The 72089-nt window shown below is 33.2% G+C and overlaps 1 protein-coding gene across 1 annotated transcript; it reads left to right on the forward strand.

Moving 5' to 3' along the window:
- Window positions 1-10811: 10811 nt before the first annotated feature.
- On the forward strand, window positions 10812-38430 carry LOC118197309 (hemocyanin B chain-like). The gene is made up of 9 exons (XM_035368806.2): window positions 10812-11092; window positions 13609-13829; window positions 15851-16056; window positions 26940-27336; window positions 29745-29873; window positions 31518-31652; window positions 33951-34137; window positions 36156-36379; window positions 37953-38430. The coding sequence occupies exons 1-9, from the start codon at window positions 10849-10851 to the stop codon at window positions 38133-38135; spliced, it is 1926 nt and encodes a 641-aa protein (XP_035224697.1). The 5' UTR covers window positions 10812-10848; the 3' UTR covers window positions 38136-38430.
- The last annotated feature ends 33659 nt before the right edge of the window (window positions 38431-72089 follow it).

The raw sequence follows: 72089 nt of genomic DNA on the forward strand, positions 1-72089 counted from the left end.
TGGCGCCATATAAATTCGATAAGGTATGAGTCAAGATGATGACGGGCTGTTCCTCTCTGTTTTTTGTTGCGCCATTTGGCTGAGCCTCCACATGCGCTCTACATGTTGTGTGTGAACGCCCGTGTTAGGATCCACAAATATTTGTGATTAACAGTTCCATGCAGAAATCCAGCATTTTCAAACTCACTTGTATTGTATCCTTTCCAGCAATCCGAATAAATGATGCTTCCTTCCTTGATATTTTCGCAAATTTTTTCCATGAAAGTAACGGCGCACCTGTTAGGTACAGTAACCAAAAAAGTTTCTTTCTTTTCTCGGCAAATTCCGCCGAAAACCCATTGGTGTGGTAGTATACTCCCAGTGTTATTTTTTCTTTTTACAAATAAACTTTCGTATAACACGTATAACACGTAGGGTTGCCGTAAGTAGGGTTGCCAAATTTGGCGATTTATGCGAATTTTGGCCTGGTTGCGTTAATACGTAAGTACCTTACTGATTTTAATGTAAGTGTCATTAATTTTAAAGTTTTTAAATCATATTCTATTGCTCTAATGAAGTTTATCAATAAAAATAGGGCGCTGGTAGGAATTTTCTCTTAAAACTGAATTTTGTATTTAAATGGGTTTTAGATATCTGTGGTGTTCTATGCTGTTAATTTGTGTTTAATGGATTTTTTTGTTTGTTTGTTGGTCTGTAATTTTGTGTTAGATGTGCTTACTTATTTTTGATTTAGTATTGTTGATTGTTGTTTGGGGGTGGCTGGGTTACTGGCTGCCCTCGCTTGTGGAGATACGGGGCCCCTTCTTTTGAGCTATGGGGACACTCGTGTCCAGGTGGGCTGAAGGGAGCCTCCAATTCTTACAATTCTTACAGAGCAGTATATGGTTATAAGAAACGCAGAAATCTCAGGGTTTGGCTTGGTTTAGCCAGCTAAGCATAAAGTCAGCGAACGCTATCTGCGTAAAGGAGGAGAGAATGGGAGATTATTAAGGGAAACTGGTTCATTCGGGTTATACGGAAAACCCACAAAAGCCCCCATTCAACTATTCCATTCGCAGGGCAGTGGATAATATTCAGTGGGTTTACCCAATCTGCCATTGAGATCGTAAGGAGAAGTTCTAAGCAAGATAATGAGAGATAAGGGAGGGTCGTAAAGAGAAGTTCTAAGCAAGGTAATGTGGGTAAGGAGATATTTTATGCAAAGGGATTTCAGTGATAATACTATTTTTAAGTAATATCAATTAATCTAGTACATTTGTTTCTTTCTAAATTCAAAATTTCAAGAATTTTTCGAAGCATTTTTGAGAAATATACTTTAAAATTAAAAAATACATATATATAAATAAATATGTAAAGTAAGAAATTTAGAGCTAATTTTTTACAAAGACCGAAATTTTGAAACTCATAATTAATCAATTTCAAATAATCTTATAATTGCAACAAAGAATTTAAAAATTTTAAAATCAAAACTATTTCAAACAAACAAAACACCATTTCAAAAAATTAATGATATTTAAATAAACATGAACAAAAACAGAAGAGGAATTCAACCATCTTCAGTGCTACTTCGTCAGGGAAGGAGGAAAGTTGAAATCAATTGAAATCGCCCTTCAACAAAAATCCTTGCTTTTGTGTCTCCAGAATTAGCCGATGAACCGTTTCAATGTATTTTAACTATAATAGTTCATCCGAAAATTCTGGCCCTTCCCCAAAGCAAGCAAAAAACAAAGTAAATTCTAAGTAGAATATCCTTAAATAAAGAGAATTCTGTTTTATTAAAAGAACTGAAAACGGAAGTGAAAAAAACAAAATAGTTTAGTGAAAAATTTAAATCAAAATGTTTACTTTTAAACAGATAATACAAAAAATTTAAAATTAAGATGGTATTTTATATTTTGTTTTCGAAAGAATTGTTTTGTAATTAGATAAATATGTAAGATATATTTGGTCATTTTGCTTAAAACTTTGATTCTATTTACGCAATTGAAATTAAAGCACTGCATGATGTAATTTACGAATAAAATGAAATGATATTCTAGTGGAAAGTATCCACTGTATGGAACAGCGAATAAACGGAGCAGAAAATGCTACATGAAATGTGCAGAAGAAAAAAAAAATATATATATGCAAATAACGGAAGAAATTACTAGAATTAAGTGAACTGAAAGAAATTTGGTCTCCTACGTTTCCTATATCAAGTACAGATTCTTCTCTCATTATAAGAGTAGACGCTCCAGTGAAACCCTTAAAACCCTTTGAAATTGGAGTTACAATAGCACACGAAAGGCAACTGAAAAGCAGGAAGACTATTTCAGAACTGATATGAAGACTTTCCAAACATTTAAACATAAAAGCAAAGTTTGGTTTGGTTTATTTAATTATGGCAAAGCACAGTAGGGCTATCTGCCTAACGGAAGAAATGCCTTCGTGGAGGACTTTCTAAGGGAAACTGGCTCATATACACGTTACACATGGGGAAACATCACGAAAACGCCCATGCAGCCAGCCCGTTCGCGGGATTCGAACCTCGGATCGAACTACCAGTGTTCAGCGACTTTACCGCTCGGCCGCTGGTGGGCCCATAAAAGCAACGATTAGAAAAAGGAAGATGAGTAACTGTATGCGGGTTACTTCTGTTAAAATTGCTTAAAAGTTGCTTAATTGTTATCAAAATATAAAATTTTCCAACTATTATAAGTAACATTAGTTTTTAACTCACTTTTCGTTTTTGAATGCTTGAGTTTCCTTCTTAATTTTTCAGCAAAAATTTATTAATTAATTCAAGAATATACAAACAATCAAATCAAATCCACTGTATCAAATCTGTTTCAAATTTTAAATTACGTCCAAAGGGGCGTTTTTTTAACGTTTTGTGTGTTACCTTTATTTATTAAATATCATGTTCTTTGCACTTAAACCATAAAATTCAGTTCATCAGCAATGTTGCAAAATAATTTTAAAACGTTGCCATTGCTCGCTTTGAAATCCTTGAGTTTGCTAATAACAAATTCGTTAAAGTTTTACAAATATGAAATCGATAATAAAACATATTCCAAATTTCAAATTTGGGCTTCCAGATGCCCGTATTCGCAGGACGATTACGTTGTTTAAAATTTGATGGCTGTAGGTACCGTTGTTTTATCACAATGCCAGAAACATACATACATTTATGCAGATCCTTCATTATTTAATTTCTTTAAAGCTGGGTGATAATATTTGGTGGCAACAATTTGAAAAGTGAAACAAAGCTTGTAGTGAATCAACGAAAAATGCATAAACAAAATTAATAGTCCTTCTGGGCAAATTGCCCCTTTGGACTAAATAAAATAAACATAGAAACTCTGGAAGCTTTTAGATTTATATACATTACGCTCAAAGGGGCATTTTTTTAACATTTTGTATACCTTTATTTATTAAATATCATGCTCTTAGCACTTAAACCATAAAACTCAATTCAACAGTAATATCCCAAAATAACTTTACAATGAGCATATCTTTAGAATTTCCGATGCGCAGTCTTGGAGATAAAGATACTTTTTTTTTTTTTTTTTTTTTGTTGTTGTTCCTGTATGGTATTGCCATTGCTCACTTTGAAATTGTTGAGTTTGTTAATAAAAAATTCGTTAAATTGTTACAAAATATGAAATAGATAATAAAAGAAATTCCCAAACTTGGACTTCCAAGATTCCCATATTCGGGTGGAAACATATGTTATTCAAAAGTTGATGGCTCTAGGTACCGTTGTTTTATAACAGTGCGATAAAAATACATACATTTATGCAGATTCTTTGTTATTTAATTTCTTTAAGTATAATATAGGGCTCTAATACTTGGTGGTAACATTTTGAAAAGTGAATCAACGCAGAAAGTGAGTCGACGAAAAATGCGAAAACGAAATTAATAATCCTTCTGAGCAAATTGCTCCCTTAGACTAAAAATCTGAAAGCTGTCTGATTTTACATTACGCCCAAAGAGGTGTTTTTTTTTTTAACGGTTTGTGGGTTACCTTTATTTATTAAATATCATGTTCTTCGTCTTTAAACCATAAAATTCAGTTCAACAGCAATATCGCATAGTAATTTTAATGTGAGCATATCTTTAGAATTTCCGATACACAGCCTCGCGCGCTGGAGGTAAAAAGGTTTTCTTTTCTGTACAGTGTTGCCACTGCTGGCTTTGAAGTCGTTAAGTTTGTTAATAAAAAATTCGTTACAAAATATGAAGTCGATAATAAAACAAATTTCAAATTCCGAATTAGGGCTTCCAGATTCCCACAATCGGTGGAGGATTATGTTATTCAAAATTGGATAGCTCTAGGTACCGTTATTTATCACAATGCGAGAAACATACATACATACATTTATGCAGATTCTTCACTATTTAATTTCTTTAAATAAAACACAGGGTGATAATATTTGGTGGCAACAATTTGAAAAGTAAACCGACGTTTATAGTGAATCAACGCAAAATGCCAAATCAAAATTAGCCCTTCTGGGATAACGCGCTTTGTGCTAAAAATCTCCGTTGGCCTTAAAGGATTACGCTCACTGATCTTCTGCTACATAATTCTTTTGCTGCATGATTCTGAGGCTAAAAACAGAGATAATTCAAATAGAGCATTTACTACAACATTTTAATATAAGCTCTGTTTCAATATTTTTGGCGTCCTAGGCTCTAGTGGCTGGCTGTATGAATTAAAAATATTAATAATTCAAAACGAAATTTAGCTTCTTTTAGCTATGGTTCGTGAGAGCAAATTATTTATCTACCTTTCTTTGAGAGTCGTTGAGCGGCTCCCTGTGTACCCTATGACTGAACTCGATCCTATTTTGATACATGAATGTCAGGGAATATTTTTAAATTTATACGAAATTTAGGTGATTATATTATAAGGTATTTCGCCCACTTCCCTAGCTTGCCTTCGTGGTGTAACGGCTGCACGCTGGGCCGGTATTCCAGAGGTCCGTGGTTCGATTCCCGGCGAAGGCGTTGTTAATTTTTCATCTTGTCTGCTTTCAAAAAAAAAAAAAAAAAAAAAAAAAAAAAAAAAAAAAAAACAATGTCTCAACAAGTGGCGCCCGAACTAAAAGGGTTGTGGATGATGATTCTCGGCACCCAGGATTTGGCGACTAGATCCCCTAAAACCCTAGTCGCCCTTTAAAGGGAGTATATAAGGTATTTCTCCCCCTTCCCTAGCGTGCCTTCGTGGTGTAACGGTAGCACGCTGGGCCGGTATTCCAGAGGTCCGTGGTTCGATTCCCGGCGAAGGCGGTTGCATATTTTTCATCTTTTCTGCTTCCAATTAACCTAATGACTCTACAATGCAAATTACTAATTTTCCCTCTATTTGTATTATGTAATCCATGCTGAACTGGAGTGGTCTCATAATTCCTATATCTGCTTTATACGCTTTTTTTGTTCATAAAATTTTATATAAATGTAAATGGACAGTCCGTGAATTTTGTGCATCATGCGTGTACAAACTTTTGGGAGGTTTTAGTTCGCATCACACTACAAGGATGTGCCGACGGTCTTTCCGCCTGGTACGGCAGCACGTAATTTAATGTCGGTTAACGATCAGAATGTAACAGACATTGTTGTTGGGGGGGGATATAACTGAAGTTAATTTAATACATATTGTATATACGTACGTACGTATGTACAGATGTTAAGAAACAAAAATCCCGTTTGAATCCATTTTGCAATCTGTTGTGGTAAAAAGGGTACTTTATTTTGCCCGTACATATAAAACTCACGCAAAAAAAAGTCGCCCAAATGGATTCGAGAACACACAGAATGTTTTCGCCATTATAATACTTCCTTTACTTCGGATAAGGAAGTAAAAAATCTGATGTGTACACCACATGACTTCCTTGTACGGAATATTAAATTATACGCATTTTTTCTTGCATTTCATTTAAACGTATTGGATTGAATTAAATCTACTTCGCCGACAGCGCATAAACCACAATAGAATAAATGCATTCTTTAAAATTCACTCTATTTGTTTACCATAGCGACACTCTGGCGCTAGGTTCACTTAACAGTATTATATTTCGTTCATATTATAACTCATAATGCACAAAATTTATATCATTTAAAGAATAGAATTATCTAATCGTTGTCACATGTTCTATTCAAATACTATAATAAAGCTAGAAGGATGTGTAAAAGAAATTAAGCAAACAAAACAAAAAAGAAACAGTTTTTCACAGACGATTGAGTATTTCTCATTCAATTAATTCAGTTCTCACTTCGCGAGAAGGCAAAAATACATAAAAACTCAAAATATCTATATTAAAAATTACGAAGTAAATCTTAAGCACTCGTTTCCTCGAAAAAATTCCAGAAAGGATTAAGCCTGATTTAATTGGCAATAATAAATGAAGGCGTTATCTTTGTTGTTGCGAAGCTAAGTTTCTCTAGATTGGCAACAAATCCACTAGTTTGCTGTTTCAAATGTAAACAATCAGTGGCCGCCATGAAAATAAAGGCTTAGCGGCACTTAAACAACTTTAAAATTGTTGATAATTCTAAAAATATTGCATACAGATTTACTAAAGGCATAAAAACCTTAACCGGAAGATAAGAACAACATAATTCAATAATTTTTAAAGCAAAAAATGTACAATTTACAAACATATAAATGTAGAGACTGAGATCACTGAGCCGGGTAACAGAGTGTATATATGTAAACGTATTTATATACGTTTGGTGCGGCCGATTGCAACCAAAATACGAGATGCACATCTACATGTTATAGTAGTCCTATATGCAAAATTTCAACGTTCTGAGGCTACTCGTTTTTGAGTTATGCGAGATACGTACGTACATACGTTCGTACAGACGCCACAAACAATTCTCTTCAGAATTCATTTTAAAGCAGGTTTATAATTTTTTTTGAGGAAACGAGTTTTTTATTATGTTCTTACGTACAGATATCATGCAAAACATCGTTAAATTGCATTCGATAGCGGTCAAAATGGATATTTTCGTTGAAATATGCTGCCTGAAACTTTTCGCGATTACAATACTTATTTTTTACTTCGTTCAAGGAAGTAAAAAGGAAGATAATTTCGATAATTATTAAATGTACCGTGCATCTCTTGCATCTAATATTTTAAGGAATATTCATCTAATATTTTAAGGAATATTCATCTAATATTTTAAGCAAATTTAATATATTTTAAGGAAAATATATTAAATTTGAATATTTTCGTTTAAAAGTTAGTATTATGTCATTGAACTTAAAATAAATGTCACATCATAGTTATCTTCTAAACATCCATCTCGTTGAAGCATGATATGGAGGAATTCTTACACCAAGTGCCAACTTAGTTCTCATTTTCTGTGAATAGATACTTCTATGTTTCGAAATCTTTCTATAGTTTATTAATCATAATTATAGCGAAAATAAAGATCTAAATTGATAAAGTAAACAACATTAAATGCCCTTATTTTAATTTAATATACAGAGACAAACTCAATTATTAGAAAAGCTAAACATTTTCCCCAGTGAAAAACGATTGTTAGTGTATTATCATATGAATGTTTTTATATAAGTTGGAAAGCCTATAATGTTATGAATAAGTTAAAACGAATTTATAACACTTATTAAGAGCAATACGTTTTATAGCATCCTGTTTTTCTGGAACTATATCTGAGGAAAAAAGAAAAATGAATTCTAAGCTTATCTTTCGAAACAAGAATATTAATCTATTATATGCTTTTAAGTTCTGATTGTAATCTAATCTGACGTCAGCTCCGTGAATAAAAACCAGGACAAAATTCTTGATATAAGTGTCTTACAAAAGAATGCTTAAATCTACTGAAATAACGGATAGGAAAGAATAATGTAAATTCAGAATTTAGTCAAATTTCAACTTCAGGTTAAGTTAGTTTTATTGAAATTTGGAATTTTAACGCTAACTTAAAATCTAAAATGAGACAAAATACAATTTTAGGTGGACACCAATTTTATAGAACACAATCCTGGCATAACTCCGCATTAGACTTCTTCAAATTCATAACATTTTTCTGTGAATTTTAAATATAAGGTTGGGATTAGCTTAACTATAGTTACAGAGCTTTTCATGAATTTTGGTGATAAAACAGATTCTTTATTTTCAAGTTATGATGTTGGGAGGCCCCAACTTGTCAGCGACAATAGTAGTGACTGCTATGAACTGGAAATTACACAAACTCGTAAGAAGGGTTTAAATCCCTTTTTATTTCACTTTAGAAATCACAGTTGCGTTCACTTGACGCTCAGAAACTACGCCGATCCGGCGGTTGAACAAAATAAACAAAAATGCAACTAAAAATAAATGACAGGATGAATAAATAACGAAGTCACTACCTACGAGGCTCTATAATCGTAACTAACTTAACCGCGTTCTAAGGTACAGCTGAGATTCAGCAAACTTTCTGATTAAGAATTTGAAAGATTCAACGAACTGCCGAGATAGGCACACAGGCCGAAACGCGCGGTTCTTAAATTTCTACCTAGCAACCTTCACGCTCGTGATTCAAGAAGCACACTTACAATCTCGTTTCCCTTCTATTTAAACTCAATTTACTTCTGCTAAAATTTGAATACACTGCGCGTTCTACTATAATTTACATACTCTGGCATTGGCAATTCTAGGGGAAAGTAAAGGCTTGGCAGGAAAGATAGCTTAAACTTAAAATAAATGTTAGTTAAAATAAATATAAACCCTATAAAGTAAACTAAACATATAATTTTTTTAAAGAAAATTATTAACTTGTTAAAATGAGGCATTATAAATAAAAATTACGGTTACTTTCCTTTAAGTAGAAAAAAATTTAAACGGGACATTTTTCTTATTTATGTAAAACAATACTACGAGTTTTAAAATCTGCTGTGGTATGAATATTCATAAACAGTTAGTAAAATTTTACAGTGTTTCTTACTTATTTAATTGCATTACCCAATCACATGGAAAACCAATGCTCTGTTTACGACATTTATGGTCGAAGATTTGTGATAGTAGAATTAACAACAAAAGAAAAAGGTATTTTTGATATACTTCTGGAAAATATTCGTAATAAATATTAGAAGTTTTGATGAACCAAATCAGACGTGAAGATCATGTGAAACTGAAATAATGTCGTAATTAAAACTTTTATGACTATTTTTAGGTTTTGCTTTTTAAAATTCAGAGTGAAATAATAGTCAATAATAGTTATAATTTATTTATTAAGAAAATTTACATAAATAATAATAATAATAATAAAAAAACTGAAATGTTTCAGATTTTAAATTACATCCAAAGGGACTTTTTTAACATTTGTGTTACCTTTACTTATTAAATATCACGTTCTTCGCATATAAACCTTAAAATTCAGTTCAAAAGCAATATCCAAAAATAATTTTAAATTGAGCATATCTTTAGAATTTCCGCGCTGGAGATAAAAAATGTTTTTTTTTCTGTACAACGTTGCCATGGCTCGCTTTCAAATCCATGAGTTTGTTAATCAAAAATTTGTTAAAGTTTTACAAAACATGAAATTGATAATAAAACAAATTTCAAATTTGGGCTTCCAGGTACCCATATTCGCAGTAAGATTACGTCATACAAAATTGGATGGCTTTAGGTATACCGTTGTTTATCACAGTGCGAGAAATACGCATACATTTATGCAGATTCTTCATTATTTAATTTCTTCAAATATAATAAAGGTTGATCATATTGGGTGGCAACAGTTTGAAAAATGAAACGGACATTCAGAGTGATTTCGCAAAACGAAAACTATAGTCCTTCTGGGACAAGGCCCATTCGGATTAAAAAAAAAAAAAAAAAAAAAAAAATCTGAAATGTTTCAGATTTTAAATTACGAAACGGACATTCAGAGTGATTTCGCAAAACGAAAACTATAGTCCTTCTGGGGCAAGGCCCATTCGGATTAAAAAAAAAAAAAAAAAAAATCTGAAATGTTTCAGATTTTAAATTACGTCCAAAGGGGCGTTTTTTAACTTTTTGTGTGTTACCTTTCTTTATTAAATATCATGTTCCTCGCACTTAAACCATAAGATCCAGTGCAACAGCAATATCGCAAAATAGTTTTAAAACGAGCATTTCTTTAGAATTTCCGATACAGAGACTCACGCGCTGGTGATAAAAATGTTTTTTCTGCACAACGTTGCCATTGCTCGCTTTGAAATCCTTGAGTTTGTTAATCAAAAATTCGTCAAAGTTTTAAAAAATAGGAAATCGATCATAAAACAAATTTCAAATTTGGTCTTCCACATGCTCATATTCGTTGGAGGATTACGTTATTCAAAATTCGATGACTCTATGTACCGTTGTTTTATCACAATACGAGAAATATACATACATTTATGCAGATTTTTCATTATTTAATTTCTTCAAATATAATGCAGGACTCTAACATTTTGTGGCAACAGTTTGAAAAGTGAACCGACATTTATGAGTCCGACGCAAAATGCCAAAACGAAACTAATAGTCCTTCGGGATTCAAATCCCTTTGGATTAAAAAGAATAAAAACTAGATGTGGTAATGATTTTAATAACATTTTAAAGTCTGCATGACTTATCATCTATTTACGAGATAACTTTAAACATCTCCCAAATCAGCAGCTCGTCGAAGACTGTCGCTGACCACACCCCATCCGCATCTATTAAAAGAACGTCGTTTTCGTAAAATCTTCGCAGCATATCGTTTCCGTAGAAAGAATCTGGTGTATCACAGCGGGAAATAAGATGTTCGAATAACAATTCTCCGAAAGGCATTTCTACGCGGCCGATATAAAAACTCGCGATTTCCGTCACATACGCGTGTGCATTAGAGGAGCCGTGAGTCTCAATGTTTGGATTGAATCAGCTGTCCCGATCACCGCTGGAGACCATGTCCAGTGCTGTGGAGAAACAGAAGCGACTTTTGCCGCTGTTCCAGCATGTGTCTTTTTCTACAAGGGATAAATTCGTTATGCGGGTGCAGCGAGACCCACGGCTCGCTGGCTTGGGTATCCTGGGCAGAGGAGTCCTTTTCTCGTGCTTCCATGAAGACCATTTGCAGGAAGCTACTCAACTGTATGAAGTTCTTCTCAGTATGTACACACATTCTTCTATTATGTTTAAGTATTAGATTCGTGACTGCGTGCTTTCTAATGCCATATCATGCATGGGCAGGGCTTAATATCTGACCTTAGAAGTGCCAGAGACCTATGGATCACGGTCAGGAAGAAGGGGAAATAAATATATGAAATAAGTAATAAAATAATTCGGTATTAAAAATTACTATATTGAAATTTAAAATAATGTAAAGAGATAAATAAAAATTAAAAAAAAAAAAAAACTTATTATAAACTGCTAAATAAAATACCGATCTTCTAGAAAAAAGAAGGATAAAAACTTTTAATTCTAAACAGAAACAAAATGGTTCTACTGTAGAGCATATTATTATTATTATTTTATTTAGTTAAAACAACAGATAATGCCTCATATGATCGCATTAACATTTTAATAATTTCGTAGAAATTAAAGCACGATAGTGATAGCAGTGGATTTTTCTGCTTATTTAAAGTTCAAATGTTCAGTTTCAGTGATAGACAAATTGAAATTCAAATTTTTAATTAACGCTATTCTGTTTCAACATACTTGATACAAATTTATATGGGGCTAGTTAAAATTGCATAATTAAAAATAGCCGTATGAAATTAAACGCATAAATATTTAGTAATTAAAAACTTACCTATGCTAAGTCAATTATTAAATAAAATTTAATTATGTTATATAGAGAAATTATTCTTAAAAAATTATATATATTTCCTGAAGATCTGTGCAAGTTAATATCAAAAAGGGCAGAGTTTATATTTTAATCCAAGTAGAAATTACCTATGTAAATTATTTTCTGGAATTGATTGCAAAAATTTTAGTTTAGTATCATCTTCGACAATATCAATATTTATACTCAATGAAGGCTCATCTCAGTAGAGCAAATAGAAATATTAAGACACAACACGTCGAACAAATACTAATTCAGAAGTCAAACAACAAAAATCAGTGTTATATTTTCTATTAAATAGAAATACGTTCCATATACGAATATTTTCCTTCGATTTTCGTGCCTAGCAGATTTATATTCTTAAATAGTTGTTTTTATTCACAAATGAATATATGAAAGTAGAAAACATGTTTGTATTGACAGATCTATTATTAAAAGGAAGCGAACAGATTTTTAACTGTAATTTAAATAAATTAAAATGATCTAAGACGTTATAGGAAGTATTAATAAAGATGGTTGAATATATATATAATGGTGTAAGTTCAAATTTCCTTATTTGCTCAATTTTTACTTTTCAAAACAAATTACGTAGTACTGTACACAGTAACTAAAATAATATTTGAGTTTTACTATCTGAATGGACTCTACCCAAAGTAGCTTGGTTCGTATGTATAAGGAAGACGTTGTTAACTAATCTCAGAATTTAACACTCATTTTTTTCCCGATAGATGGCGACAGTAAATTTACTGACGAATGGAAAATTTTTATGCTCGCTGCTGAAGAAATCCGAAAAAAAAAAAAAAAAAAAAAAAAAAAAAAAAAAATGATTATAAATTTCACTTCAAGAATTTAGTATAATATTTTACATAATTCGAAATAAAAAAAGTTTCTGCCAGCTAGGTCTGAAATTTTAGTGTGAAGGAGGTAGGAAAATTAAGACATTTGGAGAAAGAAATTAAGCCTTAATCCCCAGTGAATGGTGTCGCCATCTACTAGCAGATAATATTAATTTACGTAAAAGCAAAAAAGAATTTAATGTTTCAAAAAATGAATTGTCTCCAGTACATGGATTATCAGTACAAAACTAGTTCATGTTCTAAATCTTTTCTTAGATTTATCCGAGTGCAAGTAATGATTAAGAATGATAAAAATATTCTTTCACCATGAAACGTAAGCGTTTGACTGTGCTCTGTGATTTCAAGAATTTAGGTTTCAAAACGTATTCACAACGTTAGCTGAAATACACTATTTGAAATGCAAAATATTTTCACCTAATTACTTTCTAAATAATCCCTTTGGGAATACAAACATGTTCTGCATAACTCAGGAGATTTATGGATGTACAGGTAAAACACCCTGTTCGGTATCTTTTGGTGATTAGTCGACATTTCTTTTTGGATAGTTAGAAGCACTGGAAAGCATTCATTTTGTAGAACTATTACGAAAGAAAAAACACAGGAACTAGAGGGGAAGAAATCTGACAAATAAAATAGTTATGGCGTGACAGGGAATCTGTTTTCCTGATCGAAGACGCTCAAAATTCTTTGCACAAGCAGCAACATTGAGTTTTAAATCTCATTTGCATTTACAACACAAGCTACGCTTCTCTGCATGAAGTGACTTGATACATCACTGCTATAAAGAATATGATGAACTCAGCTTGCAACAGCTAAATTCAACTTCTTCCAGTTTCATGCATGTGACAGGCCTTTTCCAATAACTTTAACAGAAGTATATTCCGCAACCATTTAAACGTTACCAGTTAATCAGTTAAACAGAAAGTGCTTTTTGAACGTCTTGTTATGGGCGGAAGATAAAGCAGCAAATTTTCTTTTTCAGCTGCACCGACATTCGAAGAATTCTTAGATTTATGTCATCAGTGCAGAGATTACGTAAATGAAGGATTATATGCTTATGCAGTATCTGTAGCCCTGCTGCACAGAAAAGACTGCCGTGGAGTGAGCCTTCCACCAGTACAAGAGATATTTCCGGACAAATTCGTTCCGGTAGAAACTCTGTACAAAGCTTACAAGGAGACCAAGCTGCATGCGCCTGAAGATGTAAGTATGATTTCATTTGAGTGGATATACGTTTTGACATATGTGGAAATTTGATTCCTAATTTAATATCTATATTTTCAAGTCTTCAACCCTCTGACCAGAAAGGCCGTATATATACGGCTTAGAATGTTTTTTGTGATATCTGTAAGAACGTATATATACGTCTATCTTAAAATTTATCTTGTACTTTATACTCGGGTATACTGATTCAATAAGAAATTAAGGCATTATATCCAAATATAAGGTACAAGAGAAATTTTGCCATTAAAATCCAACCAAGAAAGTAATTTTTCTTATGATAGTTTTGAGAAATTTGTACTTTCTTAGCGAAACCCCGGGCTTCAGTCAAAGGGTTAATGCACAGAAACTATAACATATTCCTCTCTCTGGAAAACAGCGTAGAATTTCGAAAGCAAGACGAGAATAACTCGTCATATATTAGTTGTAATAACAATAATTAATCGTATATATTAGTTGTAATGTACTTTTTCCAATCTCAGGTTTTTTTTAAGTTATTTATTTATTATTTTAAAATTTCTAAGATTTTTCTTTTTTCGAGCTCGTTTTAGACATAATAATAACAAGTAAACAAGTAAATAAAATAAAATAAACAATGAAAAATAATAAAACAAAAAGGATTGGTAGCTAGCCTTTATGTGTTTTTTCTTTAAGCAATTAACCTAACCTAACTTTCTAGAAAAAATAAGACCATAGTTAAAAATATATAAGCTTAATAAATTGAAACTATGGGGCAAAAGAACAAAAAGGTCAAAATGTTTTGCTTCATGAGCTTTAAATGAAAAGATATCGAATTATTAGGTTAATTAATGAAATATTTAAGTAATCCTAATCATTGATATGTGACAATGAAAAAGAAATTAAACTACGAATTTTTAATTGCCTCTAAAAGATATTTTCCCCTGAGACTTCAATTCTGTAAATTGATTCCTGCGTATATGTGAAGCATTTGAAGAAAACCGTTTTGGTCGAAGAGGTTCAGAGACTAATTTGTGACTTAATCCAAATACGCAGAGTAATGAACTTTAAGATAACTGTGTAAAAATATGATAAATGCTTAGCTAGAAAAGCAAATAAGTTGCAACTTTCTTTAAACGAGAATAAAATGGTTAGCTATTTCATTGTTCAGAATTACTTTTGACAGCTAAATTCTGAAATCTAGACCAGCGATATTCAAATTTTTTTTTATCGTGTACCCTTAAGATAAAAGTAATTATAAGTTGTGCCACATATAATATAATATAATATAGTATAATATAACATAATATAATATGCATGCGCTTTAAAACCCTCTAACCGGCAAGGCCGTATATATATGGCCTAGAATATTTTTTTGTGATATCTGTAAGAACGTATATATACGTGCATATTAAAATATGTCAAAAAATGAAGGCGATATATTAAAAGTACACAAATCCAGGTATAAAATACCAGCAGAGTTTTTACATTAAAATCAAGAAAAAAATTTGTTCTCGTAGTAGTTTTGGGAAATTTATGCTTTCTTGGCGAAAACCCTGGCCGGTCAGAGGGTTAAAACCGGTGCAGTTACGCAGAGCTCCCCAGACGCAACTGAAACCAGACCCAGCGACCAGTGAGAGAACCCTGCACTTACGTAATACTCAACCAATTACTCGGGAGTGATCATGAGCCAACTTTGGCGTACACCTCCAAGCATCACTTCGCGTACCCTACTTTGGGCACTTAAAAGGTCGTGACACTGACACTTAAAAAGGCACACCAAACAGGCACTTAAAAGTGAGGTTTGATTCTAGTGTACGGTACACGCGGGTTTTGGCGACTTTGGCGACATTGTGATGAGCACTAAACGCGGTATTTATGATGAGCAGTAAACGAGCCATTTTGGTGTTGGCGACAATTTTCAAAATCGCGCTAAGACTGTGCCGTATACTAGGATTTTACCAAAAAGTAATACTACTAAGTGGTTTTCAAAAGAAACAGATGAAATAGTGAAAAATATAACCTAAACAAAAAATATTTCACAGGAGGTCATTATCAATATTGAGAAGACTGGCAATATCATGGACCCAGAGTACAACCTTGCTTACTACAGAGAGGACATCGGCATCAACGCACATCATTGGCACTGGCATCTTGTGTATCCCGCAACCTGGAGGTCGGAAGTGATCGGCAGGATCAAAGATCGAAAAGGCGAAATCTTTTTCTATATGCATCAACAAATGTGCGCCAGGTAGGATAAACTTTTCAAGATATTCGATTTGGAAGAAAAATACATAAATAAAGAATTTCAAGTTACACAGAAAAGCAGCATTACAGCTGTGTAGATTTTGAACTGAAATTCTGTAAAAATTTTTTACAAATGTGGGAAGAGCAGTAACTATATTTATAACGAAATCAGTAGGTGGAGCAAAGGAACAATGAACATACAGCTATTTGTTTAGGTAAGTTATAATGAGCTGCAATGACGGGAAAGTGGTTAGGGAAGCTGACTGTCGTACCAAAGGGCCCAAGTTCAAATCCCGCAGAAGGCATGAAAAATCGTAAGTGTATAATGTCTGTGCGACATAGGGAACTCAAACTAAATGGTGAGACGAAAGTCCTCTAGAGAGATTTTGGGTAAGTGAAGATGTGTGGGAGATTCTCAGAAACGTTCTCCAAGTTGCTCTCCTTCAAAACTGGGTCCTCAAGGGCACGTCATAGGGGGTGCTCTCCTTCAAATAGCTCTCCGACTGCCGTTGGCAAGAGCCTTAAATACCATGCAGGTGACAGTCCGAGTTAGTCGGAACTGAACAAAGTCGGCCTGTCACCTGTATGATGTCCAAGGCTCTTGGCAACGATAGATGGAATCCTATACTTTTTTCCACGTTAAAATTCGTTGGGCTTGTTCTGATTAGTTCAAACAAGTGACATTAGCCTCAACAACAACAAGCTTTTAGTGAAACATGATCGCTATTGCTTTCAAAATTTTAATATCTGAACTTAATTAGCATTTCATCTGATTTTTCGATACTTGTTTCCTTGATAAATGACGGTACGTCGTTTTCTCTTTGCTCCATCTATTAATTTCACTAGAAACATAGTTATGGCTGCTCCCAATTTCAAAAACATTTTCTATTTTGATAAAAAGGACGGTACTTTTCCGTTTTGCCGGCGCAAGCGATAAAGTGGCTAATAATGGTGCAACCGATGCCAAACGGAATATTCTCGCTGGTAACCTTTTACGCCTCATTTTCAAAACAAGTCGCAGCTTTTTCTTATCAGATTGATTGTTTCTTTCAATACTGACATATAATTACATAGAATTTTTATCAGATAGTTCAGTTTTATGTCCAAGGCCATTTTCGGTAATTAAGTCAATTAGGATGCAATCACAGCGCTTACCCGAAGCCGAAAATATAGAAAAGGTAAAGTCGAGAGTTCAATTCATCAATTCTAATGAGAATGCATTAGCGAAGTAAAGTACTGCAGTTTTACATAATTTCTGAGTAAGCTATTCGTACGAATTGAAATATTTCTTGCATTTAAACTTGTGTTCCAAATTAAGATTTAACTTGAAATTAATGTAGATAATTACTGAGAGCATTAGATTTTTGTAGAGAGTAGTTTACGTGAGATGAGATCGCTTGGGGTCACGTGATATGAACCGGCGAATCAGGATGCTGAACCATGAAAGCGTAGTAAATTCTTAAATTAATGTCTTTTTACAAATTTATTGTCTTTATTTATCGTTTTTTATAAAATTTTAAGCGATATTAAAATGTTTATGTCTTTAAAAAAAGAATTCTTAAAACTAACATTTTTTAAAATATTTTTTATGTGTATACTGTATGTTGTCGCCAATAAAGTCTGCTTGGCGAGATTTGCGCCGGCGAAATGGAAAAGTACCAAAAGGACTTATGTCTGATCATTTTCGAAATAGATAAAACATTATTCGGTGCTACTTTGGTAGACGGTTGCACGGATTTTGGCGAGTTCTTGGCAGTTTTTCTTTTGGCGAGTAATACGACTTATGGTAAACCCATTGCTGGATAAGTTATTTATGGTAACCGATACTTTGTTGACATTTTATTTAAAAAATAATGCGTGTTATTATGCATAAATTCCGTGTTTTAAATATTATTTATGGCTTCTAAATATTAAAAATCAATTTAATTTTGCATTTTTATTTGAAATAAAAATTTTATTCTTTATCATATTTTATGAAATTTTATGCTGTGGATGATGTAATTAGTGACGTCACCTTACTTTAAAAGTAATTGGTTTTAATATCTATAAATTTAATCTAATGTTTTAAACATTATTTATGGCTGTTAGATTTAAAATACAATTTAATTTTGCATTTCTTTTTTAAAATGATTTTATTATGTATGATTATTTAAATAATTTTAATTCTAGGCGTGATGTAATCAGCTCTCTGATTGGTTTCAGAATATTTGTGCATTAATGAGCTGTAATCAGCTCCCTGATAGGTTGCTGAAAATTTGTGCATTACCGCGCCATTTTAAAATTTAATTCATATCTTCGAATTCCTTCAAAGATGAATGTTGTTTTTGATAAGTACCAAGAATTTTTGGTTTCGGAATCAAAAAATTGTCCTTTGAGACCTTATTTTCGCCAGCCTGGCTTTCCTAATCAAAGATTTATTTATAAATTCTTACAAGGGTCAGAGGAAATTTATTTTAAATTTTTGAAGGCAACGTCGCTAATTGTTTCTTCAATGAAGTGCGAAAATGTAGATCACAGATGAAGACCGTTAGAACAGCCGATTCTGAGACGGCCGTATATGATATTGTGGTCATGTTGGAAGAAATAACCGCTGTAACGGTAAGAAAATTATTAGACATTCCTCCTTTTTTACCAACAATAAACTAATTGCTGTCATTTTAGCTCTAGTGTACGAAGCGTTCTTATTTACTTTTATTTTAAAGTATTTAATTTAAGTAATATTTTAATTCTTTTAAACGTTGGTATGATGGTTTTTAATTTGATATTCAATTTACGTAATATTTTAATCCAATTAAACGTTGGCGCAATGTTTTTATAGTGGTATTTTTATTCTATTTCTATGCTATATGAAAGTAATAATTTAACCTTTCTTTAGTATTTTATACTCGTAGTAAACGTATTTATTCTATATAATATATATATATTTTTTTTATAATATATATATATATATATATATTCTATATAACGTATTTTAAAGTATTTAAATTTAATAATATTCTAATTCTTTTAAATGTTGGATGATGTATTTTATTTCGATATTCAATTTCAGTAATATTTTAATCTAATTAAACGTTGGCACAATGTTTTTATAGCGGTGTTTTTATTCTCTTCTTTGCTATATGAAAGTAATAATAACCTTACTTTTGTATTTTATACTCATAGTAAATGTATTTATTTGCACTTGCCTGCCATCTTTAAAAACGACATTTTCAAAAAAAAAAAAAAAAAAAAAAAAAAAAAAAAATTAATCCATTATTTCTAACGATATTTATTTTTTTTTAAAGTTTCGAATACTTTACTATGCGTAAAAACAGCGTTTTTCAAGATGGCTGACGTTTGTAGAAATCGCGCCAACAATTGCGCCAACGTAAATCTCCAAAAATCCGTGCAACCGTCTACCAAAGTAGCACCCATTATTCAAATTCTATACTAATGAAAGGCCGCTTTCTGCTTATTTTAATACATCTTCCTGCATTCGGAGAATTGTTTAAACATAAAATAGTGATCATGTAAATACATTTTTAACTAAAGTGTGATACAAAATCATGAATACAAGTAAAATTCTAGAGATATTTTATAAATGCTGAAATAGGCAATTATTTGCAAATATTGAAGAAAATTTAAAATAGTAGACATTCTTAAACTTACTTGAACTATGCTTATTTTGACGTAGATTTGGTAGAAGAATATTAGAAAAAATTTTAGTTTGTCTTCGACATAGAAAAGTAAAATATTGTTTAAATTCTGTTGTTAAATTAAAATTCCTTTTAGCAGTTTGAAAATTTATTAAAAACTTTTTGTCCATAATGGCAAAAATTTGAACTTAATGTGCATTAATAAATAATGTACTTACTGTTGCCACTTATTCTTGTTAAATATTACATTCCCATTGATCACAGTCATGTTTATTATTTAAAATTAATTTTTACAGCGCGTGAGCATTCCTAATAAAGGGTCATTATTTGTAAGTCTTATAACATATTTATTTAATAAAAACAGCCTATTTTTAGTTCCGATAAACAGGAATCAATAAGTAGGAATTGACTTTAATATGCGAAAAAAAACTGTATTAACATCAAGTGTCATCCACTACAAGTTTTAAAAAAATGTATTTGAACTTGAGTGGACGAATAAAAAGTATTTTATTAACGATTGAAAATTTGAACAATATATCGGGAGAGTGTAAGCTAATAGCAGGAATTTAAAAACGTTAAAATCGCTTGCTAGCATAAAATACGCAACTTGCATCACAATATAATGCCCCGAAACATATTCCCACCATAAATAAAATACTTAATTATGAAGAAAGGTCTAACTTTTTATAAAATTCTGTATTTGACACCACTTGGTTTCATCGGTAATAAAAAAATAACCAAAAGAATAAAAATGTGCTTAAATTTCTCACAAAATAAGAAATGGTTAACATTCTTTAAAGAACTGATAAACGTAAGAGTAGTTTTTATTACATTTTCCTAATGTTTTCTGAAAATGAACCATACAACTGAAGTTTACTGTATCGGAATTGTAACCTTCTGCAGAAATGCGCCTCACAAAATTCAATACATAGAAGAATTAATGGCTAATCTTTGGAATATGGTAGTTTGGCGACATTTTGGTAAGGCGATAAAGATTACTAGCTAGGACTTTAGCAGTGTACATGCATAAAGTCAAGAGTGTGCGCAATGCCATTTTTGGGAACAATTCTGAGATGTTTTTTTTAAGTGAAAATAGGTCGACGTGTACATGGATACCGTGTATGTGCAATTCTTAAAAACGCTGCAAGCAGTGGGCGATTCTGCACTTTCTCCCAATTTCGCACCTAATCTTCGTCATGATTAAGCACTTTTGTTCCATAAAAGTTCTAGCATCAGCGTAATTCGGCTAGCAGATGTTGGAAAAAAATGTTAATTAAGAAAGAAAAATGCCTTTTCTTCTTGAAAACAAAATGGCGTCCAAAAACAAACTAGCAGGTTGCTGTAGCAGGGTTGGTCGCCAAAGTTTCGCCAAAAATCGCCAAGTTACCATAATCCAAAGATTAACCGAATGAATTCACTTCCGATTGAATTTAAACTGGATTTGATGCAAATAACTGCAAATAAATCAGCTGTTTATCAGTAAGTATTTTCATTTTAAATTACAGAATTGATGATCCCAGACGCATGACTTGGAAGGGGTGGCTCCTGCCGCTGTGGGCAAGTGTTCGTTAAATTTACTAAAAAAAAAAATACCCATAACTTTTTGAAATTTTTCGTTTCTTCAGAATAATAAACAATAAGGTGAAGGGGGCCTTGAGGGTTTTTGGCAAGTATCCAGTTTCAGAGAGGTTAGAAACTTCTAAAGAAAAAAGTATTAAAAGTTTTAGTTGCAAGTATGCCCTATGCGTAAAAGGAAACAACATCCGGAACACTACATAAAAGTAAATAATTTTTCAGCTTCTTTTTGTCACTTGCCTACAACCCTCAGGTGCTGCCCCTTCGCGGTAAGTAAAAATATTATTAAAAGAGATATAATATTGAATAATGAGATTTTTCTCCGAGATGTGGCTCCCTCTATCAAAATTTCGGCAATATTTCCTTGAAGAACTCGAAGCCAAGTGTTCGCATGCTTTTGTCCCCCAAAATATTTTAGAAAGTATTTTTAATTTTTCTGCTTCTTCCCGTTCATTATGCGTATTTTATTTTTTTAAACTACACTTAAGGAAAATAAATCGTTGATTACATACGGTATAGAATTATGAGCGGAATATATAGAGGCTATTTGAAAATTTTTTTACAACGAATTTACTGCATTATATTTGAAATGCTATATCTACGTTGAGAATTACTGTTTGTGTGAATTCGAAAGTACCTAGTCGTCCAATCATGAAACGTTAGGAGAATTTGTTGGAAACATTATATAGGCCTGTTACATATTCATTAAAAATATTAAATAGATTTGGATGAGTGTTTAGTAGTTTGATGACGTTGTACCCTTCGACAGATCGTAAACAGTTGCGAGATGGCATTTATTCTTTAAATAAAAATTGAAACTTGATTTTAGTGATACAAAGATTTCTTATTAATATATTTTTGACATCAGTGATTCATTATTCTTGTTTTAATCTGTAATATTTCTCGATACTTTTGTCTAGCTATAACGTCGAGTAACCTAGTGAAATAAGTAGAGAATTATCACTAAGTTCCAATAGTTACTACTATAGAGACTTGAGAAGGGTTAAAATACCCTTTTATTCACACAAATAATAATGGATGGCCCCTTTTCGGGCTTACAAGAAAGCCTCCACTTGGGCTTTTAAATCAGGGTAAGAAAACGAGAAACTAATCTAATACTAAACTAAATAGACTGAGGCTAGACACAAGTACCTAATGTAATTGGCCCTTAAATTAACTTAGCCGGCGATTATTAACAGGCACAATGCGGCGGTAGCGCAATAGATGTAGAGTGCGTAATAGATTCAAGCACAAAGTAGCCAAAAGGCAAACACGCGCCAGGACTCCTAAAGACTCTTTTTCGAATTAAGTTCGGCTTCCTTTAAATACTTCTTCTAACTCATTTGCATTCAACGCAATTCTAAAAACTCATTCTGGCAGAGTTGTAAGTGGGGAAACAGGAACTGAAAGGAAAGGATTTCAAAATTAAAAATAACTGTTATAAAATTAAAGAACATCTTACAAATTTTTCCGTTTATGGGAAAGCAGAGCAGTCATAAATAAAAGTTTTCTTTAAATTCTCAAAGCAAAGTTTTTCGGTCCGTTTTTCTTCTGCGATATTAAGTCGATCCTTTTTATAACACTGATTCATAGTGATGGGCAACTTCGGTGCTTTCTTGTACCCTGTACGAGAGTAACGGGTACAGACAAGTACCCGGTACAAAATACCCGTTACTCAAGTAACCGTTACTTTGAAAAGTACCGAAAACCGATTTCAAGTACCGAGTACCCAAGTAACGATTTGGAGTACCGAAGTAACGAAATACCGGAGTAACGGTTTGCTGTACCGGAGTACCCTAGTAACGATTTGGAGTACCGAAGTACCTTAGTAACGATTTGGAGTACCAAAGTACCCTAGTAACGATTTGGAGTACCGAAATACGCAGCTAACGATTTTGCGCACTGAAGGAACTCTGCCACGTCACCACGTGTTTGATTTTATCTGTACGGAGTAAGATTGTGAATATCAGAAAACATGTCAACTACGGAAGTGTCTGAGGAGCAGGCCATTCATGGCCACAAGAAGCGCATATCACCATTTCGCAAATACAACCAGATACTACTGTCCTCGTACCAAAACCGAAGTGAGCTGAACCCTCATCGATCCTCCAGTAACGAATACCGAAATACCGAGAACAGACGCAAATTTTCGTTACAAAGTAGCGAATACCCAAAAGCACCTGTTTCGGTACAGAAGTAACGAATACCGAAAAGTACCCGTTTCGGTACAGAAGTAACGAATACCGAAAAGTGCCCGTTTCGGTACAGAAGTAACGAATACCGAAAAGTACCCGTTTCGGTACTGAAGTAACGGGTACTTGGATGTACCGATTTTCAGTACCCGTTACAACTAAGTACCCGTTACAAAATACCCGGTTCGGTAGTACCGACTCATCTCTACTGATTCAACGTTCATCAAATGTGATATAGTATTTTACCCATTTATTCCCGGTTTAAAAATTTTGATAAAAAATGATGCAACTTCTCTGCTTTCAAGCTCCAAGCCTAAGCAGAAACCAAGAGCAAGGCTTTATGCATTTTAATTTGCACACGACTTTGTTTATTATTATTTTTGTTATTATTGATCCAGAGATATTTCAGAACATATAAACTGTTTTATTTTTTTTCCACAAATCCTTCTAAAAACGGGTAAATAAGTTGTCAGATTTCACAGCCGTGAGTAATTTCATATACAGAAGAACAACATTTACGATTATGACAAAATATTAAAAGGCTTATGAGGCCCTTCTAAAAACGCTAATGCTTCCAAAATAACTTCAATAAAAATCAAACCGTAATTGTGTTTTAGTTACATAAATAATGAAATTTATTTAGTTATAGAAAATATAATTAGTTCTGTGCCTTTCTTTAAGAACTTCTAGTTCTTATTTTTTCTTGACATCACGAAAGCTGTTGTGTAATTCTCCTTTCAGAGAAGGTAATGATTTTGTAGAAACCGTTAGAAGTTTCAGACAGGGAACGAGATAACTTAACAGAGCACTTGCCGAGATTTGAAGGGAACCCCGGATCTTCAGCTTACTGGCTAGATTTTCTAACCATTTTGCCAACAACAGTAGAGCATGCAAGGAGAGCACGTCTGTGTTTAAATGCCGAAATTAAGTCCGAATCGACTAAATCCTGGTAGTGACGAATTATATCGGCCATAATATAGTTTGTGTGTCATTGCAGAGACCGTTAGACGTTTCGGACTACGAAGCATAAGATTTCAACTATGCACTCGCCAGGATATAAACTAAGAATTGTCAGTTTAACGTAGTAACCACTTACACCACTGCAGTACGCACGAGGAAATACAATAGTTTTTTTTTATCCTTCTAAGAAAAGTAATTGTAAGAAATATTCAAAAACGCAGACTGCATATTCTAAGGATAATGCAGTGAAAAATTCTTCATGACTAATAATAATAATAATTAATGATAATTACTACGAAAATATATACCCAAGCCATGCAGGTACGAAAGAGAAAATATTGCGAGTTTATTACAATATCGTAAAAAATTTTGATAAAATCTTCAGGCATTCGGTCCTACTAAAATAATTATCTTTTCAATAACTACTAATTTCTTATCACTTTACTCTAATCTTGGCAAGTAAATAATTTTTGAATTCAATTTTCTCCATTTAAGACAGTGGATCATCACAAATAGGGCAGACAGTAAGACGTTCACATTAAAAAAATCCTTTCTTAAGAGTTACAAGGTATTTCTCCCACTTCCCTAGCGTGCCTTCGTGGTGTAACGGTAGCACGCTGGGCCGGTATTGCAGAGGTCCATGGTTCAATTCCCGGCGAAGGTGGTTGCATATTTTTCATCTTTTCTGCTTCCAATTAACCTAATGATTCTACAAGTGGCGCCCGAGCTAAAAGAGTTGTGGATGATGATTCTCCGCTCCCAGGATTTGGCGACTAGGTCCCCTAAAACCCTAGTCGCCCTTTAAAAAGGGGATTATATAAGGTATTTGTCCCACTTCCCTAGCGTGCCTTCGTGGTGCAACGGTAGCATGCTGGGCCGGTATTCCAGAGGTCCGTGGTTCGATTCCCGGCGAAGGCGGTTGCATATTTTTCATCTTTTCTGCTTCCAATTAACCTAATGACTCTACAGAGTGATTACATTTTGTGAGGGAATAAAATGTTTTATGTCCTGTTTTCCTCTCAAGATGACGTCAACTTTGATGCCCTACAATTATTTTACTTATATTAATTCTACTGAAATAGTGTATGTGTGTGTGTGGGGGGGTATTATTGTTAACAACATTAAATCAAAAGGGAGCCACATCAGTTTTTTTTCAGGTAATGTAAATATATACTTTACTTTCATTTATGCTAAATATGACTTTACTTGAATTTTCAAACTAAACTAAAAAAGGTATCGTTTATTTATAAATTAGTTTATTTCTGTAAGCGAACAGGAGCCACGCTTCCCTCAACTTGAGTCAAAGTCTGGTGAGTAAGGGCAGTTAATGACAAGATAAATGAAGGTAAGTTCTGTAAAAATGAAACATCATAATATACTGTTAGTTTATGTATGCTTATTTCCTATGTTAAAAAATTATTAAAATATTACTGTTTATATTACTATCATCTATGTATATTTAAATATAAAAAGAGAAACATACAGAGGCATTTAAAACTACATTTATTTATATAGCTAATTATTTAAAATTTTAAAATCTTGGATTTATTTAAAAAGCTAAACTGCTTATATGGTAAGAATCTTGAAAAACACCGATTAATAGAAGAGGAATTGTAGAAATAATGTCTTTAAGATAACAAATTTTGAATGAAAACTGATATAGAAATATTGTTTTAGTAACTAATAATTTTTTAAAAGGAGCTAAAAATAGAACAGATAAAGGTGTTAAATTTATAACGATTCTATTAAAAAAAAGGTCAAGCATAAAGAATGCAGTATAAGAGGATTTGGAATGAAAATATTTTACTGCTGTTTTTTTAAATCTTAAATATTTATTTGTAGTCGCATAATACTATTAAATATATCTCTAAGAAAAAATACTTTTTATCATTATTAAAATGACCAAAATTATATTATAACTATTAGAAATAAATTTATGAAATAAGTTACATAACCTTTGAATTTTGTAAGTAATCATTCTTATATTCCGTCACTTATCATCAGATATCTACGTTTCTGGTTAAACTTCCCCGTGGGGAAGATAAAAAAACTTCATGGCAAATGAATCGATAAAAAATGTATTTATACGCCATTTTGTAATTAAAGAAGCTGAAAAGTAATATAAATTGCTAATTTCAAATTAAACTATTTTTGGTATTATAATGGGAAGGAAGGTACTAAAATTGCAAAAAAGAATTATCTGCCTTGTTTGAAGTATATAGAAAAAAATAATATTTTATTAAATAACTCTGAACCATTTTCTTTTTAACTTAGAATCTCCCATACGCAGAAAAGTAAAAAGCAAAATAAAAATCTTCAAAGTAAAGTGACAATAATAAATTAATAAATTGATAATCAAAATTCACGTTTGTCAAGCTAAAGACAAAACTACTCTAATTAACACTAGAATCTTTTAAATTGATAATTATTTAATGCCTATAGCATGTATTTGAATTGAACATTCTGTAGCTGCTATCTGACTGCTTAGAGTTACTCATAAATCGATTTCAATCTTCCTCTTTCAGGTACGATTGCGAGCGATTGTCTAACAACATGCCTCAGATGGTTCCTTTCCACAACTTCGATGAACCCTTGGAAGGTTATTCTCCTCATCTGAGTTCCAATATCAACGGATTGCCTTATTCATCTCGTAATGCTGGTCGACGCCTGGCCGATCTTCCAGAATGCGCAGTTCATGACTTGGACAGATGGCGTGAGAGAATTTTAGACGCCATTGATCTGGGATTTGTAGTTGACCAGAATGGTGCAGAGACACCCCTAGACGAAGTGCATGGCATCGATATTCTCGGCAATCTAATTGAATCCAGCTATGACTCAATAAACGCACCATTTTATGGAAGTCTCCACAACTGGGGACATGTCCTCATGGCTGCAGCTCATGATCCTGATGGAAGATTCAAGGTCTGTTGGAATCACTTCCTCGCTATCATTTACTGACTTAAGATACCATAAAAACGGTGTATAATTATGGCCAAACAAATATTAATTCAGAAGTCAAACAACGAAAATCAGCGTTATGTTTTCAAATTTTCAGTGTGTTACTGTGAAAATTTGAAAACATAACGCTGATTTTTGTTGTTTGACTTCTGAATTAATATTTACTGACTTGTTTCGATAAAGCATATTTACACCGTTTGATTGAACAATAAAAGAAAATGAAAAAGATAGTTCTATCAGGACTTGTATTCCTCTTGATTTGCTTTGGGAACATGAATGGTCCTGAATAAGAACAGGGAGCTTACTCAAGCTACGTTCAGGAAGGTGTGAAATAGACAACACAAGCAGGAAGGGTATACGAAATCCTTTATTTTTCTATCTTTACAGGTATTTCCGGAACTTCGGAATACAGAGACCAACCACTTGTGGTCTGAACGTAAGAATATAAAAAATACTAACTAAAACTCTAATTAAAACTAACTTTGAATTAGTATTCAAGTGCCTAGCAGTAAGATTGGCCTTTATTTTAACAAAGGTCCGTATGTAGTACGCCGAGCTGCTAAAACTACGATACGTTTGCAATTATCAAGAGGACTAACCCTCGGGCCTTGAAGGCAACCAGCAACCGAGTGAAAACTCGTAAAACTACAATGGCAAGCGGCTTGCTTCCAATAACTCCTTCCTCTCTAAGGGCCCACCAGCGGCCGAGCGGTAGAGTCGCTGAACACTGGTAGTTCGGTCTGAGGTTCGAATCCCGCGAACGGGCTGGCTGCATGAGTGTTTTCGTGGTTTTCCTCATGTGTAACGTGTATACGAGCCAGTTTCCCTTAGAAAGTCCTCCACGAAGGCATCCCTTCCCTTAGGCAGATAGCACTAGTGTGCTTTGCCATAATTAAATACACAACACCACACCTTCCTCTCTCTTGCTTGGCAAAAAGCCCCAACTTAAGTACTTGGCGTTAGCAAGACAATTTACATAAATAAGTTAAAGCTTTTAATTCTGGCCGGAAGTAGAAAATAAGAAGTGATAGTAAAGATTTAAAATAAAATAAACGTTAGTAAAACTTAGGATCCTTACAGTTCTTAAAATATCTCAAAAATAAGGAAAACCGCAATGCACGTTAAATAAGATTCGACTTAAGAATTGCATGTAGCATAAACGTAGTTGTCCGTCTCCACTTTGAATGTTAATTCGTTTTCGATTCAGCTTCATTCTAAAACTGTAGCCCACCAGCGGCCGAGCGGTAAAGTCGCTGAACACTGGTAGTTCGGTCCGAGGTTCGAATTGCGCGAACGGGCTGGCTGCATGGGCGTTTTCGTGGTTTTCCCCATGTGTAACGTGTATAAGAGCCAGTTTCCCTTAGAAAGTCCTCCACGAAGGCATCCCTCCCCTTAGGCAGATAGCCCTCGTGTGCTTTGCCATAATTAAGTACACCAACACCATTCTAAAACTGTGGTGATTACTTGTTGTGAAATTCTCTCAGAATATGAGAGCTTTCTCGAGTAATTGATGCAGTTTCAACCCTTCTTATTTGTTTTAAAAGAAAGAGAGGTTAGTTTTATCACACCATCAAAATGTTTTAATGTAATTTTTAACATGTAAAATAAATAGTCCTTATGAAAAGAAACCTCAAATATTTATACCTCAAATATTTAGCATTTCTGTTTAATTTGCTTTCATTTCACATTTACGGCAAAATTATAAGTTGATAAAAAGAAATATTTTTTCTCTTATTCAATAGCATAAATTATTATATTTTTGCAACTTTATTCTATTCTGAAAGTTTTAAACATTGACGCTGATAAAAAGTGACCAAAAAACGTTGAATTTTATAATTTGAAACATATCATAGTTGTGTAAAAGTCTAGTAAACTATTAATTTTTTTACAGCAAAAAAAATTACTGTATATTTTTTGAGATATCTAGAACCGGTTTTCCTGTAATAAAAAGCTGAAAACGAAATTCTTTGAATTAAAAAACTTAACAGCTAATTTAAATTACGAGATGACATTTTTCAGGAATTAAAAATAACTCAGTGTTATTCATCTCTAGAAAAAATTAACTAATAGTTTACATATCATTAAATATTTAGTAAATGGATTTATTTAAATCTTGTTCACTGACACAATTAATGAATAATACGACTTAATAGAGCTCTGTACATTACGTAAATTTTTCCCAACCGCTCTTTTTCATAGTAAAATAGTTCAAAATACTTAATAACTTTCGAAAAATTCTCGTGAAGAATTATAATTTACCATAGCACAAGCATTGCAGACTTGTTAAATTTAATGAGCAAGGAAGGTGATTTAATTTTTGAATAAACAACATTCGTTACATAAATTAATTCAATAAACGCATTTTTTTATAGCTGAACCCAGGAGTTATGGACGACACGGCCACCTCTCTGCGAGATCCTATCTTTTACCGCTGGCACAGATTCATTGATGACTTATTCCAGACCTACAAGAGAACTCTTCCCGTCTACAGCCATGAAGACGTAAGTCAGAATTCAAAGAAGAATTTTATTTGTTTAAATTCACAGTTGGACGATTTTTACTATTTATTATCTATCAATATTGAACAATTTTTGAATAAGTGAATAAAAAATTTTGAGACCGGTCATTTTTATTTAGGAAAACATCTTATTATCATATTAAATAATCAAGGAACAGAAATAACTTAATGCGTATGTAAGAAATCTTGCTTTGATACTTTTAAAATTGAAAAGTTCAGGGATAATGCGAATTTAAAATTTTCTGTCACTTGAATGATCCTTGGCAATGAGAGCTAATTACAGTGAGCTGTTAACCCTTTGCGGCACAGTGTGTCCGGTCTGGACACACCTAAAAATTTCCTTCTGTACGCACAGAAAAATTGAATGAAAAAGGATTTATAGGTTACTCTGAAGCTTCTTTATTTATAGTAGATGGCAGCTCAACACAAACCAGTCCATATATTTTAGCCATGTTTAGTTTTTTAAGACCCTCCTTTTTCAAAGAAATATTCCAGATTTTTTTAGGGTATAAAAGGAATTGTTTGAAAAGAAGTTTCTATGTTATTTTTTTTAGCTGTATGCTAATCTCCTTATTCTATATTAGTTTGAAATTTTTACTTTGAAATCTTGCCTTAAATTAAAAGAAGGGTGGAAGACCGTCGGAACTGTTCCCCCGGGGATCTAAACTTGGGGGTTGAACTGAGCAAAGCCCTACTTTCACCTGTATGATGCTAAAGGTTCTTGCCAGCGACAGGCGCAATCTTTCACTCCTTGCCATGATGAATTGTGACAGGCGCAATCTTTCACCCCTTGCCATGATGAATTGTGACAGGCGCAATCTTGCACTCCTTGCCATGATGAATTGCGACAGGCGCAATCTTGCACTCCTTGCCATGATGAATTGCGACAGGCGCAATCTTTCACCCCTTGCCATGATGAACTGCGACAGGCGCAATCTTGCACTCCTTGCCATGATGAATTGCGACAGGCGCAATCTTTCACCCCTTGCCATGATGAACTGCGACAGGCGCAATCTTGCACTCCTTGCCATGATAAATTGCGACAGGCGCAATCTTTCACCCCTTGCCATGATGAACTGCGACAGGCGCAATCTTGCACTCCTTGCCATGATGAATTGCGACAGGCGCAATCTTGCACTTCTTGCCCTGATGAATTGCGACAGTCGCAATCTTGCACTCCTTGCCATGATGAATTGCGACAGGCACAATCTTGCACTCCTTGCCATGATGAATTGCGACAGGCGCAATCTTGCACTCCTTGCCATGATGAATTTCGTGGGCTTGTTCTGATGTTGCTGTCAGACAAGAAAGATCAATCCCAACAACAACACACGACAGAAAAAGGTGGTATGATACGAGGCGTTTTCTATATAATTACAACGCAGTTTAAGGTATAAATCACAAGGAAATCCCCAAATTTAGCTTTCTCAGATTGATTCACTTTCCTCAGCAGAAATGAATATAAGGATTTATCAAACTCGTTTCTTCTAAGTTTTTTCCCTTCCTGTCTTCTTTATAATAGGTGGTTATTTCTGTATCATTAATCCTTAAAGTTGCTAATATCTGTTTCATATATATATATATTTAAGTACTCCCTTTGCAAATAAAGAAATATATTTTGTTACAGTTGGAGTTCCCAGGTGTAGTCGTGAAAGACCTCTGCGTCCGTGCCAAAACACCCGACGTAGTCACCACTTTCTTCAAAAAGGACGTTCTTGATGTTTCGCATGCTTTCTACTTTGGTAGAACAGGAAAAGTCAAGGTGAGTGAACCATTTCAGTGTTTTTGTAGAAAAGTATTTGAGCGGTAAGTACGACAGATTTGATCTATCTAACTGCAAGACACAAATGAGAAATGAGTATGTAATTTTTACATTTGATATATTAATAAAAAGATCACTAAATTATAGAATTAAAAAACAACTAAACTCAGTGGTACAACAGCCCTAGTGGGCCACGACCTGCAGTGCCCCGAAATCTGGTTCCTTGACTTTTGGCCTGGGGTGCATCAGCATATGTCCTGGGCAAGTGGTCAGCTTGTATCAGGATTTCCGGCGTTTAGCCCCAAGCGAACTTGGTGTTCATTTTATCGACCCATTCAAGGGATGAAAGGCTGAGTCAACCTCGCCCATCCCGGGGATCGAACCCCGGACCTGTGATGCAGCTGCACGACGCGCTAGCCGCTGCGCCACTGTGTGGTCAAATTGTAGAATTTACGTGTTTTTAAAATGCATTATATCAAAGATGCTTTCGCTTGTTTTCTTTGTCAAACTGCTCTAAAATAGCGCATTTAGTTTCAGTAATAATATCATGGAGAGTTGAAAAGTTGTTAGTTTAAAGAGATATTCTTCAGCGTAACACCTTTTGGAATCATCAAAAAGAATTAAAAGGGGAGGGGGTTACCCCTCGCTTTTAATTTACAAAATTGTATGAGAAAGTTTTAGCTTTATGTATAAACCTAAACTTTCAGTCCATTTAATCCATAATATTGCATAGAATATTTGTGGAAAGTTATCAGGTTCAATGTTCCGTCTTACTTTCTTCGGGAACATGCAAGGACCTGACTCGGAACAGAGAGCTTACTAAAGCTATGTTCAATAACTGTGGGAAGTAGACAGGATACACAAGAAGGGTATACAAAACCCTTTATTTTTCTCTATTTACAATAACTTCCGTACTTCGGAATACAAAGACCCACTACTTGTGGTCTAAACGTAAAAATATAAAAATAAAACTAAACTCTAATTTGACTTTAAAATAATAAACGTGGAAGATTGGCCTTATATTAACAGGAAGCCGTATGTAGTACAGAGAACTGTGAACACTACAATACGTTTAAAATTATCAAGAGGATTAAAACCTCTGGCCTGGAAGGCAACCAGCAACTGAGTAAAACTTCTAAGGTAAGCGGGCTGCTTCGACTAACTGCTTCCTCTCTCTCGCTTGGCAAAAAGCCACAACTTAAATACTTGGCGTTCGCCAGACAAACTTTGCATAAATACTTTAACGCTTATAATTTTGGCCGGAGGTAGAAAATAAGAAGTGATAGTAAAGATTTAAAATAAAATAAACGTTAGTAAAACTTAAGATCCTTACAAAGTTACTATAGTAATATTTTAAGTTAAAGCTTTTTTTTGTAATAGAGAAGGTTAAAAAAATAAAGTTCTTCAAAAAAAAAGTACTGTAATGCAAACACGAACAAAAGAAAATCTTGTCAAATATGAAAATTAATTTGCAAAAATAATTTTGTAGTCGAGCACTTAATAACAAACAGAAAGGTTCAAAATCATCTTTTGAACATCACCAAAATTATTCAAATGGAAAATTCTTATTTTAAAATTATTTAGAGTAGTCAGTCTACCTTTAGACATCAACTTCTGGGTTCTTTCGGTTCACGGCGTAGAAGAAGAACAGCCATGATTTGCTTCTTAGACAAAATAAAAGTAGTTTTGGGAAGCTTAATGTATACAATCTTTAAAATAAAGAAATAAAAATTTTGTTTGAAAATTGGCTAATCTTTGGAATATGGTAACAAGAAGTTTGGCGACATTTTGGTAAGGCGATAAAGGTTACTAGCTAGGACTTTAGCAGTGTACATGGATAAAGTCAAGAGTGTGCGCAATGCCATTTTTGTGCAATTCTGGGATGTTTTTTTAAGTGAAAATAGGTCGACGTGTACATGAATACCGTGTATGTGCAATTCTTAAAAACGCTGCAAGCAGTGGGCGATTCTGCACTTTCTTCCAATTTCGCACCTAATCTTCGTCATGATTAAGCATTTTTGTTCCATAAAAGTTCTAGTACATAAGCGTAATTCGGCTAGCAGATTGTTGGATTGTTGGAAAAAATGTTGAGTAAAAAAAAAAAAAAAAACATGCCTTTATGCCTTTACTTTATGAAAACAAAACTAGCAGGCTGCTGTACAGGGTTGGTCGCCAAAGTTTCGCCAAAAATCGCCAAGTTACCATAATCCGAAGATTAACCGAAACTTTTCCTCAAAATTGACTATTCGAAACTAGTCAGATACCTTAATGCAGTTAATATATTTATTTCCAAATTAGGTCCGATATGAGCATTTGGACCACGAACCTTTCATATACAAGTTTGTAGTGGCAAACAGTGGAACGAAAACTAGGCATGCCAAAGTAAGGATCTACTTGGGACCAAAATACGATCACTTGGGCAATGAAATCAAACTTGCCGACCTCAGAAGACTTATGATTGAACTGGATTCCTTCCATGTTGAATGTAAGTACATTTTTATCTAATGTTAATGATTCAGAACCATTGAAATGAGGATTTCTATATATTTGTGCTACCTTCATAGGATTTGTTGATGAATAATAATAGATATATCTTCTTCTATTCTCTTGAGGTATTGTTTTCTCAGTCATTCATTTAGAAGGTATTTCTCCCGCCTTCTTAGCGTGCCTTCGTGGTGTGGTGATCTGCACGCTGGGAGCGTATTCCAGAGGTCCGTGGTTCGAATCCCGGCGAAGGCGTTGCTAATTTTTCATCTCTCCTGCTTCGAAACAATCTAATGTCTCTACAAACTCATTCATTCTTGAGATATTTCATATAACAATACAGAAACAGCCGTGAATAATATTATGTTTCAAATGTTCAGAACTTAAAGCAGATAACCAGAATAACGCTTAGTGCCCGCAGTTATCAATATGTAAAAACTGTTATTAGTATGTAATATTCAACCTTGTTACTTTGGAGTCTTCCCCGCCGTGATGGTATACAATTCCGCTTGGTTCATGTCCGTGGTCGGAAGCCATCATAGCGGTGCACTCACTCACTCACATGAACTGTCTAATTCTTTTAGAAATATTTTTTAATTTATGCAAGTCCTCCATCCCAATCTGCAGTGCAACCCAATAACTAATCACTTAGCTAATTTGCAACCTACAAATATTACTGCGTGCGTAATGTTGTTCGTAATAAATTGAATGCACACAGAACCGATGCCGATAAGAATTATTTTACCAAAAGAAACACTTTACAGTTCTGGAACTTCCCACAGAAATACTCGTACAGCTCTTTACTTTATCACAGAGCGCAAACAGAAGATGCACTTCAAACTAGTTACAGTTATGTACGTACCGGATATAGCTACCGTTACATATAGGGATCAATTATAGTTATTTAATTACAATACCAATTACAATCACAAAGGTACTGAACCAAAATGTCCTCAAGTGGTCGCCAAGTTTGGCTACTTCTGGTGATTTCATGCCAAACTTTGCGAACAAAAACAATCGGCAAAATCATCGCCAGTTTGGCGATATCTCGCCAGTTCAACGATATAGTCATTTAAGTCAAGGTTAAATAGACTTCCCCTTTAATCTTACTTTTCCGGCAGAGATTTGTCTCTTTATCATTTTTGAAAACGGAAATTTGAAGCTGTCTTCACCAATTTGTTTCAAAAGATCCAGCAACATTTTGATTGATTGTGTCTGGAATAATTTTAATAGTATGGAGATAGATTTTTTTATTCGACTAAATTGGCTGAACTGTATTTTATTGGCTGAATGCTTCGCTATGGCCTATTTAAAAATTTTAGTTTGAACAATTTTTTTATTAAAAGGCACCAAGTAACCAGAATTACCACAATATGAAAGTTTAATTATTTAATTCCTTTTCTTCTGTGGCAATGCATCTGCGAGTAGTCCATCAACAGATATTTAGAAGCTCGCTCTTTTTGAAATATCTTTCAGATCTTACTTGAATAGAGAAATTTTATCGCTGAAGGTGAAAAATTTCCGTGAAAATTTAAAAATTAGATTAGACACATCACTTAGTTTTCAAAATTGCTGATTAGTGTTTCATTTGAAGTGAAGTTTTAATGTTTAATGAGAATGAATAATTACTGTATTTGCAAAGGACCAAAATTTGCAAAAAAGGAAAAATGGAATGTTCAGCCAAATTTAGATTAATTAATAGTTAAAGACAGTTTGAAAGAAAAAGGTAGAAAGGCAGAAAGTTTATTTTGTGTTGCCACAAAGCTGAAGCTAAAGGATAACGAGGAGGCTAGGAACCCTTACAGCTGTTAACCATTTTTATTCATTTTCGGTATTAGAAATCTCTACAGGAGTGTCATTTTTATAAAAAAATATTACTAGTTAGCAACCAAAATAGGATTTGTTAGTCAGCCAGCCTTTGGTGTTACTAATAATATTAACTTTAATTAATTATTTTTGAAAATATCTTGTATTGCGTCTATTTTCTTAAGCTGAAGTCTTTTTCATTCTTGTACGCAGTGAAACCAGGCTCGAACACATTCGAACGTCGCTCTATCGATTCCAGCGTCACACTGAGCAAGCAGAAGACGTTAGCTGAGTTGCTGAAAGGTGAAGGTGCTGACAGAAGAGGCGATGAATATTGCAGCTGCGGATGGCCTGACCATCTTTTGGTGCCTAAAGGAAAGAATGTTGGAATGAAATTCCATCTCTTCGCTATCCTTACCGACTATTTTGCAGATACCGTAAGTATAAATGGTTCCATTAGAACTTGAAATATCTTAATTTAATTATGATAATTTTATAATTTATCATGATCATCTTAATGTCTTCTTACTGGACATAGCAATCAGTCGCTTAGAATCCAGCATGAGTCTCGATTTAGTTTATGCTTCTCGAGAAGGTGCGATTCTAAAAATTTGTGTGGAATAACTGAATTCGATAAACATTAAAAATTAGAAACATGGCTGATAAATAGAAACACAGATGTAGTATTAATTAAGAAGTTCAGGCCTGTGATTTGTTTGTGATTTGTGCTCAGGCCTGTGATTTGTCTTAGTTTCTATTTGTGAATGTTGGTTTTCATAACTTTATTGCGATACTTAGTGAATAATTAATTATTTCATTCTTATAAAAGGCACATCTTGGTGTAAATTGCTTAAACATTTTACAGAGTGAGACTTTGGTTTGTTTTACTTAGTACACTTAATTCAATTCCTGAAGATGGTTTGTCATCCGAAATATTCGTAAATGGAAATAATTTTTCTCGTAGGAATTAATATTATATGAACGAATCCGTTCCCCAGATGTACAGTAATTGCTTAACCACTTAACTGTTTCATTTTCCTGCCATATTGTGACCAAAAATAAGCATATTTTGTATAAACAATTTTGTATTCTAATAGATTATATGAATTCGAATCAGCATTCAAAACTGTTACAAGTATTGCATTTATTAATTTCAGATGATTTTTAATTACGGCGAAATTAAAGCATTTTTATTCAAAGTTGGCTTTTCTCTGACGAAACTGCGGAACTGGCAAGAACACTTTACAAGAGATAAATGTGAAAGAAGTGAATTCGTTGTGAAAGAAAATCGTGGCGGTGGTGGAGGAGGATTACTAGTATCCATTTCACAAATGTTCCGAACCTGAGTTAGACCATTTTGAACTTTCCGTTTCCCCATCATCGCTACGGAATTCCGATAAAGAACTTTCAAAACCACCAGAATCATTTATAGAAAATTTAGATTTGCTATTTGATTTAATATCAGAATTAATACTTTTTTTATGAGCCATTTAGTGTCACCCGTTGTTCTTTTATTTCATGACAAAATTGGAAAGAAATAACTATCCGAAAAGCCTAATACACTGAACACGTGCAAACAAACTCGTTGAATTTCTTCGCCTAATGAAAAGCAGGAAAAGTTTCCTTTGAACTGATTTTACAATCCAGTCTCTCCTGGACCACTACAGACATCTATCAGAAACACTGCAAAGTGAAAAATGGGGAAAAGGCCGGAACAATCAGTGGATTGGTGTAGGAGAATACACTGCCCGAGTGGTACACGGGCAAATTAAAAAAGTCCCTTTTCGCGTCACCCGGACGGTTTTCGGGCAAAACAGTTAAGTGGTTAATCGAAATCGTATTTGATTAAACTACATTCAGGTTCCGTTCCTTTTCATGATTAAAAAAACATTTTTATTCATGATCACACATCATTCAAGAACTGTCCAAATGCATTTATTTTGTATCTTCAGATGCTGCAGCGCAATGTATTATCATAAAATATTTTAATGGTTACTTTTTCCTCTTCAGGTCAACGATCATGGTCGTACCAGTGAATGCATTGATGCTGTCAGTTACTGTGGTGCCAAAGACCAGCTATTCCCCGACAGACGTGCAATGGGATTCCCCTTCGACAGAGAAATCACCGCTGATGTAAAGGAGTGGCTGCTACCCAACATGTTCGATAAGATAATCAGTATCCAACACGTCTAAGACACCGCCTGTGCGATCGAAGATTGTCTCGTCAGAATGTTACAGGAAATCGCTCAACAATAAGCTTCGAACTCAAATTACACGTTGTAATCAAATACGAAATATGCACTTACGAATTAATTGAACATATGTGGGAAAAGAAAAAAGAAAACTTGTCAATAAATAGCAACATAATGGCAACAGTGAACTATACTCGCTTAGTTACTAACACCTCTCTCAACATTTGGGTACATTTTCTGAGCGGGATTTATAATTTATAACAATTATATTGTAATTAAAGAAGATGTATTAAAAATGGAGAGCTTAATTTTGGAACAATAGCAGAAACATACACACATACATCCCAACAGTTAAATTAATGTTAAAGCAAAATTAAATGTACCATATTTAGAACCAATAAAGGATTATTAATGTGCAATTGGAGGCAAATGTAATTTTTTTACAGAATAATAGCTGAATCAGGATTTCAGTATCTTCCGAAAATGGGTTTTACTATCATTTAAAAAATTTTAATAACTTAAAGAAAAGGTAGGAGAAAAAAATGATACAAATATGTAGGGGAAAAAGATATGCAGAATGGGAAGCTTATGTGACACTTATGTGGAAAAGAAACATGTGAAATAGCATAAAATGATTCTAGTATAAGTTTATTTGGTTTAATTTTATGTAACAGATTTTTTAATATGAGCAGGGGGATAAAAAGTAAGATTCCAGTGTATTTGGAACATTAACAATACATTCTTCGTTTTATGAGCAGGGGGAAAAAAGTAAGATTCCAGTGTATTTGGAACATTAACAATACATTCTTTGTTTTATGAGCAGGGGGATAAAAAGTAAGATTCCAGTGTATTTGGAACATTAACAATACATTCTTCGTTTTATGAGCAGGGGGATAAAAAGTAAGATTCCAGTGTATTTGGAACATTAACAATACATTCTTCGTTTTGTCTCTTCATGGCACCAGTTTAAAGAATTTTTTTTTTACGAAAGCTAGTCTATTAACTACTACATTGGCGACCATCTTGCACACCTTTTCCTATAAAGCAGTTCTTCCCGGATGACATTGAGGATTGTTCCTATTCCAAGCAAAGCAGCTGAATCTGAAAGAATGTCTCATATCTGCAATCATGTTTTCAAGCTAGTCCATTGACTATTTACTACATTGGCGACCATCTTGCACACTTTTTCCTGTAAGGCAGTTCTTCCCGGATGACATTGAGGATTATTCCTATTCCAAGCAAAGCAGCTGAATCTGAAAGAATGTTTCATATCTGCAATCATGTTTTCAAGCTAGTCCATTGACTACTTACTACATTGGCGACCATCTTGCACACTTTTTCCTGTAAGGCAGTTCTTCCCTGATGACATTGAGGATTGTTCCTATTCTAAGCAAAGCAGCTGAATCTGAAAGAATGTCTCATCTCTGAAATCATTTTTTCAAGCTAGTCCATTAAATACTACATTGGAGACCATCTTGTACACTTTTTCCTGTAAGGCAGTTCTTCGTGGGTGACACTGAGGATTATTCCTATTCCAAGCAAAGCAGCTGAATCTGAAAGAATGTCTCATATCTGCAATCATGTTTTCAAGCTAGTCCATTGACTACTACATTGGCGACCATCTTGCACATTTTTTCCTGTATGGCAGTTCTTCCCGGATGACATTGAGGGTTGTTTCTATTCTAAGCAAAGCAGCTGAATCTGAAAGAATGTCTCATATCTGAAATCATTTTTTCAAGCTAGTCCATTAAATACTACATTGGAGACCATCTTGTACACTTTTTCCTGTAAGGCAGTTCTTCGTGGGTGACACTGAGGATTATTCCTATTCCAAGCAAAGCAGCTGAATCTGAAAGAATGTCTCATATCTGAAATCATGTTTTCAAGCTAGTCCATTGACTACTACATTGGCGACCATCTTGCACATTTTTTCCTGTAAGGCAGTTCTTCCCGGATGACATTGAGGATTGTGGAGTGTTCCTATTCCAAGCAAAGCAGCTGAATATGAAAGAATGTCTCATATCTGCAATAATGTTTTCAAGCTTTTCAGGAAAGCAATGTGATGTAAATGTTTCAGAGTTCAAAAGACTCCAGCCACTGCGGTACCTTTTACCGGTTTCTGTATTTCTTCTAAGAATGTCTTTATACTGCTTTCTATAGAGCTGCTCAGGTTCTTTCAACTTTATATTAATATCCCAAGAATCCGAATAGAAGAAATGTGTTTAGCCCATAAAAATAACTCGGAACTTCATTGCAAGATAAAATTTCTGGTTCTAATGCCATTTTGGACAGCTGCGAGAACTTACCCCTCATTTTTAAGCCCATTTCCTAACATGAAGCTTGCTTTATCTGCATAAATCCTGCTGTGCTAGAAGAAACATTAAGCTCGAAAATAACCCTTCAGGCTTTTATCTTTGAATCTTACTTTTTATCCACCTTCTTACATAAACAGATTTAATTAAAATTCCTGAAGATTAACATATAAAATAATAATGTAATTGTATAGTTTCGCTTTTACATACAAAAAGAACATAAGGTGCAAACTTATAAAAATGTGGAAAATATCGAAAGCAAATTCAATATTTTTCATATTTTTATAATATTAATATTAAAAACTAATTGTGAAGTTTTTAATTGTTATAGTTAGTTTTTTATTTAGCAAAATGGCATCTTTTGGATTTGTCATTCTTATATTGCTACGTTAAAATGTATCAACATAAGTTAATAAGAGGAGGATGTTAGCCATAACCAATGAAAATTCTGACTTTATTTTTAAAAAACACAATTAGCAACTGTGAATAAAATTAAGATTACTATGGAAATTAAAATATTATTCAGTGGGGAAGGCAGCCCTTTAGATAGTAATACGTTTCTGTAGTATAATCTTAATTAGACTTAGCAGATTTAAAGAGAGTTTCACATGACGAATATGATAAATATCATTTCAAACAAGCACATATACTAATCTCAGAGACTGTTTGAGCGCATGAATTTATGAAACTGTCTTCACAGTGACTCTAGGGGATGACTTTATACCAAGAAGCAAAAAACATGCAGAATTTAAAAATATTTTGACGAAAGGATCTTCGACATTTTTTCCTGTAAAACTCTATTTTTTTTTTGTAAGTGTGAAACTTTCCCACCATGCAGTGCATGTGTTTGAAGATACGCTGAAAAAAGACAGCTTGATGATTTTAATTCAAAATCAAAGGGTCAGGAACTGATGTCCAGCTGCACTGCTGGCTACATAAATGCTTAAAATGATTTAATAAAGTGATATGATATATACCACGGTGGTTTTCATTTACTCAACGAATATGTTTTCATTTACAATTAAAACACTACTTATACACTGCAGAAATTATGAATATCGGCGTTTGATTCTGTGTAGAAGCACTGTTCACTGCGCAAAAAATAAAATGAGACAGTTCTATATCTTCCGTTCGGCTGATTCAGCTTCTGTTTTTTATGTCTCGAAAGCGCGATTTAAGATATGTATTAATTAATATATAGCATTGTTCTAATATAGGTATTTTGACCCCAAATAGGACTTTTTTGGAATGACATACCAATTGTTTTTACCATATTTCGATTCTACGACTCAAATTACGCCAAACTTGTAAGATTTGTAAAAATAGCGCTAGTATTTTTAAAAAATTTAGCTCTCAAAATTTTAGCTCCTCATTGTTAGTTGAATTTGATAATATATTTATTAACGTCTCTTTCTTATTAAACTTTCTTGATTCCTTTTTCCAGAATTCGAAATTTAGGTTCCAAATAATAATTCCAAATAAAATTCGCCAATTTTTTTATTATTTATTTTTAAAATGTGCATTTTTAAACAATTTTTATAAATTTTTCGAAAACAATTTGAATTATAACCTATAAAAATTTTATCGTCATCTTAAAGTAGATGTATTTCTAAGCATACCTGCAAAAATTTAGGTTTTTGTATTCAAAATTTTCTAAGATATACGTAAATTTGCATTTTGGAGAGTTTTGAAATTTGGCGTATTTATTATAAGCGATAATAACACAAATGTGGTGCACACACTTTGATAAATTATTTGAACTTAATTAAAATTATTTGAAAATACGAACGATGACTTTTTTCCGCTCGTGGGCAATGAAAAAAAAGAAAAGGAAAACAGGTTGCTATAAATTAAGAAGTTCGCCAAGTGAATTATTCTTGACGTAAACTGAAACAAATTCGCCAAGATAAAGTTTTTAATTTCTCACCGAAAATTACAGAATTTAACATCTATGCATAATTTGAGTCGTAGAATCCAAATATGAAAAAAAAAAAATGGTATTTTATATCAGAAAAGGTCCGAGTTTGTGTCAAAATACCTATGTTAGAACAATGGTACATATATATAAATCTAATATATATCCTAAATCGCGCTTTCGATAAATGGAAGACGCAGTTTGAATTTCGTCAATCGGCCCAGTAGTACGGGAGATACAGAAATTTCCCATTTTTTCACTTCTTTTATTACTAACAAAGCCACTTCATGATTAATCACAAACAGTGCTTCAGTCACAATCCATGATACCCAGAAGAAATATCAGATTTTTGGTGTATCATTCTAATTTTGCTATGTTAGATGGTACAGCATTAGAAATTAGATACGACTGACAAGCACATTTTATTTCCAAATCATATATCTATTGCATTGTTTATGTCCGCTATTACATTTTTTAAGCATATTACTTACCTCAATATATAGATACCTACAATACATAATACCTCAATACATAAATACAGCTCTACTCGACGAGACGGCTCCTGACCTAAGCTGTCCTGTAGGACAATGAACAGGATGATGGCATCCCACGAATACATAAATACAGTACTTAAACAGCCTTAAATTCAAAGCAAAAATATAAAACTGAAAATGTGTTTAAAGGTTTTTGCTTGATTAATTAATTTGTAGCGTCTCACCTTCTTTGTAGATTTTTGTATTTAAAATTTTCTAAGATATATGTCAATTTGCATTTTGGCGCGTTTTGAAATTTGGCGTATTTATTATAAGCGATAATAACAAAAATGTGGTGCACACACTTTGTTAAAATTATTTGAAAATACGAACGATGACTTTTTTTCCGCTCGTGGATAAAAAAAAAAAAAAAAAAAAAGAAAAACAGGTTGCTATAAACTAAGAAGTTCGCCAAGTGAATTATTATTCTTGGCGCAAACTGAAACAAATTCGCCAAGATAAATTTTTTAATTTCTCACCGAAATTTACAGAATTTAACATCTATGCATAATTTGAGTCGTAGAATCCAAATATGGAAAAAATTGGTATGTTATAAACTAATTTGAGGTTCAGTCTGAACGTAAGCGATTTATCTCAGTCAGAAAGATGACATGAGAAGAGGGTAAAAGGCTCTTTTATTAAACTCAGATAATTTAACAGAAGACACTTCCTATTCTTACAAAACCAACCAGCATTTATGGCGTAACTTAAAAATAATGAAAGCAGAATAAGTTAAGTCGTAAGCAGCCAAGGGCTACACAGAATCAATAACGTGCAAATTGGCTCAAACATAATACCGGCGTGACGCGCCTAATGACGAGAATAACGCAACGCCGCAGACATAATACTATCTAAGAGGGATCATTAGCAGGCAGAACACGTTCTGATTAAACAATTTAAAAATTTCCTTTAAATGTAAGATCTGTCTACCTTATTTGAATACGCGCGAGCTAAAGGTTTACATTCTGGCAGGAAAACGGTAGGAGAAAGACAGTAAAGCTGTTGAATATAAAACAACTTGGTTATATATAAAAAAAAAAAAAAATAAATAAATACTTGCAAATTGTATGAAAACGCTTAGGGTTGTAGCAACATTCAAAGAATTAATACAATGAATGACAATTAAGTGGTCATATCGATGGTTAGAAGAGTATTTACGCACCATTATGTTTTGAAATGCTTTTAGACATTTTGTGCGTTCAGAAATGCTGCACATTAAAACTAATCATTACGCATAAAGGGTCTAATGCATTTTGTTTTGAAATGAGGACATATTAAATTGTATAATTTCATCTGAAAGTTTAGTTACTGCGCTTTTTCCTCTTGGTGATAAACAGCATTGCTACGGCAAGTCGCCCAGACGGTATAGTGGTTAGGGAAGTACACCGTTGAGTTGGCTTCCGACCCAGGTATTAGTTACAGAATTAGTTACCAACTCGGCGGGAGTTAACCACTAGCTGCCAGGCCGCAGCCCTAGGCAGCGCTGGCATAGCAGACGACATTTATAAAATGCAAAAGAGAAATATACATGTGCATACAAGGCACTTGAAGAAAAGTACAATAAAAATATGTATATATAACATATAAATACCAACTCAGATACAGATATATACACACTTACATACACATATATATTCCGTATATATTCCGAAACAAATAAAAGTATACATACTCTCACTCATATTCATATATACATCTATACATATACGTTATCATGATAGTTAAAGTTTACATGAAGCATGTCATTGAGGTACGCGTGATCCTTAATATAAATTAGGTACCATAAATAAAAGATATATAAACATGTACAGATATAGTGTAAGGATCTTAAGTTTTACTAACGTTTATTTTATTTTAAATCTTTACTATCACTTCTTATTTTCTACTTCCATCCAGAATTAAAAGCTTTAACTTATTTATGCAAATTTGTCTTGCGAACGCCAAGTACTTAAGTTGTGGCTTTTTGCCAAGCAAGAGAGAGGAAGGAGCTATTAGAAGCAGGCCGCTTGCCATAGTAGTTTTACTCGGTTGCTGGTTGCCTTCAAGGCCAGAGGTTCTAATAATTTTAAACGTATCGTAGTGTTAGCAGTTCTCTGTACTACATACGGCTTTTTGCTAATATATGGCCAATCTTGGAGTAGGCACTTGTTTGATTAATCCAAAGTTAAGTTTAGTTAGAGTTTAGTTAATATTTTTATATTCTTACGTTCAGACCACAAGTGGTTGGTCTCTGTATTCCGAAGTCCGGAAATCATTGTAAAGAGAGAAAAATAAAGGGTTTCGTATACCCTTCCTGTGTGTATTGTCTACTTCCCAAATTTATTGAACATAGCTTTAGTAAGCTCCCTGTTCCGAGTCAGGACAATCAATGTTCCCTAAGCAAGTAAGGAGGAACACAGAACCTGATAACAGTACAGCATTCAGGTACAGTACAAACTTTGTGTCTGAAAACCTGGCACAGTATAAATACAAAATTACATACTGAACATACACATCACATACTCTGTTGCTGACATATTGAACTAGCTTATATAGTTCTAACGTGCATACTGCTATGCTTTGCAGAGCAAGTAATCTGTCTTCAGGTTAATAAATGTGCCAGTTCAAGAAGATTTAATGCCATACTGAAGGTGCGATGTGTATTTCTAAGAGAATTGTGGTTAGAAATGGCATTGTTAGAACCTAATGTGTGTTAGACACGACTCAAGTTTGTATTTTATGGCTACTATCTCCCAGCGTCAGAAGAGTAATTGCTAGTACAGTAGTCAATTATTGTTTTCAGTTTACGCTGGGCAACTCTGTTACTTTGTAGATTCTGGAACCAAATTGGCCAGAATCTGGCTCCTGGTTGCTTGAGGTTGTTAAGTGCTGTGTGTGGGCAGGAGAACTCAAGATGGTCTGGATGACCCTCCTGCGTATTTCACAGTTGCCATTCTCTCTCAAGCCAAAGCGGCAGAGGTATGAAGGGAAATCACCATGACCAGTGAGGAAATACGTCATGTAATTGCTATTAGTTTGGATTGTTGTCTTGACCTTGGGAATGAGATTATATACACGTCTCCCTGTGGAAGCTTGAGTGGTTAGGGGAGCAAACAGCGATGCCGAAGGGCCCGGGCTCAAAACCAGAGAAGGCAAGGATGTAAACTATCTGTCCCCTCGTAGGAGGTGATGGTGGCCGTCTATTAGGTGCATGGAGGTAAGAAAGGAAGAAATGACTAACCGGCACTAGAAGTGAAGCACTGCTTCGAAGCTTCGGTCCCCAGATGGGGTGTTCTTTGTTTACATTCAAAAGCTCGCTTGACAGTGTTCTGATAGTATTTCGACTCACGACAGTTCCATACAAATCGAAAAAAAGGGACACTTTCGCATGAAAGAAACATTCATAGTGTGATGGATTTGTATAGTTTAGTGACATTTACGCAAAAATCACATCTAGGTTATTTTTCGATAACTAACAACAACGATTTTGATTATGAAATTCTAAGCTGTTGAACTACAAAAATATAGATTTTAACAAAAATGTTATGCATAAAAGAATGAAAAATACCTTACGGTACCTTTAAAATTGTATACGTCTTTCGATACTCTTGATAGTGTATTCGCTACTTTTATTTTATGTTCCAAACGCCAAAATGTTTTAAGTAAAATAATTTTTTTTTCACATCCATATATTATTGTAACATGTACCTTTTAAAACTTTTTAGAGGAGAGGTTTTACTGCTCCTCATTTTAAACTCGTCGTTTAAATTTTATATATCTGAAAAATAATCACTTTGGGCTTACACGTTTTACTTGTTTGGGTTAATTAAAAATAAAATCCTTATTTTATTCACTTTCATAAATGTTCAGAGAAAGTTAAGTTTTATTTAAAGTATTTCGCTAATTTTCTAATAATTCTCTAATTTAAAATGAACCGAATAGAGCATTAATTATAAAGACTTATATTTTTCGATTTAAAAGATGCCTCAGAAGCCAAAAAATCATGTCATATTTAAGAAAGTATTTTAGGAAGAAGCTCTATAAATAGAAAAGAAATAATGCATAATTTTAATATTAATAATACAACAAACTTTGATCTTAATTTTTGTACCTTAACCGAATGAAATCGAATTACCTTAATTTTTTTTCTAATATAATTAACGAAAACTTGTGAAAATATTTCATTCAAATTAGACCATTCTGAGAAAGCTGTTCTGTGAAAAGTATAGCATTTAATTCCGTTCAGAATGAAATGTTGTTTAAAAAACTGTTGTTTTCATATACTTAGGGCTCTGAAGTATTGTAGAAAAAGAAAATATATACATTTATATGCATATTTAAGACGTAATTACAAAATATTTACATCCGATCGCGTCAAAACCCATTGAACTTAATGGCAAATGACCCAATGTTTTGGTCACCACGTAGGGATCGCCGGTGCTTCAGAGCAGGGTACGGGAGAAACCTGTTTAGGGCTTGTCCATCTTACTAACTTACTAACTTGTTACCAACGAAAACTTGTAAAAATATTTCATTCAAATTAGACCATTCTGAGAAAGCTGTTCTGTGAAAAGTATAGCATTTAATTCCGTTCAGAATGAAATGTTGTTTAAAAATATGTTGTTTTCATATACTTAGGACTCTGAAGTGTTGTAGAAAAAGAAAATATATACATTTATATGTATATTTACAACGTAATTACAAAATATTTACATCCGATCGCGTCAAAACCCATTGAACTGAATGGTAAATGACCCAATGTTTTGGTCACCACGTAGGGATCGCCGGTGCTTCAGAGCAGGGTACGGGAGAAACCTGTTTAGGGCTTGTCCATCTTACTTCCTACCTCCATGATTAGGTGCCTCATCGTAAATCACCCACTACTTCTGGTTTTAGTAGTAGCGAACACCGAAAAATGGCTAGTGTCCGCCGCCCCCCAAAAGAGAACCATTTCAGATGGTCATCGCTTGCAGTATGGCTTAATAATTATGCTATCTTCAACTACGTTTCAACAACAACTTTCGTTTGCAAATAAATCAAGTAACTGAAAATCAGCTTACTCAAATACAGAAAGAGTGCATGTGAACAAGTTCGTAGCAAAAACTAAGGATACGCCAAATTTTCTTAATAAATTACTTTTCTTTTCTACTATTCTATCAATAAAATGAGCCATTTCTTATTTTGAGTATCTGGTGAGGTCAACGTAAAAATCCAACTGAAATAATTTAAAATCCAACTGAAATAAAGTTCAGCGAGAAAAATGGGTGATGATATAGTTTGCGATCTATAGTCAGTTATTTATTTCTTAGATGACACCACTAAATTCAAATATGAAAATAAATACAAATAAATAAAAAAAAGTAAAAAATCAAAAAACTTTCATATTATATTAAGTCTAAAGGTGTTTTTTTTTTTTTTTTTTTTTTTTTTTTTTTTAAACATTTTGTGTGTTGCCTTTATTTAATAAATATCATGTTCTTCGCACTTAAACCATAAAATTCAGTTCAAGAGCAATATCGCAAAATAATTTTAAAATGCGCATATCTTTAGAATTTTCGATACACAGTCTCCCGCGCTGCGCTGGAGATAAAAATGTTTTTTTCCCGCACAGCGTTGCTATTGCTCGCTTTGAAGTCGTTGATTTTGCTAATCAAGAATTTGTTAAAATTTTACAAAATATGAAATAGATAATAAAACAAATTCCAAATTTGGGCTTTCAGTGGAAGACTAGGTTATTCAAAATTTGATATCTCTACGTATCTTTTTTCTCACAGTGCGAGAAACATACGTATTAAAACATAAATATTTTACACTTTTGAATTTTTTTATTTTTTTTAACATATTTGAAACTTTTTACTCTCAATGTTAGAATGTCATATTGCGTTCTTTTTTTTAATTTATTAAATTTAATAAGTCTTTTGTGTAGAATAAATATCGTGTATTTTTCAATATCCAATGCGTAAACTACAGGATTTGCTCTACTAATTTATAAATAAAACAGAAAACTGAAAAAATACTTCAGAAGAAGAAATATTCTTCCCTTCGATATATTTTTCTGGACAAAACTTCCTAATTGCTTACGAAGCAAAGATCTTTTTTTTTTTTTTTTTTTTTTTGGTCGTTTTATATTTTTTACCGTGCATGACCGTTTAAGAGGATTTCTTCTTCAGAAATTAAAGTTCCAATTAGTGTCAGCTAATCTGTATAAATTACTGATATTTTTTCGTATGAAAACAGTTTAATTAATAATTATACGCGTATTATATTTTCCATTTCTCTTTTAGTCAAGCAAACTTAATCTAACGAATAAATAAGTAAATTCTAAAAGAGAGAAAAATTTCCATCCTTATTATATTATAAGATGTGCTTCATTAATCGAAATTTCTCATTTTTTAAAACATCAGTGTACGATAAAAAAAATTTTGTTATTATTACTTCACGAAACGTATATTAAGTTTTTCTACCAAGTATTCGCAAATTACATTGATGCATATCTGGAAGAAATTAAAAGAAAGATGAGTTAAAATACTTTCATGCTTCATTTATTTACATTTGCTAAGAAACAATTCATTCTATGTTTCTCAACGAGGTATTTCTTAAAACTGGCTTTAAGTTTAAACCTTATTTCTCATCAGTTTTTTAGTCGCCACCTCAATAATTACGTAAAATATTCAGGAAACATTTTATGTAAATGTTCATGATATGAAATTGTGTATTTGTCTATCATTATAATACACTAGCAGCTTCGCTGCCAGCCTTCGTCTGGCTTTTAAATGTACCAGAAAAATGGCTGAAGACACCAAACGTTAAATTTAAAAACTGCGTAGAATTTTACTCTGCAGAACAACTTCATAAAAAAGTTATTACGTATAACAAAATTACAATGAAATAAGCAATATCCTTTAATACAAATATTAATTATCCTAATAAATAAATTAACCAACTTCCCTTTGCAAAATCTTAAGAACTCAAATGGTATAAAGAAGGTTAAGAACTTTGTTTCCTAAAAAAATCACTCAAAACTTTTCAATATCTTAAAAACAGTGAAATGAGCAATAAATAACATAAAAGAATACAAAAAACAAAAAATTCTGAAAAACAAAGTATAATTAATGATATTTTATCTTATATTTTCAAGAGAAAAAAATTACAATGAAATAAGCTATATCCTTTAATACAAGTATTAATTATCCTAATAAAAAATTAACAAACTTTCCGTTGAAGAAAAAAAATCATGCAAAACTTTTCAATATCTTACAAACAGTGAAATAAGCAAAAAAATAACATAAAAGCAACTCAAAAAACCTAAAATTTCGCGCAGAATTTTACTCTGTTCAAAAACCAAAGAAAAATAAACTGTGCATTTTTAAAAATAAACTTTTTTAGAAAAAAATCCCATTGAAAAGGTGTTAAGCTCCCTTTGTTAAATAAATTCGTATTGAATCGATTTATTGAAACACGAAATTTATTTTAAGTTCGTAAAATAGCTAAGTGCCTACGTTTCATGACGATGTGAAAAGGGAGTGTCTAGAGTAAAATATCACTTTCCTGTAGCCCATTATGTCTCAAAATAATGCGATTTCGTCACAAAACATAAAATAAAAAAATTCGAATTCGAATTTCGAAAAACTCGCTTCGAGGTACACTGGCTTTTGCCTAAATGTACCCAATTTCGTAGCCGTGGGTCTATTAGCTTACGCGCAGCGCAAACGAAAGGCACACACACACACAGGCAGACTCTTTCTTTTATTATATGTAGAGATTGGCGTTTAAAATCAAGAGCACGCTCATATTTGGTAGATAATCTCAAGAAATGTTGCGCATATTTTAATGAAATTCAAAACACTTATAAACTGATATTATAAGTTATTTTCTCCTTTCTTTGTGATTTCCTTCGTGGTATAACTGAAAGCACATTTGGCTAGAAATCAGAAGTTCCAGAGTTCGAATTCCGAGGGAAGGCATGTCTGAGTTTTCCCATTTCCTGCTTTGAAATAAAACCATGATTTGGCAACATAACCCAATAACATGTACCACGCAACAGTCGTTGTAGACAGACATGAGCATGCGTAAGGTTCATTGGTTTAAAAACGAGGTTGCAAGATCGAATAAAAATGGAGGATAGTAAGGGGGTTGTTCCCTTTTAAAGTCATTCAGCTCTAACAACGTCACTTCACACTGGAAATGAGACATTTTACAAATTCACGTAGCAGTTAGTCTCATTCCGGCAGCAACTCTGTTTTCAGGCGATAGTGGGCTCTGAGAAGGGGCTATGGGAGTTGCATATACGCTCCCAAGGCCATCCCAGATTTGTTCTACAAGAATTGGTTCGAAAAATTTGGCTGGCCTGTCCATCCAGTTAATGTCATCCATCAGATTAACATTATATGGACGAGTTTTCTCTTCCATAAAACCGAACTGAGGGCCAACTGAACCCCTGAAAATGCGAATGTGGAGCTGTGATCTCTACTGTTATGCTTCGTAACTTTAACCAAACTGAAGTTACGTTAAAAGTTACCTTAACGTAATATTTAACAGTCACAAAGCTTCTGTCAAAGACATTCACACATTTCTGCATTCTGTGCTGCCATTGCTGGTAACGGTTCTCGTTTGAATCAAGTAAATGGACAGATACAGTTTCAGCACCAATATCTATTATTTTCCCTAATTTATAGCCACTCAGTGAATCTGGAACCCATACCTTAGGTGTTTACATTGCACCTCTAAACAGGACAACAACACAGCTCTCTGTCAAAGATAGGTAGGTCTGCGCGCTGTGTCTGCTCAAACCACCCAAACCTCCATTGCCATACTGATTCCTTTCTTAGAATGCTGAAGGAAGGGAGCGGGTTTCTGATTCTCTCCATATGAAGGTGCATCGAGAACGAACTGGGACTCTTCTGTGAAAATAAGGTTCGGCTTTGACCGCTTAGACCAAACTCAATGTTCTCTGGACCATGCTAAGCAAGCTCTCTTGTGTGAAGAATTGAGTGGGCACACAAGCAGAAGATTTTCTTGCGAAGAAAACAAGGGTTACTGCTTCCAGAAAAGGCCACAGACTTCTGTGATGTAGCCTTTTGGGAACAGTAAACCTTGAAACTCAGCTTCCTGTGAGTGGCGAGACAGCTTAATAACACTCCTTTTACGCGTCGCTGAAATGGGCAAATATAAACCTTCACTGGATATTGTGATTCTTCCAGAAAAGGCCACAGACTTCTGTAATGTAGCCTTTTGGGAACAGTAAACCTTGAAACTCAGCTTCATGTGCCTTACGGAAGTGGCGAGACACCTGAATAACAGTTCTTTTACGCGTCGCTGAAATGGGCAAATATAAACCTTCACTGGATACTTTGATTCTTCCAGAAAAGGCCACAGACTTCTGTAATGTAGCCTTTTGGGAACAGTAAACCTTGAAACTCAGCTTTCTGTGCCTTACGGAAGTGGCGAGATAAAATTTGAAACCTGTCAGATTTTTATATAGTTCGACTGCTTCATCCGCGACCATGATCGCAAACACACATGCGCCATTCGGACCGAATTATTCTCAAAATAGGGTGGAAGGATGGGGACTTTCTTTCCTTCCAGCATAGCTCTTTTCGGAGAAGCGAAGACCTTTCACGTCGCAGCAAGTAATACCGCCCCTTTTGGACGAATCTATGTGTTTTGGCAGAATGCCAACCAGGGTTGCGCTTCAGACGGTCAACTATATTATATTGTAGAAACATTAAGGTTTTTGATGCTGGAGACGTGAGAAATGTGCAATGCCCTCCCCCGTACGCAAACCTCTACTTTTGGAATATGCGCCAAGTGTGCTAACCATTACACCACGAAGGCATGCAGAAAACAGGGAGAAAAAGTATACCCCTTGGGCGTGGCCTGTTATGATCATAAGACCAACTTGTTTGGTTAGGTAAGTCGGACTACGCCAGCTTCTGGTACCTTATATACTCCCACTTTTAAAGGGCGACTGGGGACTAGGGGACCCAATCGCCAAATCCTGGTGGTGAAGAATCATCATTCACCACGTTTTAGTTCAGGCGCCACTGTAGAGTCATGAGGGATTTTGAAGCAGGGGACATGAAAAATGAGCAATGGGAACGGCAGGACTCGAACCTGGACCTCTCGAAAAAGCGCCGAGTGTGCTACTGTTACATCACAAAGGCATGTGGAGAGGAGGGAGAAAATACCTTATAACATTTTCCATTAAAAATTCGTTGAAAGTGAAGGAAAAGTAATTGTTTGGCATCGGAAGCATTAAAAAAAAAAGACATTTAACCGAGGCTTAATTTCTATGTTGGTCTCAAATTTTATTAAAACTGTAAGAAAAATGGTGCTTACATTAAATACAAAAAGCTCTTAATACCCTCAGCTTAAAAGACTGTTTCAAACCCAGTTTCAAACACACATTCAATATCAACAAAGCTATTGCGGATTAGAAAATCTGAAAAGCAATTAGAGTTCAACAGAACAATTAAAGGGAAAATACTGCTGTTTCTAAAACCTTTTTACTAGTACCAAAAACAAAAAAACTTCTTTTCCCTGTTGTAAGAATGGAAGCAAAGTGACCTAAGTAACATTTCTAAAGTTAAACTAATAGAGGGACCGGAAAGTAATGTCGCTTTCTTACATTAAATTCAAACGAATACATTTTTAACAAGTTTTTGTTTTTAATCATCTCGAGATGGCATTTTGGACATCATCTTAATTTTCAAATTTGGTGTCACTAAGAAAATGTTGTAGGGATCGGAATAAAAGGAAATCCGAGAGTGCGATAGCGGGCGAATAGGGTGGGTGAGGCAGTACTTCCCACCCCAATTCATTATATTTTTCCAGTGTTCGTCTTGCACAGTGCACTCTTGCATTGTCGTGTTGCAGAATGATGCCTTTTCCGTTTACAATCGCCAGATATTTTTCGATTAAAGATTGGTTCATTAGACCCAATTGTTCACAATAAAGGTCTATATTAACAGTTTTTCAGGTTTCAGCAATTCGAAATGAACAATTCCGCGAACACTCCATTAAATAACCAGAAGCGCCTTTTCGGGATGTAAACCCTTTGTAACCCTTATTAAAACTGCCTTTTGTGTTTTGGATTATCATATAGGACCCATTTTTCGTCTCCAGCAATCAAACGATCAAAAAACGGTTCTGTAGGGTGCCGTTGAAGCAATACGTTGCATGTGATGGATCGGTTGGCTTTGTTCTTTTCGGACAGATTATGGGGGACTGTAACACCTGCTTTTCTTATTTTTCCATTCTGCTTTAAATGTTTTTGGATGGTCGACCAAGGTTGGTTAAGAGTGTTTGACATGGATTTGCTTCCACTTCTGCCCTTAGTATGTTGTCGTAGACATGCGCAGAAACGACATTACTTTCCGTTCCCCTTATTATTACGTATTGACAGGGCTGTGCTCGTACATACAGACTGTTAACATAATTTTAAAATGAGTTCAGGTCCATTTAATTACTATTTAATGTAGAAATATTAATTGTTTAAGTATTCGATATGATAGCCCTATTGCTAGGCTATAAGATTATATTTTATTTTATATGATGACACATTTCTCGTCCAATTTCTGAAAATATTACTTTGCATTCATCTTTAGCAGCTTTCCACTAGTCAATCTATCGGGGACATCAATCGTGGACCAGTGCAAAGGCACAATGGTCGATAATATGTTTTGAATGCTTCCACAATAGTCTTTGAATATTTCCACAATGGTCTTTCAACGTCGCTGGAGTAAAGAATCGGAATTTCCTGCTGGAGGTTACAGCCGAAAACATCGCGGCAAAAACATCGCAGACGATAACGAGAAAACAACGCAAAGCGAAAACGTCGTGCTACAAAACATCGTGGGAGAAAGCATCGCAAAGAGAAAACATCGCAGTTCTAAAACAACGTGGTACAAAACATCGTCGTCGAAAATAAAGCGGTTCAAAAACTTCGCAATTTAAAAACATCGTCGTCGAAAATATCGTAGTAAAAAATAAAGTATCTGCAAATCATCGCTTGACGATAACATCGCAGACATGCTTTTTTCATACATGCTTTTCGCAAACATGCGTTAATAAGTGTAAATGGATATTCCCATAATGATTTGTGAGCGCAAAATGGAAAGAAGGATAATTTTTACTTTCACATTTTTTTATTAACTAATTAATTTTTTCTGAAAAAGTAAGAAGGAAACTTAAGCATAGCAAATTAATGCAACTTATAGCAATTAATAGAATTTTAAACCGACATAGTCAACTAACAAAGGCCATTAATAAATAATTTTTTATAAAGTTTTTAATGGTAATTTTTCGTGAAAAGTATAATCTATAAGTTGCATTTAATTTTATGCTTAAGTTTCCTTCTTACTTTTTCAGAAAAAATTTATTAGTTAATAAAAAATGTGAAAGTAAAAATTATCCTTCTTTACATTTTGCGCTCACAAATCTTTATGGGAATATTCATTTAAAGTTATTAAAGCATGTATGGAAAAAGCATGTCTGCGATGTTATCGTCATGCGATGATTTGTAGATACTTTATTTTTTACCACGATATTTTCGACAACGATGTTTTTAAACTGCGAAGTTTTTGAACCGCTTTATTTTCGACGACGATGTTTTGTACCACGATGTTTTAGGACTGCGATGTTTTCTCTTTGCGATGATTTCTCCCACGATGTTTTGTAGCACGATGTTTTCGCCTTGCGTTGTTTTCTCCGCGACGTTTTCGTCCGCGATGTTTTTGCCGCGATGTTATCGGCGGACACCTTGCTGGAATATTGACATAAAATAGTTCGCTGATAGTATGACGGCTGATTTCAAAACACTCCAGCTTCCTTATATATTTTCCAGCTTCCTTACTAACTCCAGCTTCCTTATATATTTTCCACTGTGGGGGAGAACTACATTCTCGCATATACCTTATTGAAATTATCTTAAATTAAAAATCTAGAATAGTAGTTTAAGCATGGGAACCATTGCATACGTAATTAAAATCTACTGAATGTAGATGTTATATACATTCAGTAGATTTTTAATCTGTTCTTGCAAAGTCCGTGTCACTTATAGAACTATCCTCTACCCCAAATAATTCCGAGTTAATCAGTTTGATGGTAATGGCGTTAGAGTGGAAAATCCTTAAATGGTTATTTACCAGCATTCGAAACATTTTGGTCACCAGTTTTCCAAAAAGGGCCGCTTTGTTTTTTGGACATTCTTCACTCTTTACTTTTGGTTTTGACTTTTACCCTTGCCTGCATGAATGACGAAACACGAATTGAATGATTGGAGAGTTAGGTTTGGGGGCAACTTCCCCTTGATAAGTCTGTCTCCTGCCTGCTCAATAGTCATTTACTTAAGCATTTAAAAAATTATATATATATATTGTTTCATAAGAATAAATTGAGTTTAATTAAAAATAAAATTTAAATACATATTTAATTAAATATTCTTTGTGCCATTGCTGCAAGGAAATTTAAATTTAAACAAATTTAAATTCTTAACAAATACGTATAAAAGTAAAAAGTTTCTGTAGGCAAGGATTTCTGAAGTACATTGGTTTCTAGATTTTTATTATTTTATAAAAAATTAATTTTTAAAAAAGTTAATTTTTTAAGAAAAAGTTTAATTCTTGACTATACTTGCTTGTTTCTCAAAAGACTTAATTAGCATATTCCTTTTTGAACTTTAATTCTTAAATGTTAATACTTAAATGTTAATTTCTAAGGGTACCACTTTATTGGAATTACTTTTGGTTTTGACTTTTACCCTTGCCTGCATGAATGACGAAACACGAATTGAATAATTGAAGAGTTAGGTTTGGAGGCAACTTTCCCTTGATAAGTCTGTCTTCTGCCTACTCTACGATCATTCACATATGCATTTAAAAAAAAAAATGTTTAATTTAATTTTAATTTATTAAATTAGTAGATTTATTTTCATGGATAGATTTTGCACTTAATTTGCTTATGCTTCTGAATTTAAATGATATTGTAGATTAGTTCAAGAATTAAATCTTTTACATGTTTGCACATTTTAAAATTATTTTGGCTTTTTTCCTTTTTTTAGAATTTAAATTTGCTTTTTTACCTTTTTACTTTTATACGTATTTGTTAAGAATTTAAATTTGTTTAAATATATATATATATATATATATATATATATATATATAAGATTAATTTTAATTTGCTAAATTGGTGAATTTATTTTCATGGTTTGGTTTTGCACTTGATTTATTTATGCTATCTGAATTTAAATGATATTGTAGATTAGTTCGAAAATTAAATCTTTTGTATGTTTGCACATTATTAATTTTAAATTTCCTTTTTACGTATATACATGTTTGTTAAAATTTAAATTTGATTAAATTTAAATATGAGAATTATTATATACTTTCCCTAGGCATTCTATAGAATAACAAATGCTCTTTAGGCAAAGTATGAAAAAAAGGTTATTACAAAGCTATTATTTAAGAGATGTTCATTCCTCAAAAATACAAGTGTTAATTTGAAAAATTAACAAAAAAATGCCATTAAACAACTGTTATTTGAAATATGTAGAGAAAAAGGCTAGTGAGATGATCTAGGTAAACATAATAAATTTGTATTTTCTATCTGGCCGAGACTGTGAATCGGTAAGATCTATCTGACAACGGAAATTCCATTCAGAAACAATCATAAGTTTCACATCAATGGCCTTTTTAATACCAGTTTGTTTCCCTCGCATGACTCACAAAGGCAGTTGTACAGTTCAATATCATTTAAGTGTAACGTTTTTGTATTTTGTTGAACATTCTGTCACGTCCTCCGTCTTCAGTACTCTTAGGGAATGAAATGGCAGATCAGCTTGCCAAGGAGGCCACCACAGAAACAGCAATAGCAGAGACAGTTATACCATGGCCGCGTTCTTACTTCAAGCGTACGCTGAGATTGAAAGCCATGGGGAAGTGGCAATGTGAATGGGACGAGAGCAACACAGGGAGGAGGACCCATTACTTCTGTGGTTATGTGGACACAGACAGAAATATAGCAAACTCGCAGCTCGCAAGGTTTATCTCAGGGCACGGTCCCTTTCCTGACTATTTCTACAAACGTGGTTTCTGCCACGTTAGTGCCAAGTCAGTGCGCATGTGGAGGACCGGACTCGCCAGAGCATTACTTGGAGACATGCCCGCTGACTGAGGGTCTCCACATTAGACTACCAGCCAATAACAGTTCTGTAAATATCTGATTAAGCAACGGCACCTAATTAAAAAGATTGTGCAGCTAATGGACGAATTAGCGGAACTTAATCTGGATTTGTGCCAAATTTAGCTCCGTAACATAAAGCGTATGTTATCCTCAAAATTAAATACCCTATGCAACTATAAGATTTAATGTCAGCAGTAAAAATTATAGACCCAGAATCAATGAGAGTATTAAGAAAGTAAATATGTAAATAAATATAATAAGCTCGCGAGTAATACTATATAAATGTGCATGAGTCATACCTTCAACAAGCAATGCAAACATAAATGTAGAGTGGTGCAAGCAAGCAATGTACAGTGCATCCCCCTCAAAGTACAACGCTTTATACATGTAAATATGCTCAGTGCAAATGTGTTTATAAGCAAGCGTATTAATCAAGTGTGTTTTCAAGTGTACTCCAATTTACTGGCACACAGCATTATCACATATGTACCCGAAAATGTGCACTGTATACTCGAAAATGTGCATATAGTGCATATAGGCCATCCTTAATATAAGAAATCTTATGCAATCATAAGACACAATGGTATCAGTAAAGATTATAGATCTAGTATTTAAGAGAATACTCAAGAATGTAAATATGTAAATAGATTTCATAAGCATCGCTTGTAATATGTAATATGCTCCGCGTATGTAAATATGTAAATATGATTGATGCAAAAGTATTAATCGAGTGCGTCGCAAATTGATTTCAGCATAAATAGTGCAAATATGTAATTAAGCCTCCTCAGTCTAGCAAGCAACATTACAAGGGTTGCCTCAATGTGGAAAGAAAGTTATGTAATGGTGTAAATATGTAAATAAGTTTCTATTGATAGCAAGCACCATTACAGGTGCAAAAGCAAGCGTTCACAACAGGATATGAAAATAAAACTGCAGCAAATAAGGGATGTGAATATAAACTGCAGCAAATAAGTTCAGCAGGAACCCGAGGATGGACGACACTATGAATGTCTCAAAGCTATGAAACACATGAACTACTGCCAATGAACCGAACTAATAAACAGAAATCCAATGACTGTACTATATGTATCAGTAATTACAGACAATCATATGTAATAATCGAATAACAATGTAACAAACAGAATTATAATGTACTAGAAAGCAATATAATGTGCCAGAAAGCAAAATCTGTATGTAAAACCAGAAAATGCATGTAATCATATGAGTAGCCCTTGTAAGGCCATCGTTATATTAATTCTATGATTTAATAAATACTGGGCCCGGGCGGTAGGATGGAGTGAACTCCCGGGGGCAGTTTTGGTCAGTAGGACCGCCACCGGGGTGAATTAGGCGTTGGGTTTGGGCGCCAGGTGTGGGGCCCTTGTGTGGCTTCAAGGGTTGTTTTAGATAAAGGTGGACGTGGTGCTACACCAATTAACCTATGGTGGAGGGGTGGTGACCACGTCCTCCGTAGCATGTCGCATGTCTTCAGTACTCAAACGAGTTTTCTTGAAGTACGAGAAATAACTCGCCGTCCGTGGCGTAATGCTTTATAGTACTGACGCTTTCTTTAACAGGACAAATGAATGTAATTTTGTTTTCCACAAACATCACATCCTAGCGAATCAGCAGCCAGCTCGGACCTTATAAGAAATAGACTAACCCAAATGGGTTTTCTCCCTCGTCTGAGGCGTTGCTGGCTGTCATCTTGATCACATCCGGAGGAGTAGGGACGACTTGCAGAAATTTAACATTGGTTGACTATTGCAGCGTGTATAATTATCAAGAAAAAGCTGTATGTAGCGCCTCATTTCACAACTTAGAATTTCTATATATTTTTATTTTTGAAATTGAGATTGATTTTTAAAACTTTAGCATATTTATCAAGCATAATTAACGTTTCAAATAATTACAAAGCTATTGCATGCTTTCAGGGCTGGATATTTTTTTAGCTTTTCCTATGCTGTAAGGAAATTTGTAACTACTTCTTTTAGAAAATAATATTTTAAATCTGAACTAATAGAAAATTTCAAACAAGCAATTTTCTTTTGCAATTTTTATGCTTTTCATTGGTGTAAATAAGTAAAAAGTACTAAAATATTTAAAAACGAAATTTTGAAAGTTTTGTTTAAAATTCTAAATTGTGTTGCTTTTTTTAAAATTATAGATGAGTATTATAGCACAATTTATTATCTTTATTTTATCTTTTTTCCCCTTCATTACGCTTAGAATATTTTATGCTCCGAATTTTATGAATTATTAAAATAACTAATCCACTTTAATGTTAACAATTTAATGATCATATAATCAAATAAATATGATCGTTTTGTAATGTTATTATAGTTTGGAAAATCACTGCCTGAAAATTTTCATTAAATTAAAAAAAAGTTATCAGACTTTGTTTAATTTTACCTTATTTATTTCAAAGCATCACGTACTATCAATCTTATTTAATTTTACTTTATTTTTACGCAAAATTAAGTTCATAAATTTTTTGCTTAGAGTTTTTACCGTTTTACCAAAGTAAAGACTTTTGTACAAGAATTACGCGTGAAAAAATTGCGCGAAATGCAGTAAAAAGTGCTTTAATGAGATATATTAAATCCTATTTGGAAAAAACTGTGGCTTTCATAATATCTTCACTATACAACGTATCACATTTAATAATTAAAAAGAGTTATGTGATACAAACGCCATAGGTTTCAATGTTAAAGTAAACCAGATCGTTTCTACTCTTTCTTGCCGACATGTCGGTGACGCGCGCCCCGCCCACTGGGTTAGTCTATTTCTTATAAGGTCCATGGCAGCCAGTAGTTCCTTTTTAGCAATCATTTTGGCTTGTTTACATCATTTATTAACTTCTGTTAAGTAGTTTCGGTTCTTCGAAGTGAATCGGAAATGTATTTCATACTTTGTGGGTTTGTCATTTGGCATTCTGTAGAATGCCTAGGAAATGTGTGAAATATGAGTCGTTTCATACATCTCCGGCTAGTTTTAGGGATTATATACAATGCCTAGGCATTCTATAGAATGCCGGATTTCAAACTTAGCGGTAACATATCTTTAAAAGTGAACTGCAGAAAGGGACAATCCTTCATTTCCAGAATAGTGCTTATGCTTTTATTTGACTGCTATAAAAATCTCAGTAAATCGGCATACAAATAAAGTGAAATTATTTTATGTATGCTCGATTTTATATGAAGTATACATGTTATATATAACATATGAACTTTGTGTGATGGTACTTAAACTAATTAAAGATGAGATAGATTTCAAGTGTGGATTATTCTAGTTCTCCTGCTTCCGCCTTCTAGTTTTCTGCCTGCTGCTTTTTCCTTATGTTTGCTTACTTATTATGGTAACTTGCTTCTCCTTTGCCTATCTTTTAATACAAAATTTTCTATAAACTTCACTATGAAAATTTAAGCGATATTTGCTTTTGTTATTTTTTATTACTATCAATAATTAATTAACAGAATCTATTAGTTGACTTAATTCATTGCTTATACATGTCTTTAGAAATGGAGTAATATCCTAATGAAATATATTCCACATGAGAAGAAGACGAAGCATAAAATTAATTAATTTAGAAGTCAAACAACAAAAAATCAGCGTTATATTTACAAATGTTTCAGGACTAGTTTCGATCGGTGGTTTTACTACCGAACCATCTCCCTCAGCTGCCAAAGTGCAAATGAACGTGATAAGATAAGAATGATTGTTCAGGAGTTAAACTACTGGTGCCATCTATTGATGAAAAAAGAAAACTTAAATACGATTTTCTTAAAGGCTGAAGGTAAAGCTGGATTGGAATTAGAATCGTTAACTAGAATAGAAAGATTTTTTTGAATGTAAAACGCACCCAGGAAATCTAATTCACCAATGGAAGATGCTTTTTGAATAATTTTGGGGGCAGAAAAATGGAAAGTGTGATCCTCGGATCAACAGTGCTGGGCAACAGAGGATTTCCGTGTTTCCGAACATATATCTCATGTTCTTTAACGCGAAATTTTAAGGTTCAATGTAAATTAAACCTAAAGCATAACATTGTTTGTTTAGATTTTAGCTATTAATAAGTCACGTGATTTCTGAGGTCATCGGAAAGTGTCTTAATCAAGACTACAGCTTGATATTAATATCGAATTTCGAGAACGTTAAACTTGCATTTCGTGGTTGCAATACCTGTACGTGTCGGCATACAAACATTAAGCTAATAATTATTTTTCACTAATTTTTGCTATTCTTATGACAGTAAGAGCTAATTAATTATGTTTTAAAAACAAATTTTTTATTATGCCAGTGACTTTACTTCTTTTGATCATGACACGCATTGCTTTTGTGGAAACGCGAATAAAATGAAAGAACCTTCTACACTGAGGTACATCTCTTCGTCTCAGGCTTGGCATATAACAAGCTTTATTTTCCACATCCATTGTTATTTTCATGACTACACTTCTTTCTCTTGTTAATTAAGCATTATCAAGTACAGAATTTATGAAACAGTTTTCATTTTTTAAACGAACAGCACTATAAAATGATTGGAACTCGACCAATTTACGCTTGGAGTATAAAAAAGCCAATTTTCAAAGAATAAAGGCAAGATGCATGAAGCTTCAATGCGAAGATTTCATTGTTCGAAACAGCAATTTTAAAGAAGGAATTTAACTTTAAGGAATGAAGGTTTGTTAACGAAAATAAAACTATTCGTAAAAACAAATTTCACTGCTTACAAGTGGAAGCTAAGATGTATAAATAACCAAAGTAAACACTTTATTTGTCTTTGAGTAAAAACATTATTAGTGTTTCATTGTATTAAGCTGTGAGCTGGAGATGGTTGCGAAATGGAAAAACAGTTTTTTTTAAACTGGAATTCGAAGAGAATGTAAAATATTTGTTTAAATAAATGTATATGGAACATTCTAGAGATCTTTTTTAATCCTTTTACTCATTTTAAATAAAAGTAAAAGAAAAAACATTACAGGCAGTTAAAAATTGTAGGTGTAAAAAAAAATCTAAGAAAATAAATTTTAGTTGTTATTCAAAACATGGGAATTTTCTAATTAACCCCTCTATTAAAATAGCTTTGTAAAATTTAGGAAACGGAAACAGAAACTGCAAATGGAAGTATTATAATTCTTTTAACCAGCGGCCGAGCGGTAAAATCGCTGAACACTGGTAGTTCGGTCCGAGGTTCGAATCCCGCGAACGGGCTGGCTGCATGGGCGTTTTCGTGGTTTTCCCCATGTGTAACGTGTATACGAGCCAGTTTCCCTTAAAAAGTCCTCCACGAAGGCATTCTTCCCCTTAGGCAGGTAGCCCTGGTGTGCTTTGTCGTATTCTCAATACACACACACACACACATTCTTTTCAAGTAAAATGTCAACTTTGCAGACATTTTCTGTATCCTAATGCGAAGCAGCAGAAGTCCTGAGATTTTAACACAGACTATGACAGTAATAAATGAACAGGAAAGGGAAAAAACAAGTATGTTTTAGAAGGATAAATGATGGTAAAGAAAATTATAGATCTAAAAAATTGTATTTCGATTTTAGGCCCTTCTAAGTGCAAGGAAATTTATGAGAACCTTCAAATGAAGGAATTATCTGATAGCACTATCTGCTAACAGAATACGCACAGTAGCGTGCAGTCAAATAAATAGAAGAATATCAGCATTTAAAAATAAACTAATTATGAGAAAGTAAGGTATTTTCTGTCTCCTTCCATCACGTCTTCGTGGTGTAACGGTAGCACACTCGGCGCGTATTCGAGAGGTCCAGGATTGAGTCCCAGTACTAAAAATGGGTATTGCCCATTTTTAATTTTTTATGCTTCCAAAAAAACATAATGACTCTGTTCTAGAGTCATTATTTTTTATGCTTCCAAAAAAAAACATAATGACTCTGTTCTAGAGTCATTATGTTCTAGAGTCATTATGCTCTTGAAATTTTACCAGTTCTAGAAAATTATTAACAAAAATATTTGAATTTTTATTGTTATTCGGGATGTTTAACTAAGCTCAAAAAATTAGCTTAGTTAAACGACACAAAAGAAAAATAATTATGCTTGTTTTTACTTAAAAGCTAGTAGTTAGAATTGGTAGCTAGCGTTTTTAGTTAACAGCTTATTGCACATAACGGTATGAAATATATACGCATGTTTTCCCAAATAAAACGAAGAATGAGAAAACTTAATCACAGGAAAAATTAGTTTATTTGTAAAAACTATTTTTAGTTAACGTACAGGATCCAGTGCTTTGTTATTTTTTATGTATAATTTTAATGCAAATACCAATTCCACATGAATCCCTTTTATTGAAGAATAAAGGATCCCATACTGTACACATTAGGTTTCTCTCTTTACGTGACAAGCATATGTGTAACTGAACTAAAAATGGTTGTAGCCAAGTGAAAATTAGGGCTGCTGTCAGTATTTTAGAGATTTTCAGAGAAAAGAGACACAAAAAATGGTTAATTAGATGTTGTACATCAATATCTAGTCGGTATGAATGTCAAGTCTGGATGAAACAATTTTCAGACTTAACGTGCAGTAATTACGAGCTAGATGCTACCGAATATAAATCTATAACAGTTTACATATATCACTTTGATGCAGAGATGGTTTAAGCCAAATTTTGCCACAGTTGAAGATATTTTCGCCACATTTGATATGTATTTTATTTGATGCAGTCTGTTGCAATGCTACTGATTTGTAGAGATCTTAATAATTGTGCTAGATGAATAAGAAGAAACTGGAATTTATTCTACATCTTGCACACATGGACTTGATTTCCTTCCTCGAATATTTGGAGATTGTATGAAAAAGGAATCCATGCTTCTTAGCAAAATAATTTAAATTTTGAATGGCTCAAATTTAAATCAGCTTTTCTAAGCTTATGAGGTATTTCCTTGTTATTTTCTAGGTGCCCTTCAATGTGCTTGGAACTGTTATAATATCGTCCAAGCATACAACATAGGTTTCATATGACAGTCCTTTCCGAAATGTTTCCATTAGACATTCAAATGTTCTTGAAGCGTTACACACTCCGAAAGGCGTTATGCTAAACTGCTTAAGTCCTTGTCCTGTAGTAAATGCAGTTTTCTCTCAATCTTTGGAATCTATTTCCGTTGACAAGTAACTATTCTTCAAGTTCATGTATTTTTTGCTAGCTTGTCTTAATTATATTCGATTTCAGGCAAAGATTAATTATCTTTCTTTGTTAAGGCATTTAAGCACCTGTAGTCGATATAAAATCGCTTTCTTCTTGCAAACTAATACATGATGCCTAAAAATTAGGAAAAAATTCAATGATGTATTGAGCGTACTGAGCGCCACGGGCTGAACTTCTGACCTATGAATTCCTATCAGAATTGTTCAGTCCGTTGAGACAGGTCAGTCGGGCATTTATTGAACATATTTCAAAAGGTACAGAGACATTGACAGTATAGTAGTATTACAGACATCTTCGCCAAAATAAGGCAAAATACATGCAGAAAGTTTACAATACAGTCAATATACAAAAATACTATATACAATAACAAATTATATACCGACTAGTTATCAAAGAGAATAGTACAGTATGTGCAAATATTAAATCAGTAAAAATTAGGTTTATATCAATGGCAATGACAATAGGCATAAGGTTCAAGGTAGACATAAATAATTAAGATGCAATGGGAACATAATATGTGCATTGAGCTTTAAAATTGTTTCATAAAGAATAACATAGTTAAGAAGAATACAAATAGAAACATAAATATGATGCAGTACCAACATTAAATTTTGAAGTACAAGTAATTCAACAATTAAAAAAAAAAAAAAAAAAAAAAAAAAAAAAAAAAAAATGTATATGTATCAAAGTGCTACGAGACGTGTAATCAAAGTGCTTCGAGACGAGTCATTTAAATATATCTCAGACATTGTTAACCCTAGTCATATAAATTCATGTATCTCAGAAATGAGACATATGAAACATACAAATTCAAATATACAAATATATATATAATACAATATAGACATACAAAATATATTATAAAATGATACAATAAAATAATAAAAAAAAATAAATATACTATATAAAATAAATATAAAAAAATAAATATAAAAAACAATATAAATAAAGAAATATAAATAATATACAATCCGACAGAGACATCAATAGACGTCAGGAAATATAAATATACTAAATATAACAAAAAACTTACTATTTACTTGCTTTAAGTATTTTTTTAAAAATTTTTTTATGTAGTATCTAATTATTTTCTAAATATGAAATTATTTTTAAATATATATTTATTTTAAAAATTGTGAATTAGTTCTTTTTGTTTCTTTTTGTTTTTTATGGATTACGTATAGTTCTTTTATAATTTCTTTTTATTGATATGCATATTCGTGTAGGGGAAGTTTCTGTAGACAAGGATTTCTAAAATACATTAGTTTCTAGATTTTTTTATTATTTTATAAAAAATTAATTTTTAAAAAATTTAATTTTTTAAGAAAAAGTTTAATTCTTGACTTTACTTGCTTGTTTCTCAAAAGACTTAATTAGTATTTTCCTTTTTGAACTTTAATTCTTTAATGTTAATACTTAAATGTTAATTTCTAAGAGTACCACTTTATTAGAATTACTATTGGTTTTGACTTTTCCCCTTGCCTGCATGAATGACGAAACACGAATTGAATGATTGGGGAGTTAGGTTTGAAGGCAACTTCCCCTTGATAAGTCTGTCTCCTGCCTACTCTACGATCATTCACATATGCATTTTTAAAAAAAAATTGTTTAATTTAATTTTAATTTATTAAATTAGTAGATTTATTTTCATGGATAGATTTTACACTTGATTTACTTATGCTTCTGAATTTAAATGATATTGTAGATTAGTTCGAGAATTAAATCTTTTAAATGTTTGCATATTTTAAAATTATTTTAAATTATTTTGGCTTTTTTCCTTTTTTTAGAATTTAAATTTGCTTTTCTACTTTTTTACTTTTATACGTATTTGTTTAGAATTTAAATTTGTTTAAATTTAAATTTCATTCCTTGCAGCAATGGCGCAAAGAATATTTAATTAAATATGTAGTTAAATTTAATTTTTTTAAATTAAACGCAATTTATTCTTATGAAATAATAAATTATATATATATATATATATAAAAGAACATACAATGAAAAGAAAATAAATATAAAATAGTAAAAAATATGATACAGTAATGTAGGATACAAATGATTCAGATGATACAGATGATACAGATGATACATTATAGAGATGATACAGATGATACAGTAACACAAATGTTACAGATGATACAGTACAGAAGACACAGTTACAATATGATACAATAAGACAGGAACACTGATGTTGAGAACAATAATATTCAATAATGTCATCATTCTAAAATTTCCTTACGAAGCCTTTTAATGTTTTACAAAAGTTTTGACAAACAGACAATTAGACAGTATCATTAATTTCGCGACAGACCCGGAAATTCTGACTCACTCAATTTTTAATGTTTGTTGTTAGTTTTTTAATAGTATCTCTTTTTTTTTGTCGTGGCTTAAATTAAAATATGTGCTAATCTTTAAGAGATACTTCTCCAAGTCTTAACTATAAAGCAAGGCACTAGCTTCTGACCATTTTTCAACCGGAAGTGTCAATAATATGTCGGCGATTTCTCTTAATGCAGCTTCGGGAGGATATAATCATTATTTTCGGAGTACTAGATAATTTACCTGCATAATCATTTCATATTGCTTTTGCGAACATTTCATGATGGTTTTTCTTAATATGGAGATATCTAATGGGATCTAACAATGGGACGAGATAACTCAGTTGGCATACTATTCATAGAACTGGAAGAAGTTTGATCTTCGCCATTGTCTTACAGAAGAATTGAGAAATTTCTCTGGTGTATTTCTTCTTCTAGTCTATCGTTACCTGCAGAAATTGCTTCAGTGACAATGATGCTGATTGGCAGTGGATTTCGGACTCTCCAATTTGATTTTCAAATTGTTTCTCTATTTCCCAATGCTTTCTTTCATTCCTGAAAGAGCATTAGAAGGAAGTTATTTCAGCGTTCTTGGCTGCCTCGTTCCTCGTCTCATAATGTTTGATTCAGCCGTGTTCTTAACTTAGATTAGAATATTTCGAACATCACAAAAACACACGAACTCCAAATACATAAAACAAAAACAAGTATTTACAAAACTTTACAACATGCTACTTGCTCTAAATCTCTGCAAGCTTTGAATGCTAATGCACTTGGCTTTAAAAACTGTCTTTAAGTTTGAAGTAGCAAAAGATATCCTAAGGAAAGATGTAGAGATATTAGGATATTTGGAAGCCAAAGAGATGAAAAATTAGCAACCGCCTTCGCCGGGAATCGAACCACGGACCTCTGGAATACCGGCCCAGCGTGCTACCGTTACACCACGAAGGCACGCTAGAGAAGTGGGAGAAATACCTTATATACTCCCCTTTTTAAAGGGCGACTAGTGTTTTAGGGGACCTAGTCGCCAAAACCTGGGTGCGGAGAATCATCATCCACAACCCTTTTAGTTCGGGCGCCACTTGTAGAGTCTTTAGGATTTTTTGGAAGCAGAAAAGATGAAAAATGAGCAACCGCCTTCGCCGGGAATCGAACCACGGACCTCTGGAATACCGGCCCAGCGTGCTACCGTTATATCACGAAGGCACGCTAGGGAAGTGAGAGAAATACCTTGTAAAGAGACTTTCAGATTATTTGAATAGCCAGGCGTCTAGATCTGCTAATCGATGATCTTGGGCTATGCTAATCGTGTCTTTGAGAAGGTAAAACATTTTGAGAATGCTTTGTTTGTGAATAAGGACCGTCAAGGAAAATACTGAGTATACCACCCTAAATCATTCCTGAAACTACGATTAAATATGCATACGGAATCGTCATCTCAGACTAATCATGATTAAATATGCACACGGAAGAGACATCTCAGACATGAATGAAACAAGTAGAATATCGTAAGAATCATATTTTTAGAATATTGATCAGATGAGTAGCACGCCATCAAAAACTTTTAAATGAATGCATATTCTCAAATTACAAGTGCTATACTTTGAATTTAAATTTGTGAATGTTAAACATTCAGTAATTTGAAGAATTTCTAAGGCTATGCTTTATGATTTATCTTTGGCATCTCAGAAGTGGTATATAACGCACGCAGATTTAGCATATGGGAGACTTTTATCCCACGTCGCAATAGCGATGCATTCCGGTAAGGTTTGAGGAAATTATACCAGTTGTTAATTATGGCTTTCTAAATAGAAATAACACGTGATTGCCCAGAATATCCTGGCAAAATGATTTCGAAAGATGACACCCCATGACTTCCTTGCACGGAATATTAAATTATATGCATTTTTTCTTGCATTTCATTTAAACTTATCAGATTGAATTAAATCTACTACTATTCTATTGTGGTGCATAAACCACAATAGAATAAATGCACTCTTTAACATTCACTATATTTGTTTACCATAGCGAGCGACATTCTGGCGTTAGGTTTACTTAACAGTATTATATTTCGTCCATATTGTAACTCAGAATGCATATAAATTTATATCATTTGAAGAATTATCTAATCTTTGCCACATATTCTATTGAAATACTATAATAAATCTAAAACGATCTGTTAAAAGAAATTAAGCAAACAAAAAAAACAAAATAAAAAAAAAAACAGGTTTTTCACAGACGATTCAGTATTTCTCTTTCAATTAATTCAGTTCTCACTTCGCGACAAGGCAAAAATGCATAAAAATTCAAAATATCTATATTAAAAATTACGAAGCAAATCTGAAACGTTTATTTCCTCGAATAAGTTCCAGAATGGATTAAGCATGATTTAATTCGCAATAATAAATGAAAGTGTCATCTATGTTGTTGCGAAGCTTAGTTTCTCTAGATTGGCAACAAATCCGCTGTTTTGCCAAGTTTTAAACGTAAACAAACATGTCCGCCACCGCAAAATTCATTAGGAACACTTAAACAACTTTTAAATTATTGATAGCTTCACAAATATTGCATGCAGATTTACTAAAGGCATAAAAACTTTAACCGGAAGATAAGAACAACATAATTCAATCATTTTTAAAGCAAAAAATGCACAACTTACAAACATATAAGAATAAAGAAACTGAGCTCACTGAGCCGAGTAACAAAGTAAATGTTTACATACATAATATTTATATACGTTTGGTGCGGCCGGTTGCAACCAAAATACGAGGCGCACATCTACATGTAATAGCAGTCCTACATACAACATTTCAGCGTTCTGATGCTAATCGTTTTTGAGTTATGCTAGATACGTACGTACGTACTCACAGACGCCACGAAAAATTCTCTTCAGAATTCATTTTAAATCAGTTTATAATTTTTTTTGGGAAAAGAGGTTTTTATTCTTTCCTTACTTGCGGATGTCACGCAGAAACATCATTAAATTGCATTGGATAGCGGTCAAAATCGGTATTTTCGTTGGAATATGAAACCGAAATTTTTTGCGAGTACAATACTCGAGATTCTAACGTCTACTGGCGTATTCCAAAACACAGTACGTTTTTTCATGATGGAAGGCGCCATTTTGATTAACAGTGCGATTTCTTAACCTGAAGATTTTTCGCTGTTGCCATTAAAACTTGTATAATTGTTTTCAGAATTAATTAATTTCGACTTAAAAATAGGTTACAGAATTTGTACTATGTTATTCTTTTTATTTCATTCAATATGAAACCTCCTGTATTATAAACAGAAAAATATACAAATGTTGAATTACCATTTGAACATAATTAAACCAGAATTATATACAGAAGTTTACAGCCTGCATGTAAAATGTTTCGTCATAATTGCTAAATTTTATTCTGGATACAAGTCATGCAGACGATAATATGAAGTTCAGTTTCAAAATCTTGCAATTCATCATTTATAAGCTATTAAAAATTACTTTAATATTTATGACATTAAGAGTATAAATTAACGTTAATAGATTATTAAGATATATGAGAATTACTACGTTTAAAAAAAATTAATACTTAGCATCATACTTACATATATTATTGTAACTCCTGTTAAGTTTAGAATTTCCTGTTGGGTATTATTCAATCATTTGTTTTGCAGTTTGGTTGATCTGTGAATCTGGCAAGACAGTTTTTTTTGGAGTATTGTGACCGGGAAATTACTGTTCTAAGCTATGCAGAATTTAATCTATGTACAGTAATATTGAATGTTAGTCATCATTAAGATGTGCGGATCATTTGATCATTATGTTAAACCGTGCATGTAAATAACCTCATTAATATCTGTGTATTTGTAAAGTGTAAATAAATCGAATGTTAAACGATGTTGGAATTTCGAGCCAAAACAGATGTGATATTGAAGATAAAAAAATAAAGTAGCTTATGCCTTATCATTTAGCTAGAACGTCAGTTTAGAACAAACGTTACTTATTTATTTTAAACTGAAAATATTACGTGTGCTCTGTCCAAGAAACGGACTGAAAAACTGTTGGAGAATTTAAAACATAAAGTTCTCATAAAATATGACTTTGGAAGTCAGTATATACAGAATGTGTTTAACGGGAGCACACATTAAAAACGTGAAAATAAAGGGTAAGCAATTTAATTCTATTTTTATTTTAACTTATGGGTATTTACAGCTTGATTTTACATTAAGAAATGTGAATGCACTTGTTTATTAAAACTAATAAAAATATCAAATATTATTTACATTTAAATTTTAAAAGTACTAATTTAAAACCCAATTAGGAGGAAAGAACAAATTTAAATTTAACTGCCTGTTTACGAAACAGTGATAGTAAACCAAGGTAATGTTCAGATATTCCTTAGCACATAAATTTTAAATATTTATATAGCTGAAGGAAGCTTTGTGTAATTGGAAGTATACCAGTTACAATATGCGATTCCCACATCAAGGTCACAAAATTTCCATATAACGGATAGTTAATTTTAGTTGTAGTTAATAAAGAATTCAATATTTCTGAAAGGATAAAAGTT

The sequence above is a fragment of the Stegodyphus dumicola genome, chromosome 4 (assembly GCF_044657685.1).
Source record: "Stegodyphus dumicola isolate Sdum_Otavi_A_Nest chromosome 4, ASM4465768v1".
NCBI classification, from domain to species: Eukaryota; Metazoa; Arthropoda; class Arachnida; order Araneae; family Eresidae; genus Stegodyphus; species Stegodyphus dumicola.

What these genes read in the sequence shown, in the direction of transcription:
- LOC118197309 (XM_035368806.2), top strand. Translation starts at nt 10,849, where the DNA reads ATGTTTGGATTGAATCAGCTGTCCCGATCACCGCTGGAGACCATGTCC. An exon ending in ATCCTGATGGAAGATTCAAG is followed by an intron (nt 27,337 to 29,744) that starts GTCTGTTGGAAT and finishes ATTTTTTTATAG; the next exon opens with CTGAACCCAGGAGTTATGGA. An exon ending in CCGACTATTTTGCAGATACC is followed by an intron (nt 36,380 to 37,952) that starts GTAAGTATAAAT and finishes TTTCCTCTTCAG; the next exon opens with GTCAACGATCATGGTCGTAC.